This window comes from Orcinus orca, chromosome 15 (genome assembly GCF_937001465.1).
Source record: "Orcinus orca chromosome 15, mOrcOrc1.1, whole genome shotgun sequence".
NCBI classification, from domain to species: Eukaryota; Metazoa; Chordata; class Mammalia; order Artiodactyla; family Delphinidae; genus Orcinus; species Orcinus orca.
This window is the reverse complement of record NC_064573.1, coordinates 16,880,458-16,952,546: the sequence shown is the minus strand read 5'-3', so window position 1 is coordinate 16,952,546 and position 72,089 is coordinate 16,880,458. Positions and strand designations below refer to the sequence as shown.

Below are 72,089 nucleotides of genomic sequence, written 5' to 3'. Positions count from 1 at the left end.
AGGCTCAAATCTCTACCTAGTCTTCTGATTTATTCCAATACAACAAGATCTAAAATGCTACGAAATAAGTTGGGTATTATAATCCTATTTGACAAAAAGATACAAGCAAGGCATGAAGAGGTCATGTGGTTCAATGGCAGCACTTTGATTATAACCCAGGCATGCTAATGTCTAAGCCAGTCTTTCTATACCATCAAGCCAAAGTGCTATAACTTGACTTCATTTATCTGACTGAAAAAATAAATGTAAACTTGCCCCCAAATAGGTATATCTTGGTGTAGCAAATATCCTAGAAGGCCAAATCTGAAACCTATTTCAATGATTTCTTCTTGTATTGTTTTAGTCCTTCCCCTTTATTTGAGCTTAATTTCCTGTCATTTTTGTACTATCTTGAGATGGATATTTATTTTTTTAATTAAAGTATAGTTGATTTAAAATATTATATTAGTTTCAGGCGTACAACATAGTATTCGATATTTTTATAGATTATACTCCATTTAAAGTTATTATCAAATATTGGCCATATTCATTATGCTGTACAATATATACTTGTAGCTTATTTATTTTATATATAATGGTTTGTACCTCTGAATCCTCTACCCCTGTCTTGCCCCTTCCTCATCCCTCTTCCCACTGGTAACCACTAGTTTGTTCTCTATATCTGTGCGTCTGTTTCTGTTTTTGCAATATTCACTGGTTGTATTTTTTAGATTCCACATATAAGTGATAACATACACTATTTGTCTTTCTCTGACTTATTTCACTAAACATAATACCCTGCAGGTCCATCCATGTTGTTGCAAATGGCAAAATGCATTCTTTTTTATAGCTGAGTAATATTTCAGTATATATATATATATATAATTTCTTCTTTATCCATTCATCTTCTGATGGATACTTAGTTTGCTTCCATACCTTGGCTATTTTACATAATGCTGCTATGAAGGTAAGAGTGCATATATCTTTTTGAATTAGTGTTTTTCTTCATATATATATATATATATATATATATATATAGGAGTGGAATTGCTGGATCATATGGTAGTTCTATTTTTAGTTTTTTGAGGAACCTCCATACTACTTTTCATAATGGCTGCATCAATTTACATTCCCACCAGCAGTGTACTAGGGTTCCCTTTTCTCCACATCCTCACCAACATTTGTTATTTGTAGACTATCTGATGATAGTCATTCTGACAGGTGTGAGGTGATATCTCATTGTAGCCATTGTGATTCTGATTTCCTTGGTGATCAGCAACAATGTTGAGCATCTTTTCATGTGCCTATTGGCCATTTGTATGTCTTCTTTGGAAAAAATGTCTATTCAGGTCTTCTGTCCACTTTTTAATCAGGTTGCTTGGGGGTTTTTTTGATATTGAGTGTATGAGCTGTTTATATATTGATAGTTTGGATATTAACCCCTTATTGGTCATATCATTTGCAAATATTTCCTCCCACTCAGTAGGTTGTCTTTTTGTTTTGTCAATGGTTTCTTTGCTATGCAAAGCTTTAAGTTTAATTAGGTCCCATTTGTTTACTTTTGCTTTTGTTTCTTTTGCCTGAGGGGACTGATCCAAAAAACTATTGCTAAACTATGTCAAAGAACATTCTGCCTATGTTTTCTCCTAGGAGTTTTATGGTTTCTGGACTTACATTTAGGTCTTTAATCCATTTGGAGTTTATTTTTGTATGTGTTATGAGAAAATGTTCTAATTTCATTCTCTCATATCTAGCTGTCCAGTTTTCCCAGCACCACTTATTGAATAGGCTTGCCTTTTCCCCACTGTATATTTTTGCCTCTTTTGTCATATATTAATTGAACATAGGTGCCTGGGTTCATTTCTGGTCTCTCTATTCTGTTCCATTGATCTATGTGTCTGTTTTTGTACCAGTACCATACTGTTTTGATGACTATAGCTCTGTAGTATACTCTGAAGTCAGAAAGCGTGGTACCTCCAAACTTTGTCCTTTTTCCTCAAGATTGCTTTTGCTATTCAGGGTCATTTATGGTTCCATATAAATTTTAGGATTATTTGTTCTAGTTATTTGAAAAATATCATGGGTTATTTTGATAGGATTCTATTAAATCTGTAGATTGCTTTGGGAGATAGGAATTTTTTAACAATATTAATTCTTCCAATCCATGAACACAGGATATCTTTCCATTTCTTTGTATCATCTTCAATTTCCTTCATCAGTGTTTTATAGTTTTCAGAGTACAGGTCTTTCACCTCCTTTGTTTATTCTTAGTTGTTCCATTCTTTTTGATACAATTTTGAACAGGATCATTTTCTTGCTTTCTCTTTCTGATAGTTCATTATTAGTGTATAGGAAAGCAACAGATTTCTGTATATTAATCTTTTTTTTCTAAAACTTTACTGAATTCATTTATTACTTCTAATAGTTTTTTGGTGGAGACTTTAGGGTTTCCTATATATAGTATCATGTCATCTGAGAATAGTGATGGTTTTACTTCTTCCCTTCTAATCTAGATGCCTTTTATTTCTTTTTCCTGCCTGGTTGCTGTGGCTAGGACTCCCGATAACTGTGTTAAATAGAAGTGGCAAGACTGGGCATCCTTGTCTTGTTCCTGATTTTAGAGAAAAACTTTTCAGCTTCTCACCATTGAGTATGATGTTAGCTGCGGGTGTGTCATAAATGGCTTTTATTATGTTGAGCTATATTCCCTCTGTACCAACTTTGATAAGAGTTTTTATCATGAATGGATGGTGAATTTTGTCAAAAGCTTTTCCTGCATCTTTTGAGATGATCATGTGATTTTTATCCTTCATTTTGTTAATGTGGTTTTTCACATTGATTTATTTGCAGATACTGAACCATCTTTGCATTCTTAGAATAAACCCCACTTTATCATGGTGTATGATATACACCATATATGGTGTATATCATATATGGTTGAATTTCATTTGCTAGTATTTTGTTGATTATTTTTGCATCTATATTCATCAGAGATATTAGCCTGTAGTTTTGTTTTGTAGTGTCTTTGTCCAGTTTTGGCAACAGAGTAATGGTGGCCTCATAGAATGAATTTGGGAGGGCTCCCTCCTCTTCAAATTTTTGGAATAGCTTGAGAAGGACAGGTATTAGCTCTACTTTATATTTTTGGTAGAATTCCCTTGTGAAACCATCCAGTCCTGGACTTAGGTTTGCTGGGAATTTTTTGATTGCTGATTCAATTTAACTACTAGTGATCAGTCTATTCAGATTACCTATTTCTTCCTGATTCAGTCTTAGAAGATTGTATGTTTCTAGAAATTTATCCATTTCTTCTAAGTTGTCCAATTTGTTGGCATATAACTACTCACATAATTCTCTTATGATTTTTTGTATCTCTGTGATATTGGTTGTAGTTTCTCCTCTTTCATTTCTTATTTTGTATATTTAGGTCCTCCCTCTCTTTTTCTTAATGAACCTGGCTAAGGGCTTATCAATTTTGTTTGTCCTTTCAAAAAAACAGCTCTTCAGTTCACTGATATTTTCTTTTCTGTGGGGGGGGGGGCGATCGATTTTTTATTTCCTTTCTCTTTTTATATATATTTATTTATTTTGGGCTGTGTTGGGTCTTCATTGCTGAGCGCAGGCTTTCTCTAGTTGCAGTGAGCGGGGGCTACTCTTCATTGCATTGCATGGGCTTCTCATTGCAGTGGCTTCTCTTTGTTGCAGAGCACAGGCTCTAGGTGTGTGGACTTCAGTAGTTGTGGCATGTGGGCTCTAGAGCACAGGCTCAGTAGTTGTGGTGCACAGGCTTAGTTGCTCCGTGGCATGTGGGATCTTCCTGGACCAGGGATTGAACCCGTGTCCTCTGCATTGGCAGGCAGATTCTTAACCACTGCACCACCAGACAAGTCCCTATTTCCCTTCTGATCTTCATTATTTTCTTCCTTCTGCTGACTTTGGGCTTTGTTGTTCTTCTTTTTCTGGTTCCTTTGGATGGTATGTTATGTTGTTTGAGATTTTTCTTGTTTCTTGAAGTAGTCCTGTATCTCTATAAACTTCCTTCTTAGAACTGCTTTTGCTGCACTTTACAGATTTTGGAAGTTGTGTTTTTATGTTTAGTTGTCTAAAGGTGTTTTCTGATTTCTTCCTTGAACCACTAATTTTTTTTTTAGTAGCATATTATTTAGTCTCCATGTGTTTGGTTTTTATCCCCATTTTTCTTCCTGTAATTGATTTCTAGTTTCATACCATTGTGTTTGGAAAAAATGTTTCGTATAATTTCTATCCCCTTAAATTTGTTGAGACTTTTGTGGACTAGCATGTGACCTATCTTGGAGAATGTTCCATGTGCACTTGAAAAGAATGTGTATTCTGCTATTTGGGGATGGAATGTAGATATCTTTATTAAGTCTAACTGGTCTAATGTGTCATTTAAGGTCACTGTTTCCTTATTGATTTTCTGTCAGGATGATCTGTCCATTGACTTAAGTGGGGTATTAAAGTCCCCTACTATTACTGTATTGTTGTCAATTTCTCCCTTTATGTCTGTTAATATTTTCTTTTTTAAATTTATAAAAATGTTTTACAGTAGGTCCTTCTTAGTTATTTTATTTATTTATTTATTTATTTATTTATTTTTGGCTGCGTTGGGTCTGCATTGCTGCGCGTCAGCTTTCTCTAGTTGCGGCGAGTGAGGGCTACTCTTCATTGTGGTGTGTGGGCTTCTCATTGCATTGGTTTCTCTTGTTGTGGAGCATGGGCTTTAGGCACACGGGATTCAGTAGTTGTGGCATGCAGGCTCAGAAGTTGTGGTTCATGGGCTCTAGAGTGCAGGCTCAGTAGTTGTGGTGCACGGGCTTAGTTGCTTTGCAGCATGTGGGATCTTCCCAGACCAGAGCTCAAACCTGTGTCCCCTGCATTGGCAGGCAGATTCCCAACCACTGCGCCACCAGGGAAGTCCTGGTTATCTATTTTAAATATAGCAGTGTGTATATGTCAATCCCAAACTCCCAATCTATTTTCTTTATATACTTAGGTTCTCCCATATTAGGTGAATATGTGTTTATGTTATATCCTCTTGTATTGATCCCTTTATCACTGTAAAATGCCCTTCTTTGTCTTTTGTCACAGACTTGTTTTAAAGTCTACTTTGTCTGATGTGTTATTGCTACCCCAGCTTTCTTTTAATTTCCATTTGCATGAAATATCTTTTTTCCATCCCCTCATTTTCAGTCTGTGTCTTTTGCTCTGAAGTGGGTCTCTTGTAGGCAGCAAATAGATGGGTCTTTTAAAAATCCAATCCCTATGTCTTTGATTTGAACATTTAGTCCATTGACATTTTAAGTGATTATTGATAGGTATGTACTTATTCCCATTTTGTTATTTGTTTTCTGATTGCTTTTGTAGTTCTCTGTTCTTTTCTTCTTCATTTAGTTTCTTCCCTTGTGGTTTGATGATTTTCTTTAGTGGTATGCTTGTGTTCTTTTCTCTATAGTTTTTGTGTATATTGTAGGGTTTTGATTTGTGGTTACCATGGAGTTCACATATGTTGATCTACAACTACTCTACTTATTTTAAACTGATAGTCATTTAACAAACACACTCTAAAAGATCTACATTTTTTGCTCCCCTCCCCCACATTTTGTGCTTTTGATGTCATATTTTATATCTTCACATCTATCCCTTAACTATTTACTGTAATTATAGTTGATTTTACAATTTTTGTCTTTTAGTCTTTGTACTCACTTATGTAAGTGGTTGATCCACAGCTTTTATTACACATTTGCCTTTACTAGAGGAATTTTTCCTTTCCTATAGATTCTTACTTCTTATTGTTGCTTTTAATTCCACTTAGAGAAGACCCTTTAACAGTTCTTGTTGGGTCAGTTTAGTATTGATGAACTCTTAGTTTTTGTTTGTCTAAGAAGTTCTTTATCTCTCCTTCAATTCTGAATGATAATGCTGCTGAGTTGAATATCCTAGGTGTAGGTTTTTCCCTTTCAGAACTTTAAATATATCATGCCACTCCCTTCTGGCCTGCAAAGTCTGCTGAAAAATTAGCTGATAGCCTTATGGGGGTTCCATAATATGCGACACCTTTTTTCTTGCTGCCTTTAAAATTCTCTCTTTAAACTCTGGCCATTTTAATTATGATATGTCTTGGTGTGGACCTCTTGGGTTCATCTTGTCTGGGACTCTCTTTGATTCCTGTATCTAGAAGTCTGTTCCCTTCTTCAGCTTTGGGAAGTTTTCAGCCATAACTTCATCAAATTCATTTTCTACCCCCCTTTTCTCTCTCTCTTCTCCTTCTGGGACCCCTATAAGGCAAATGTTCATATGCTTGATGTTGTCCAAGAGGTCCCTTAAACAGTCCTCATTTTTTTAAATTTGTTTTTCTTTTTTCTGTTCTGATTGGGTGATTGCCATTATTCTACCTTGCAGAGTGCTTATACATTCTTCTGTATCACATAGTTCCTTCTAGTTCATTTTTCATTTCAGTTACTGTATTCTTCAGTGCTGATGGGTTCTTTTTATATTTTCTAGTTCCTTGTTAAATATATACCAACATAAACCATATCCTTAGCCATAAAGCAAACCTCAACGAATTTAAAATAATTGAAATTATAGAATGTGTTGTTTGTCCACAATGGAATCAAACTAGAAATCAATAACAGAATGGTAACCAAAAATCTCAAAAATCTTGGAAACTAAACAACATACTTAAAAATACTCCATCAGAAAGTCTCATAGGAAATTTTTAACACATAGAACCGAATGAAAATGAAAACCCAGCATATCAAAACATGTAGGATGCAGCTAAAGCAGTGTTGAAAGGGAAATTCATAGCATTAAATACATTAGAAAAGAGGAAAAGTTTCAAATCAATGATCTAAGCTCCTACCTCAAGAACCCAGAAAAAGATCAAAAATAAACTCAGAACAAGGAGAAGGAAGGAAATAAAGAGCAGTAATCAATGAAATTGAAAACAGAAATGCAACAGAGAAAATCACTGAAACAAAAGCTAGTTCTTCAACAACAGATCAATAGGGACTTCCCTGGTGGCACAGTGGTTAAGAATCTGCCTGCCAATGCAGGGGACATGAGTTCTATCCCTGGTCCTGGAAGATCCCACATGCCACAGAGCAACTAAGCCTGTGTGCCACGACTACTGAGCCTGCACTCTATAGTCCATGAGCCACAACTACTGAGCCTGTGCACCTAGAGCCCATGCTCCACAACAAGAGAAGCCACCACAATGAGAAGCCTGTGCACCACAATGAAGAGTAGCCCCTGCTCGCCGCAACTAGAGAAAGCCTGCACACAGCAACGAAGACCTGACGCAGTCAAAAATAAAATAAAATTAATTAATTAAAAAAAAAAGATCAGTAAAATTGACAAGTGCCTAACAGACTGAAGAGAGAGGGAGAGAGAGAGAAGACACAAATTACTGATATCATGAATAATATAAGGGACCCTGCAGATATCAAAAGGATAATAAGTGAATACTATGAAAAATTCTACATATATAAATTTGACAACCTAAATGAAATGTACCAATTCCCCAAAAAGCACAACCTAACACCCAACATGAAATAGAAAGAGCAGTGTTATAACTATTAAGGAGATTGAATTTGCAATTTAAAAACTCCCAAAAGAGAACTCCCCAGGTCCAGATGGATTAACTACAGAATTCTACCACAATTAACACAAGTCTACACAATCTCTTCCAGAATGAGGGAAAGCTTCCCAATTCATTTTATGAGGCAAGTATTATCCTGATACCAAAACCAGACAAAGACAATATGAAGAAAGAACTATGAACCAATACCCCTCATGAATATAGATGCAAAATTCCCTAGCAAAATATTAGTAAATAAAATTCAACAGTCTATGCAAAGAATTATACACATGACTGTACTAGTAAGAGTTCTCCAGAGTAAAAGAACCAATAAGATATATATATGGAGATGTTTTATAGGAACTGGCTCACATGGTTATGGTGGTTGAAATGTCCCACAATCTACTGTCTGTAAGCTGGAGAAACAGGAAAGCTGTAATTCAGTCTGAATTCAAAGGCCTGAGAATTACAATGGGGAGACTGATGGTGTAAGTCCCAATATGAGCATGAAAGCCCAAGAACCAGGAGCACCAACGTCTGAAAGCAGGAGAAGATGGATATCTCAGCTCAAACACAGAGAGACAGCACATTTGCTATTCCTCTGCTTTTTTGTTCTATATGGGCCCTCAGTGGATTGGATGATACCTACTGACATTGGGGAGAACTATCTACTTTATTCAGTTCATCAATTCAAATGCTAATATCTTCCAGAAACACTCTTACAGACACACCCAGAAATAGTGTTTTATCAGCTGTCTGGACATCCCTTAGCCCAGTCAAGTTGACACATACAACTAATCACCACAATGACTAAATGATGTTTATTCCAAGGACTCACAGTAAGTCCAGTATTAGAAAATCAATCAATATAACCCACCACATTAAAAAGAGAAGAAAAATTATATGATCATATATATCAATCAAAGCATAGAAATTATTTGACAAAATTCAATACCCATTCATGATAAAACTCATAAAATTAGGAAGATAGGAAACTTCCTCAACTTTATAAAGAGCATCTATGACTAACATTATACTAAATGGTGAAAGACTGAATGTGTCCCCCGTTAAGGTCAGGAACAGGGCAAGGATATCTACTCTCACCACTCTTATTTAACACAGTACTAGAAGTTTTCTAGGCAGTGCCATAAGGCAAGAAGAGAAATAAAATTTATACAGATAATAAAGGAAGACATAAAACTGTTCCTATTTGCAGATGACAATGAATGTCTACATAGAAGAATCCCAAGAAGCTCACCAAAAAAAAAAAAAACTAATAAGTGAGTTCAGCAAGGTTGCAAGTGGCAAGATAAACATAAAAATTAACTGTATTAAAAAAAAAATTAACTGTATTTCTATATATAGCAATGAACACATGGATACCAATATTTTTAATAAAATATCATTTAAAATCAAAATGAAACTCTTAGGGAAAGCATAACAAAATGTGTATAGGATTTGTATGCTGAAAACTACACATCAGGATAAAATAAATGAAAGAAGACATAAATGAATTGAGTGACATACCATGTTCATGGACTAGAAGACACAACATAGTAAAGATGTCAATTATTCCCAAATGTATATTCAAGTTTAACACAATTCTTATCAAAATCCAATCAAGATTTTTTGTAGATATAGATAAAATTATCCTAAAATGTATAAAGAACTAAAATATCTAAAATATTGTTTAAAAGAAAAATAAAGGAGAAGGAATTAGTCTGATTTCCAGACTTATTATATAGTTACAGTAACCAAGACTATGTGATATTAGTGGAAAGACAGACACACAACTCAATGGAATAGAATAGAGAACTCAGAAGTAGACCCACATGTTTATGCCCAACTGATTTTTGACAAAGGTACAAACATAATTCAATGGAGGAAAAATAGCATTTTCAATGAATGAAGCTGAAGTGACTGGATATACACAGGCAAATAAATAAATAAATAACTTTGTTCTAAACCTCACCCTTTTACAAAAATTAACACAAAATGGATCTTGGATTTAAATGTTAAATGTAAAACTATAAAACTTTAGAAAAAATAAGTATGTGAGACAATAGATCTAGGGCTAGGCAAAGCATTCTTAGCCTTGAAATCAAAAGCATGGTCCACAAAAAGAAAAATTTACAAATTGGACTTCACCAAAATTAATATTTGCTCTGTGAAAGGTCCTACTTAAGAGAGGGAAAAGGCAAGGTCCAGACTGGGAGAAACTATCTGCAAACTACCTATCTGACAAAGGACTACTATCTAGAATATAAAAAGAACTCTCAAAACTCAACAGTAAAAGACAAACAATCCAATTTAAAAATGGGCAAAACATATGAACAGACATTTCATTGAAGTGTATATACAGATGGCAAATGAGCACATGAAAAGATCTTCTACATCACTAGCCACTAAGGAAACACAAACTAAAACTGTAATGAAACATTACTACACAAATATTGACAATACTTAAGCTGGTGAAGATGTAAAGAAATTCAATCACTCACACATTGCTAGTGCGAAAGCAAAATGGTACAGACACTATGGGGAAAAGTTTGCAGTTTCTTAAAAAAAAAAAAGGAAACATGCAACTACCAGACAACCCAGCAACTGCACTGTTGGACATCTATTCCAGAAAAATGAAGACATATGTTCACACAAAACCTGTGCATTAATGTTCATGACAGTTTTATTCATAAAATAACCAAAAACTGGGAAAAAAAATCCTTCAACAGCTGCATAGTTAAATAAACTGTGGTACAACCATACGATGGAATACTATTCAGCAATAAAAAGGAGTAAATTATTAATATACACAACAACCTAGATGGATCTCCAGAGAATTAAGCTGAGTGAACAGCCAATTCTCAAAAGGTTGCCTACCATATGATTCCACTTACATAACATTCTTGAGATGACAAAATTAGAGAAATAGAGACTAGATTAGTGGTTTCCAGGGGTTAAGAAGGTGACTAGGACTTTTTTAAAATGGAGGGCAGCAAGATGGCAGAATAGAACACCTCCAGCCCTCATTCTCCCACAGAAACACATTGTCCAGAACAGATCACATGCTAGGTCACAAAACAAACCTTACAAATTCAAGAATACTGAGATAATTCTATGTATCTTTTCCAATCACAATGGAATGAAACTAGATATCAATAATTTAAAAATGGAAAAATTAACAAATACATGGAAATTAAACAACACACTCTAAAAAAAACTATTGGGTCTAAGAAGAAATCAAAAGAAAATTAGAAAATATCTCAAAGCAAATGAAAATAAAAATACAACAATACAATATAACAAAATTAATGAGATGCCAAAGAAAACAGTACAGAAAGGGAATTTTATAGCAATGAATACCTACATTGAAAAAAAAGAAAGATCTCAAATAAACGACCTAAATTTATACCCCAAGGAACTAGAAAAAGAGAAGAAACTAAGCCCAAAATTAGCAGAAAGAGGGAACTAATAAATATTAGAGCATAAATAAATGAAATGGAGAATAGAAAAACATTTTTTAAATTGATGAAACTAGAAGCTGGTTTTTGAAAAGTGAAACAAAATCAACAAACCCTTAGCTAGACAAGGGAAAAAAAGAGAGAAGACTCAATAAAAATCAGAAATGAAAGAGGAGACATTACAACTAATCTCACAGAAATAAAGAGGATCATAAGAGACTATTATAAACAAGCATATGTCAACAAATTGGACAAGGTAGAGGAATTTTTTAGACACACACAACCTACCAAGACTGAATCAAGAAGAAACAGAAACTCTGCACATACCAAATAAAAAGACTCAAGGGGTAATTTTAAAACTTCCAACATATAAAAGCCCAGGACCAGATGGCTTCATGTGTGGATTTTACCAAACATTTAAAAAGAATACCAATCCTTCTTAAACTCTTCTAAAAATTAGAAGAAGAAACACTTTCAAACTAATTCTATGAGGTCAGTCTGAAACCAAAGCAGACAAAGATACCACAAGAAAAAAACTACAGGTCAATATCCTGCTGAACATAGATGCAAAAATCCTAAAAAAAATACCAGCAAACCAAATACAACAGCATATTTTAAAAATCATACACCATGACTAAGTAGAATTTATCCCTGTGATACAAGGATGGTTCAACACATATAAATCAATTAACATGATACACCACATTAACAGGATGAAGGATTAAAATCACATGATCATCACAATGGATGCATAAAAAGCATTTCACAATATTCATATCTTTTCATGATTAAAAACTCTCAACAAATTAGGTATAGAAGGAATTTACTTCAATACAATAAAAGCCATTTATGAAAAGCCCACAGCAAACATTATGCTCAACAATGAAAAGCCAAAAGCTTTCCTTCTAGGATCCAGAACAAGGCAAGGATGCCCACCCTTACCTCTCCTGTTCAACATAGCACTGGAAGTCCTAGCCAGAAAAATTAGGCAAGAAAAAGAAATAAAAGCCATTCAAATCAGAAAGGAAGAAGTAGAATTACCTCTATTTGAAGATGACATGATCTTCATATGTAGAAAACTCTAAAGGCTCTACAAAAACTGTGGAACTAACAACCAAATTCAGTAAAGCCACAAGATGCAAAATCAACATACAAAAGTCAATTGTGTTTCTAAACACTAACAACAACCTACCTGAAAAGCAAATTAAAATAATTCCACTTACAGTAGCATCAAAAATAAGAAGAAACTTAGGAATAAGCTTAACAAAAGAAGTGAAAGACTTGTAGGCTGAAAACTACAAAACAATGACAAAAGAAAATTTAAAGGACACAAACAAATGGAAGGACATCTCAGGTTCATGCACTGGAAGAATTAACATTGTCAAAATGTCCACATTTTCCAAAGTGATCTGAGGATTCAGCACAGTTTCTATCAAAATCTCAATGGCATTTTTTACCAAAATAGAAAAAACAATCCTAAAGTTTATTTAGAACCACAAAAGACCCCAAATGTCCAAAGCAATTTTGAGCAAGAATGACAAAGCTGGAGGTATCACACTCCCTGACTTCAAAACATATTATAAGGCTACATCTCTAGCTGATCTATCTCAACCAGTCCCATGGCTTTACACACCAGGTACACACATACAACTCTTAAATTTATATCTTTAGGGACTTCCCTGGCGGTCCAGTGGTTAAGACTCCATGCTTCCACTGCAGAAGGCATAGGTTCGATCCCTGGTCAGGGAACTAAGATCCCACATGCCACACGGTGTGTCCAATAAAATAAATAAACAAAACTATAGAAAAAATACAAGAATATTTTTTTAAATTTATATCTTTAGCCTCAACTTCTCACCTGAACACCTGACTCATAACCCAATTGCCTACTCACTATCTCTTCTTGATTGCCTAAGAGACATCTACACTTAACAAGTGCAAACACATGATATCCCCCCTCAACTTTTTCCTCTCCCAGTCTTCCCCACCTTTCTTAGAGTTCCCTAATAAATGTTTCAAAACATGGGTCCACATTCTTTGTTGTTCCAGAGTCCCCTCGTCTTTGAATCTGGATGAGCCTGTGAATAATTCTAGCCATAGAATACGGGGGGAAGTGACACAATGTGAGTTCTGAGACTAGGTCTCTTGGAATGTCCAGGTTCTCTTGGAATGTCCATCCTCAGGGACAGCTCCCTCTCAAAACTCAGCCATTATGCTGTGAGAGGCCCAAGTCAACGGAGAGATAATAAAAATGGTTGCTGTTTTAGTCCACTATTTGGGGGGCGATTTGCAGTAATAGAGAACTGGAACTGATGGTAGCTTTATTCTTTCATTATTCAGAACAAAAATTTTGAAGGCATCCTTGACTTCTTTCTCTCACATTCCATATCCAATGCCTCAACACATGCTGTCAGGTCTCTCTTCAAAATATGTCCACAATCTGACCAATTCTCACTACCTAGTCTATAAAATGGTTCTCTGAAGTTCCTGCTTGAAAACAACAGAAACTGACTCAGGCTGACTTTTGCAACAAATTTAGTGAAAGGAAATCAGATGGCTCACAGAATAGCCCAAAAGGGATGAGAACCAAGTCCAGCAAATGGTCTGAAATCAATGAAGTTTAGGCATAAGGAATCACAGCCAAAGAACCAGCTGACATTGCTGGACGCAGAGTACACCAGCTTCACCAGCATGAATTCTAGGCTGTTCCCACTCCTTTGTTCTTTGCTGTTCGACCTTGAGGGAGGCATATCTTATTGACTGAGCTTGGTTGATGTTCCTGAGTCCCAACTGCCAGGGGATGGAAAAGGGAGAGTTTGGGCATTTGGGCTTTCATAGTAAGAAGTTGGAAGCCAACCTCCCGTAAAAACTCATTTCACAATGCCTTCTCCAAACATAAAAAGTGGCTACAAATTCTGAGCAGCCAAGTAAAAGTAAAGTTGATGATAAATTTTGGGTGAGGAGAAGATACAATTTGTATCGTGAACAACAGGTCCTTAATATATGTTAATACGATGGAAAAATAAGTAGATTCTGAACTAAAGCCTTGGATTCCAGTCCTGTTCTACCACTTACTGGATGTGTGACCCTAAGAAAGTCACTTAATTTCCCTGAGACTCCATTTTTTCATCTTTAATGGGAACAATAATGTCTGCCTTGCTTACCTTACAGGTTGTTCTGAGGATCAAATTAGTATGTGGGCATATTAAGGATACTATTTTCATCTCATTCATCTTGTCTGTTGCCTAGTTGAGGGCCAGCCTGGAGTAGGTGTTCCATAAATGTCTACAGAATGAGTAATAGTTACAGAAATGATTGGTAAAATAAAAGCCATTAATTAAGTGATCCTACTAAATCCTCCACCTAGGCCAGAAAAGTGTGATATTGTCACCCAGAGCCAGCCTTAAGGAATATCAGATATGCTTGGGAGAAGACCTTTGACATTGATCATTTTTGCCACTAACCTCTTCATAAAATAAATATGGAAACAGCAGAGCAACTTATCGTTTCATTATCTAGTATAAATTTGGCTTATAAAGCAAATTCCTTCTGTGACAAGGTTTAGGGACTCAGTAATAGTTCTTGAGAATCATTCTAGCACAGGTTCGTAATGTAGCTTATCATCTAGATTTCTGGCCAATGGATTCAAGTTACTCTGAAAAAACAAGAACTATCTAATTATAAGGTAAGTATGGATAATAATAACAATCCTTTAACCAAATCCTCTGGAGATAGATGGTTTAGAATTGAGAATTTTTCAGATATTTGAAACGTGTTAGCAGCAAAAAATCACATACTACATAGCCCCAACAGGGTCTGGGAAAGCACCTTGTAATTAAACACAATAATATTTCTGCAGAGGTATGTACAAATGTTCATTCTAAGTGGGATAAAGACTGAAATAGTCTCACATCAGTTCAGTTAAGGCTATTTCAACATGAGATTAGAAAAACTTTTGATTTTCGGAGCTTTTTTTGGATCTTAAAAATGCAGACAAGAAATAATGAAGTTGTGTTTTTCATAAATAAGGGATTGGTTTTACAGCACTTTGAGACAGAAAATGCTCTACCATGTACATTTAAAGTTCCTACAAGCGTATTAACATTAATTTATCTCTTAAAATCATCTATATAAAATCACTTGCACAATATTTTTAAATAATTAATTCAGAAAATTCTGGAATTCAACCAGAAAGATCACTTATTTCAACCTGCTGCCTAATTCAGCTGATCCCTATTAATAGCATCCTAGCCAGATGTTCACTCAGCCTGTGCAGAATACTCCTGTGGATGAAGAATGCACTTTTCATGTGGTAACTTGCTGTACTCTTGGACAACCTTAATTATTAGAATCAAAGTCAACTCCCCTGTCACTTTTACCCTTTGGTCCTAACTCTGCCCCGAGGATCAGGAAAAAATACTCTACCCCCTCTGCCACATGACAGCTAGGCAAATATTTGAAGTGGCAATCATGTACCACACCATTTGCCTCTTCCCCAGCTTAAACATGTGCTCTAACTCTTCCACATAAAGCATGGTTTCCTCTTCCCTCACACCCTGAGAGCCCACGGTAATCTTTAGCTTATCAATAGCTATATTAAAATGAGGTAGCTAGAGCTAGATAAGCTTCCAGCCCAGAGTACAGGGAACCTGTTACCTTCTTTGTAAGCTATATGCCACATTTCTAGTAGTTTAGCCTAAAATTACATTAGCTTTTTATGCAACATAATACTTTTGTATCATTTTGCATTTAGAGTACACTAATACCTCCATTTTTGCACATGCATTGTGACAATCCAGGAACCTCCTTTGGTTTATATTTTCAGCCTCAATAAAGGGCTCTCATACTGGTCTTTGTTCGATTAAATCATGTTGGTTTTCTTTCCAACATTCATGTTTCATTTTGAATCTTGATTTTCTCTTTCAATATATTAGCTATGACTGCTAGCTCTGTGACACCTAAAAATTTGATGAGTAGACCTTCTAACCTTCAGTAAAGACTTCAAAAAAAATATTGAGCAAGATAGGGTCAAGGGCCCTGTAGCATACCACTAGAGACTTACCTCCAGGAAGGCATCCTCAAGTGCTCACTATCTAAAACAGCCAATGAACTTCATACACAAGTAACAATACCAAGCTTTAGATGATATGTACTGAATGAGCAGCAAGAAAAACACATGGTATACAGAGAAGAAAATGACACCTCTCAGAACAATCAGACAAGGTTCTAAAATTTAGTAATTAATTTCAAATACAAGTTTGGCTACAAAAGGGCACTTTAAAAGATGTCTCTGCTTCCTGAAATGTGCATATATATGTACTAGGGTTGCAATGTAAAATCCATTTCCTACTGTGGATATCACCCAGAAAGTTTACAAACACAGTATTAAAGGTTGGTAGGATTTGAAGTGTCATAAAGGGGAGAATAAACCATGGGGATAAATTTTACCCCGTTATGGATAAACTCCTATAGATGTAACTTCTTCCACTGCCTGCTTCACCCCACCCACCCCACCCTAACTACTCACTACTGTAAGCAACCCCAACTTACAGAAATCTATATTTTAAGCATATATATGTATATATAATTATAAATAATTGGTTTCCAAGGGATTATTCACTTTTAAAATGGGTACATCCAGAAGGTTCATTTACAAGGTAAGTGACCTTATATGTTCATTTGATTGACACCCAATTTTTTTTCAGAATATCAAGAATACAAAATATCCAGGGTTGCTACTGTTTGCTTATATTGTGTAACAAACCTGATGTTAAACATGACCCTTGAAACTTCCCACATCTCTCCAGCCAGGACACTTTGATGATATAGTAAATATTGCTATGGTTCCCCTTTGAAAAAACAGGACTTAAACAAGCAATTTTTCCACATAAAACTTAAAATTCCCTTCAGAAGAAATCCCTTAATCAAAAATTTGTAACACTTTCCAAAAAATGACATAACTCTGAAGCAATTCTGGTCTCATGAATCACTTTAAATCATGACAGTTTCTGTTCTCTCATTCTGTTTTCCGTTCCTTATGTCTTTCTTGGTCTGTAAATTAGTTACAGATAGGAACCAAAAAACCCAGAACCCACTCACTGAATTACGTCACTTGGAATTAGAACTAAAAGAAAATTCATTTTTGAAAAGGAGAAGCCTTAAAGCTTTTGGAATATGAAGCTAATCATTACAAAGTTATCCCCATTTATGTCCCAATATCTAAATTACAATATTTGACAAAGGCAAGTTCTTCTTGATGAAAGAGTCAAGTAAAAAAAAAAAATTTAACTAAACTAGGGTTAGTCATCATTCCCCCAAGTATCTCATAGCATTAGTTACCACTATGAGTGGTATCACTTAAGTAATGAGTAATTTAATTAAGTAATAACTCTAAAAAGAGAAGTTTAGAATAACAGGGAGAAAAACTAAAGTATGAGAAAAAAAGAAAGTAAAAAAAATTCCAAAGAAAATCAGATATGCAAATAGCTTCAAAAAAGAAGTATAAAAATGGCAACTGAAGCTTCAGATATGAGCTGATATTAGCCAAGTTCACTGGGGATGAACATAGTTCGTCACTGGGAACAGCAAAGGCAAAAATTGCAGAGGCAAAAGGCAAAAACTCTGTCCTCCCAAAACACAAAATCCTTGCCTTAATCATATGAATCTAGGTAACCTTAGTTGGTTTGTGAATTCCTAAAAATATTTCCACTCACCCCACCTCTATTTTACTGGAGGTTGAAATTCACCCTAATTCACTCCCTCCCCGACAAAGTCTCCTACTTAAAAAAAAAAAAAAGTGGGAAGGGAGAGACCTACTAAAAACTGCAACCAGATCAAACATCATAGTTTTGTAGCAGATATATATAGAATATTATTGAAAGGATTTCCAGAACTTTCACCAAGCCCAGGATCAACTTAATGGAAAATTTTAAGGATTTTCCACATTTAAAATTACAAAGCATGTTTGAAACCTGGTGTTTCAAAACATGATATTTCAAAATTATCCCAGAAAATTCCATTATCTTGTCACCGATTTATATTGATAAGGTAAAGAATTTGACAAATGCACTGCATTTGGTTGATGTGAAAACAATGCCCACAAACCAGGTTTCCCCAGTCTGATAGTTGGAAAACCATTACAAAATCCATTAAACCATCTCAGTAAGCAAGAGAGGAAAGGCCATTTTGTGTTCAGTGACCTATACTCAGCCCATGGATTATGAAGCAGGCAATGCAGTGAGAGGGCCCTTTTTGACTCTATATCTGATCTCCAGGGAGCCAGTGCTCAACTCTTTCCAGGAGAAAGTCTGAAGCACACATTCCTCCAACAAAGGAAGACAGTAAAATATTTAAGGGCCGTTTTAGAAGGAAATAGAAAAGTGAGACATCGGGAATGAGGAGTTTTACACCTGTAATACTTTTGCTCTACATAGCCTACATATTTCTTGTATAATTTGATTCTTATAAAATGTCGTATAAGAAAATAATTTCAAATTGTAATGGAAAACCACAAGGTTTTAAGACGCCCAACGAAGCGGACATAAAATGTATACGTCAAAGGACTACTCTCTGGCTGCCAGTGCTTTTCTGATATAGATACAAGGGCGAGGCGGGGAGAGGGGGTGATTCTCATACGCTATGTATATACACCAGATCTTTCTACCTTTTTGAGTCAGTTAGAACCAGAACGGCTTCTTTAGCATGTATTCTCCACACGGTTGTGTCAACTCCTGGTTCTGAGGGCACACAGACACTCCTCCTCAGGACACACATCTCTCGCTCAGTTTGGTACAAAGGAGAGGGAAATGGCATCCACTGCCTGCCCTCGGGGTGCCGCCGCCTCGAGCCCGCCTGGACTTGTTGCTCTGGCGGCGGCGGCGCGAAGTCTCCACTATCCGCCGAACGTGGCCCGCCCTGCCCACGAGGAGGGCGGCCTCTGCGGGGAGCTGGTGTTCCGGGGCATCCTGGAGCCGGGCGGCGGCGGCTGCCGCACGAGGCCCCCCAGCCGGGCGTGCGGGGACCGGAAGCGCCGCCGCTGCGCCCTTCCGCCTGCAGGACGCGGGGCCGGCCCGGGAGCCGCGCCGAGCCTGAAACCCGCGCCGAGTCTGAGACCCGCGCCGAGCCTGAGGCCCCCGCCGCCCCCAAGGCCGTCCCCCGCGAACCCTGAGGGAGCGTCCCTCCCCTGGTCCTGCCCTTTGTCTTCAGTTCTCCTCCGCAGGAGGCCAGCGCAGGCCTGAGGGGGGTGGACCAGGCCTGTCGGCCCCGCGCACACACAGGCGGGCCCCGGCGGGCTTCGCGCGAGGAGAGGAGCCCGAGGCTTGGAGGCCCTACGAAGCCGCGTGCTCGGCGGGGGGCCGGGGGGCCCGGCGAGGACCCCGGTCGAGGGCACTCGAGGGCCGGAGCCGACTCCCCGCCCTCCCTCTGCGCCCCGCGGCCTCCCCACCCCCTACTCGTTCCGGGAATCAATAGTGGCCGCTGATTTTTCACAATTGCAGCTGTCTAATTCACCAGTGAATAATTAAATCAGAAGTAGCCAGGCCGGCCTGAGCAGGGCCGGGTTTGGTGTCGGAGACTAGGGGTCTCCCCTTCCGGATCCCGTCAAATTGGGGGGTCCAGTTGGGATATAGAAGGGCGGTCGGGGGCAGTCCTCGCCACGTGCCACCGCTGGGAGAGCGGCCCGAGCCGGGGCGCCATTCAGGGTGGGCGAAGGAAGCAGGAGCTCGGGTGTAGGAAACAATGCGGGAGGGGGCAGCAGCCTGAGGAAAAAAGGAGGATGAGGAGGGACGAGCGGCTCCCAGGCCCGCAGTTTCCCTCCATGTGGGTGCTTATTGCTAGATCCCCCCCACCTCTCAGGGACCTCGCGTGGCGCTGAGGTTTCAGTTAAGTGCGGACGCTCTCCTCTCCCCGACTTCGCGAGGGGAGAAGAAATCCACCCTCGGGAGGCGATCTGCCTTTGAGAAAGACGAAGAGAAGTAGAGAGAAGCGCCTAGAAACGGCATTGATTTAGACATCAATCCTGGCCGGCTCCCTCCGCCTCCTGAGCCGCGGGGCCGCGCAGCCCCTCCCGGAGAAGCGGCTCGGCGCGGGCCCCGGGGCCTCCGAGCTCCGCGGGGCCGGGAGGGCAGGACCCGGGCAGCTGGAGGGCACGGTGCGACAGGGGAGCCGCTCGCAGCCTCCCGCGCCCGCGGCCTCGACGCCGGTCTCCGCGCCGAGCCGGCCGGTCGGTGCAAACACCGCTTCCTCGAGGCCAACAGGTCTCCCCGGAGTCAGGAGCGCCGCGGGCATCGCTCTCCCAACCCCGGCGGCAGGACGCCCTCGGAGCCCGGCATCTTTAGAAGCAGCCAAACCACCTGTGCCCGGCCAGGCCCGGCGCGGCGCTGGATGAATTGGCCCGCGGGGACCGTGGCCCGCTCCTCGAACGACCACGGCCGCCCCTGAACCCTACGGTTGGCCAGAGTTGCCTTTTCTTTACACATTTGGAAGCGAAACAATTCAGAATTTCTCAAAAGTGGCATCGAAGCGATTTTCCAAAGATTAAATGCTCCTAAAATAATCCGAGTGTGTTTTCTGTTATACTTTTGATTGTATCACCTTGAAAAATCAGCTCGGACTCCTTGGTTATTTAATATCCTTGGAAGCTGATATCCCAGGAATCTAAAATATATATATATCATGCGATTTTTTAAAAAAAAGAAATGGTCTGATTCGCATAAATATTTTATACCCCTGGGTTGGGTTTTAGTTTTCCAACAGAAATATTATCTTTGAAATCGGAAATAATATTTTCAAGTTTAAAATCTGATCAACTCTTTTTTTTAATACTCTGTACTTTAAAGAAAAAAATCAACTGTAGCTAGACGATTGAAATTATACGAAAAAAATTTTAAACCCCCCATTTTCATAGAGAGGGGAAGTGCTAGGTATCTGTATTAATGTCTAAACAATATTGAATCCTCAATCAAAAATTGTTATGTCCAGAGCAAATAAATGATCGTTTTAAGAAGGTAATAAATAAAAGCAACGCCCGTGCTTAGCGTCTCAGAGCAACTTGAAAACAGCTCCACTTTCAGAGAGTTAAATTCGTCCTTTTTAAAATCAACTGCAACTTTTGCCTTCCTTTGAAAGGACAACAAAAAGATTTCACGCACAAGTTGACCTGAACAAAAGGACCTCAAGCCAGTTATTCTTTTGTGGGGTGACAACTGGAGGAGAGGAAAACTTTTAAGTATACTTGGATGGTACTTTTGGAAACCCACTGTAAAAAGAAAATGCGACCGCAGCTCCACACGGTTTAAAACCAAGACTTCGGGGCTGTGGGGGGAGAGAAATCATGGGACAGGAACTGAAGGCCTGTGAGGAGAAAATTCGTCGTGGTTTTCAGATTAACAAGTTGCTTTCTTAAAGCTCAAGGTTCTTTCAGGGGGAAAAAAAAGCCTACGTAGTTGTGAGAGTCAGGCTTCCGGCTCCCCGCGCCCACCCTCCTCCCACTAAATAAATAAATAAATCAGCCTTCTGATCTTCGGAGCTTTGAATCCTCAAATTCCCCTTCACTTTTTAAATTTCCTCCAAGAGTCAAATTATTTCTCCCACCAGCTTCCCGAGTGGTAGCAGCCTCTAAAACAGAACCGGAAGGGGGGCCCCCAGAGGAGAGTCTGTCGTGAGCACCGAATTCGAAGGAAATCCCCTGGCAGGGACTGCAGTGCCGCCACCCAGCCCTGGCGACAGTCATCTCGGGTCCAGTTCAGAGGCCCGGGCACACAGCCCGGGCAAACTCCTCCTGAGAGGGGGCCGGGGAACCCAGAGAGGGCAGGGAGGAAGGAGGACAGAAACGTGTGTGTGTGTGTGTGTGTGTGTGTGTGTGTGTGTGTGTGTCCTTGAGGACACAAAACTCCAGCAGTCCCCTCTCTGAGGGAGTGGAGGGAGGCGATCAAGGTCGGCCGACCTAGTCCCAAGCCTTCTTTAAAACTAGGCAGGCGGACGCGCTAGAAGCTTTGCTCTGCGGAGGTCTGGATTCGGGCTGCCGCTGCCTGTCCAGACCCGCTGCCCCAGAGCAGGTGCCAAAGCTTCTTGGGGTGGGGTCTCCTCCGCCCCTCCCCTCCCCCAAGCTCGCCCACTCCCCGCGCCTGGACTACTGAGGCTGGGTGGGTTAAGCCCAGGCTCCGACACCCCGCTGGGTTCGCCCCGCGACCCTACTCCCCACCTTCGAATCCAGGCACCAGGGCTTAGGGCTCCGAGAGAACGCTCCCCCGGCAGGGAGGGCTCCGGGAGCTTCGTATTTCTTTTCCTAAGAGGCTAGCTGAGGGTGGGAAGAACACTAACAAACGCCAACTCTCCCCCGACCCTGGCGCAAAATGTCTGTCTGTCCACCCAAAAGTTCAGGGCAGTCCCCCGCCAGCTCTTCTAACTTGGCCTTTTCGATATTAACAACATCCACGCAGAGCCAGAAGCAGACGAAAAAGGACCGGTTCGGCCTCAACACCTAGAAAACTTTGTTTCAGACTTTCCTAGATTCACCTGGAAACTCAGAAGTATCAGTGAATTTCTGAGCTCAGAGGCCAAAGGGAGTTAGTGGGGCTAGGCATCGGTTTTGGTTTTCTCCTCCCTATGCTCAACCAGCCCGAGCTTTCAGGCAGAAGAAAACTGCAGCTAATGGAGATATCAAACAGAGCCACAATTCCGAAGACGCCTTTTCCGCCACTAGCACCCACCGTCCATCTGCAAGTGTAATCACAGACTTGCGGCATCTTCATCACCAGGGGCTGCGAGAAAAGGGGAGAAAATCCTCTGTCATTAAAAGGAACCCTCTATTATCACTATTATTGTTTGTGTATAGCAACATAAGAATGTCCCCCTCCTCTTAAAATTCCCCCACAATATTAAAACAGTATTTGTCGTCAGATTCCTACAAACGCTTGAGGCCTTTCTGGAAAACCATTACCATTCAATGGCTAGAAAATTGCTCTCCTTCCATTAAAAAAAAAAAAAAAAGGCACAGCAGCAGATACAACAGACAACAAAAACTTTCTCCTGCATAATCCCTGCTCATGGAATGACAAAGAAATGACATTGACTTACCCCTGAACGGATGATGTGTTTGATAAGTGGGGGACTTTTTCGAAGATTTCTGTTCAGGAGCTGCACAGACAGCTGCAATTCATGGGCGACGCTGATTGCCAGAAACGCTATGGATTGGCATGGGGTCTGCAGCTCACAGATCCTGATCAATACCCCTACACTCACACGCCAGATGGTTTGGGGAAGGACAAAAATAAAATAGTCCAAGTCAGCCCACCATTATGTTTCTTTGTATTGCTCTGATAAACCTAGTTGTAGCGCAAATCCGTTCTGCCCAACACAAAACCTTCTTCAGGATTTTGAACATTTGGGTGGAAATAAGCAGCCCCCGTTCTACCCAGGGTTTGGGCTGTGGTTACAGTTGTTTAGTAAAAACAGAGCTGTTGGACCCCTTATCCAGATTGGGTTTACTTGTGGTGTGTTTATTTTTTTCGTGAATAATTTATAGGGTCTCTGTTTTAATTGAATGTTCATGTCTCTCTCCCTCTCAGACCCTTAAAATTTTTTTAATGTGAAAAAACATACGAAAAGTCCAGTAAAATTTTCCAGTCTTTTTCTGCACTTGCTCAACTTCAATTTTTTTTCTTTTACAGTACAATAGCTTATATTTGTTGTCAAAGCTGCATTTTATTTACAGGCTTCTTTTGAATCATTTAAGTGTTTGGTCTTGAAGAAAATCGGCCCTGCAAATGGGGTATTCTAAGTAATGGATATCCTGCTCCTGATATAATGGCTGGTGCAACTGTTTGTCCAGATTCTAACAGTCGTGAAGTAGCACTTCTGCTGCCACATTTCTATACGGTCAGGGGGAACAGGAGTGTAACTTCAAATTAAAAGAAAAAAATTTGAGTCGTAGAACTTCCGAAGGTTAGAGCATGTGTGCTTAACAAGGGGTGGTTAGAAAGCAACTCTTCCTTTTTATTTTCTCGAAGAACTATATAGAAAAAAATCAAAGATATTTCAAAACATATTTGAAAATTGTATTAGTACTGATATTCTTAAAATTATCTTCAAGTAGATACTATTTTTCCGGTTTAAAAAGAAAGGGAGAAAACATGCAAACTTAATTCAGTAAAAATTAGGATGCTGAGTAAACAAGCACATTAATTTTTTCTTTTCAATGGGTTTTGGGTTGAAATATAAAACCTCAAACCGCTATCAGAAAAACAATGTGAAAAGTCTGCTTTAATCTAGCCCAATGAAATTATACACAAAGAAGCCAATGCGATTTCATGATTTCCCTGAGATCGCCAATATTGATCGAGGGAAGGGGAGGGGAGGAGGGAGGGAGGAAGGAGCGAGGCAGCGAGAATATGCAACTCACCTTTCAACTCCCCAGCACGTGACTGCTCCCAGGCACACCGAGGTGGAATACCCAGGAGCAGATTTATCCTGGTAGCCTGGGAAATGAGTTTATAATTTTGAAATTTTATTTAAATGGCAATTTATATGCCTAGGTTTCTGAACGGAGGCAGTGCCTACCAGATGTCCCAGCCTGGGGTCACTGGCCACTGCTTGAGCCTGAAGCCAGGGCAGAGGAGGCTGCCTTCGGCACTGGGGCACATCAAACAGATTTTTCCCCTGTCTTGCTCCTCTCCTGCCTTATTTCAGTGTCTGAGCACTCCTGGACCAACAGGACTGCACTCTTGTGAACTTTTGTTCAACTCGGTGTGTATTTCAAACATTAACTTTCAAATTATCCCAAATGTCCAGCTGCCATATACAAGGTGGGGAGGGTGAAGAGAGATGGTAGGAGAGGTGAGGAAGAGACGAAAGTCAGAGAAACAGAAAACTGAGTGATTTTACCTGTCTAGTACTGTGACATTAAAAGATGTGAGCATCTAGAAAAGTATGTCTAGCAAAGCAGGGGATCATCCACTTTCTTACTCAGGCTTTGATATCACAAGAAGAGGCTATTTGAAAGAATAATTGGCAAGGTATTGGCCAGAATTCAATAAAGTCGATCTAGAAATAGTGTCACTGTACGTTCATGTGACAGCATGATGTGGGAGGGGGTGGATTTTTTTGCTCTGTAGCTAGAAGAGAGAGGAGGGCAGCCGTAAAAGGTCACCAAGACTAAGAACTGTTTTCCAAATGAATAAAACCTTTCTCTAGCGCCAGAGAGGCACATACAGTATTCCAGACTGTGTCCTTGTTTTCTTATCAAGTTTTCTCTAACAGCTGGAAGTTGTTGGAGGGGGCTGTCTTAAGGAGACCCCCTGCTCTTCTTTTGACAGCTGATCAAAAGAAAATAGGTCACGCTTCTCCAACTTACGTCCACCCTGTCCTTAATTACTGTCTCTTTAAACAAAGGCAACATCTGCGCAACCTCAGCTAGCTTGAATCTTCACAGGCAAACAGAACGCAACCTGCTTCGGAAGAATCTGTTTCTTGTAAGGTTTTCAATGCCGAGTGGCTCTCTGCCTTCAACTACCCCCTCCACCCCAACCCGGGCCGCAGAAATCTCCACCTTCTCTCTACAACCCCGCTCCACTCCCAGTCGCCGACCAGGGGTTACTAAACAACGGCAATCCTGGGTAGATGAAGGTACACTTTTCAAAGCTGCGGCTTGCGAGCGTTCTAGAACTCACCAGGGCTCTGGTCTTTTCAGAAACAAGGTTTGAATATACAGATATGGGCTCCATGTCATCTATCCACAGCCGTAACCCAGGGCGTTCCTCTCCCGGGATTCGAGAGACGTGTGTGTGTGTGTGTGTGTGTGTGTGTGTGTGTGTGTGTGTGTGTGTGTGTTAGGGGGAAGATCCGCGAGTAACGTCCCGGACGTTTACATACTCCCTACCCCCAGGAGAAGTTTGCTAACTAAGGCATCGGCAACAACCCTGCTGTACACTACCCCCCTCCAGCCCCCGCCCCCTCCCACAACTCCTTTCCAACTCGCTCGCGCAGCAAGCATTTGGTCACCTTGAAACCGTAGCTCCTGGTGTTCTAGTTTTGTTTTGCAATCTAGCAGGGGCCCTTCTGAAGGCTCATAACTGAGAGATTTATGGGCTCGCCGGGTAATTAAATGATGCTATTGTGTTAACTTTGCAGGCATTACTGCGGCCCGCGCCGCGGGTGGGCTTGCGTCCGCCGGCCGCAGCTAGCAGGCGGCGAGGGCGCTTGAGTTCCTTCGCCCCGTAGATTCCGCACTCCCCAGTCTCGGGAATTTACCCTACATTAGAATACATTAGCGCCCGCATTTTTAAAGGCTAAACTACTGGCTCCCAGCTAGGGACGCTTGGGAAGTGGCTTGTTAGGAGACGTGGGATTGTTTTTACATCAGCACGTAGCAGGAGTTTTCCCTCCTGGCTTGCCTCGATAAAAGCTTTGGGGTGAAGCAAGGGGAACTGAAGCAAAGCCCTTTAGCCCAGGTCGCAGCAGCTCCGGAGAGAAACAGAGCGGCATCTTTAACGTAATTTCTCTCCCTCACTCGCTCTCTCGCCTCTCTCGCCACTACCCTCTCTTCCCCTCCCTCTCTTCCTCTCCTTGACGTTTGATTCCAGTGGCAAAGGAGGAAAAAAAAAAAAAAAAAGCACAGAGCCGTCAGCCAAACGTGAAACGCGCGGCCCCGCCCGCTCCTCAGCCATTGGCAGCTGTGCGCAGGAGGCCCGCCTCCCGGGGCAGTCGCGGCCACGCAGTGGCTGCTCGCGGCGCCCATCGGGCACTGCCCCGCCCCGGGTCCGGGAAGGTAGGTTGGCTGCCCCGGCGAGCGGCAGAGCCCTTCTGGACAGCTCCCGCTCACCCAAACAGAAGACGTCGGCACCGGAGCGGGCTCGGACATGGCTAGGCAGCGCGCCGCCCCGAGCGGCGGGACTCGGTGATCCCTCCCTCCTTCCCCGCCCCCTCCCGTCTCCCGCACACACGCCCCGTCCGCCCCCACCCCACCCCCACCCCGGGCGCGCCCGCCCGCCCGCAGCCCGGGGCGCACACCCGCACGCACGCTCCCCTCCACACGCTCACGCACTCCTGCGCCCTCCCTTGCTCCCGCGGCAGAGCTCCGCCACGCGCGCCTTGCCAGCCCGCCGGCCACCCCCGCCGCCCCCGCCGCCCCCGGGCCCCGATGGACTGAATGAAGGCTGCCTACACCGCCTATCGATGCCTCACCAAAGACCTAGAAGGCTGCGCCATGAACCCGGAGCTGACAATGGAAAGTCTGGGCACTTTGCACGGGCCGGCCGGCGGCGGCAGCGGTGGGGGCGGCGGCGGGGGCGGCGGGGGCGGCGGCGGGGGCCCGGGCCATGAGCAGGAGCTGCTGGCCAGCACCAGCCCTCACCACGCGGGCCGCGGCGCCGCTGGCTCGCTGCGGGGCCCGCCGCCGCCGCCGCCGCCGCCGCCGCCGCCAACGGCGCACCAGGAGCTGGGCACGGCGGCAGCGGCGGCAGCAGCGGCGTCGCGCTCGGCCATGGTCACTAGCATGGCCTCGATCCTGGACGGCGGCGACTACCGGCCCGAGCTCTCCATCCCGCTCCATCATGCCATGAGCATGTCCTGCGACTCGTCCCCGCCCGGCATGGGCATGAGCAACACCTACACCACGCTGACGCCTCTCCAGCCGCTGCCGCCCATCTCCACCGTGTCGGACAAGTTCCACCACCCGCACCCTCACCACCACCACCACCACCACCACCACCACCAGCGCCTGTCGGGCAACGTCAGCGGCAGCTTCACCCTCATGCGCGACGAGCGAGGGCTCCCGACCATGAACAACCTCTACAGCCCCTACAAGGAGATGCCCGGCATGAGCCAGAGCCTGTCCCCGCTGGCCGCCACGCCGCTGGGCAACGGGCTGGGCGGCCTCCACAACGCGCAGCAGAACCTGCCCAGCTACGGGCCCCCGGGCCACGACAAAATGCTCAGCCCCAACTTCGACGCGCACCACACTGCCATGCTGACCCGCGGTGAGCAACACCTGTCCCGCGGTCTGGGCACCCCGCCCGCGGCCATGATGTCTCACCTCAACGGCCTACACCACCCGGGCCACGCTCAGTCCCATGGGCCGGTGCTGGCGCCTAGCCGTGAGAGGCCACCCTCGTCCTCTTCGGGATCGCAGGTGGCCACATCAGGCCAGCTGGAGGAGATCAACACCAAAGAGGTGGCCCAGCGCATCACCGCCGAGCTGAAGCGCTACAGCATCCCACAGGCGATCTTCGCGCAGAGGGTGTTGTGCCGGTCTCAGGGGACTCTCTCCGACCTGCTCCGGAACCCCAAACCGTGGAGTAAACTCAAATCTGGCAGGGAGACCTTCCGCAGGATGTGGAAGTGGCTGCAGGAGCCCGAGTTCCAGCGCATGTCTGCCTTACGCCTGGCAGGTAAGCCCAGAGGGTCTCCTGGAGCCAGGGTGCTGGGAGAGGGCTCCGGGGTGCCTGTGGCCCCGGGTGAGGGCGCTTAGCCACATCTCTGGTTCTCGCCTCCTCTCCACACTTCCTATTTCTTCTCTACTTTATTTCTTCTTCTGTTTCCTCTTTCTCCTCTCTTCTTTCTGTTCTCCCTTTCTCTTCTCTTCCTTCCTCCCTCCTTGTCTCCTGGGCTTCCTGACCGACCCCCACCCGCATTTTATTCGCGCTTTGGTCAACGTGCCAACTCTGCCCTCTCCTTCCGACCTTACCCAGTTGTGGGAGTCGCGATGGGGGTGCACCGTGTCCACTAGGAGCCCTCTCTTTCCAGGACTCACAGGAAAGGGGGATTGCCTTTATTGGAAACCCTGTGCACTTGAACTCTTGCTTAGACAATACATTTCCAAGCTTGCTTAGGCAATACGTTTCAGTTTTCCAAGCTGCCTGGTCTCCCTGTATGGAGGCAGTTGGTGGGCTGGGGTGGGGGAGCGGGAGGCAAACTTGTTTGGTCACTGACAAGAGTCACAGCCTTGCCCACGCGGAGAACGGGTGACCAGGGTACAACAGCGCTTCCCGAGCCCGTTTCCAGCCTTGACATTGTCACGGGGACTTTATGATCGAAAGAGCAGGCTGGGGCCAGGTCCCTTGTCACTGCCCACAGTGAGGGGAGGGTACAAGGACGAAGGTTGGGACTGCCACATCCACCTCTCTGGGAGGACGGGAGAGGAGCAACTAAGAGTAGAGAGCGTCCTGCCTCACTCGCCGGCCGCCCTTGCCCGGCTCCCAGCGTCTGCCAGGATTTGCCGAGGTTTGGGGCCTCCGGGAGAGACTGGGAGCTCGCGGGAAGAGGTGCAGAAAAAATTAAGATGCAGGTTAGTTAACGCATCTTGGCCGCGGGCTACAGGCTCCGCCTTTGCATTAAGCGGACGCTGATTGTGCGCGTAGCTCGGCGACGGGGAGGGCTTGCGGCCGGCTGGAGAGGACGGGTCGACGCATTGGTTACATTGTTCTGTAGCCGGCTTGGCTCTTTGTGCCTCCTCTAGCGGCAGAGCCGCGAGGTACAGCCCTCTATTGTTCTAGGAGCGCAGAAACCTCCTGCGTGGGCGGCGGGAACCAGAGAGAAAGGCGCAGCCGTGGCTGCGACTGGCACACAGTTGCGCGCTTTAGTGCGCACAGACCCAGCGCGGTGCGCGTGGCAATTGCGCTGCCCCCAGGACCCTGCCACGGGCCAAGAGGGGCAAAGTGTCCAGGCGCCCCACTGGGGAGGGCGCACGGTACCCGGACGCAGGCCGAGATGGGCAGCGTCTTTTGGATTGAGGCTGTCTCTCCCGATCGTCGGATTATCTGGCGGACAATTCGTGGTGGCAGTGATTTACATAGGTACGGGTAGTGGGTAGCGCGCGGTTCCGAGCCGCACACAACGCGCTTCCGGAGCTGTGAGCTCAGGCTTCCTCTCCGGCTCCCCGGGGCTATCCTCGCACCGCTGAGTCTGGCTTGTACGGTGCACTCTACTTACGCCGGACAGGGCTGGGGGGTGTGACAGGCAACGTGTTCGCCCAGGCTTGGGGAGGGGGCGTTTCCACTCTGACAGCCTCCGCCTTTGCCCGCTGTTGGAGGATTCGGATCTCCCGTCAGTAATCTCCCAGCAGTGTTGATCTGAAAAGGTAAAGAAACTAGACCCGCCGCCAAGGGCTTCCCCACATCGGTGGACTCCAAATAGTTCTGCATGGATTTAGAAACCTACTTTATCTTTCTCCTCATTTAGCTTTTTACTCTTCATCCTCTCCTACAATTTTCTCTGATTGCTCTTGGTTCCTCTCAAAGATTAAGCAGTGAATAGAGATTATCCGTGAAAAACTGGAAGCTTACTGACAATTCCAAACAGTGTGGTACCCCTTTATCTTAGGCCCCTGAAAAGGCCTCTAGTCCCTCACGGGTGAGCTTCAGCAAGGGCTGGCTTCTTGGGCACAGGCAGCCGGAAGAAACTTGGCAGCCGGTCTTGGGGAGGGGGGACCAGGGTAAGGTAAAGGCAGGATGACAGCTATTCTAGTCAGGCTGATCTCAGAGCGCTGCCGCCCCCTCACGCCTGTCCCGAAAAAGACAGAGATTTTTAAAACACGTGCCCTCTGCCAATGTATGTCTGAAAGTGATTTGGAAAGTAATGCTTTCCTGGCTAGCCGGTCTCAAGCATTTTTGCAACAGCATTGCTGGGATGGGGGAGAGTGTGGCATCCCTGGGGGACCCCAGTCCCACCACCCACCACGGGAGAGTCCCGGGGCCACTCCTCAGGGGCTGGCCTCAGGCAGCATCGGGGATTTTCAGAGCAGGAGCAAGAAAGCCCCCTCAGTGGGAGTCTGAAAGCCTCCTTCAGCGACTGGGAATTTCCTGCGAGGGACCCCGCTTTGCTCAGGCATTCAAATATGTGTCTGTTTTATTACCCAGAGTTGAAAAGGGACAAAAGCTTTAGCCTTTTTATCTGGCCATTCGATCAGCAACTACAAGTGTGTTGAGTGGTTATTATTACATAGGAAGCTTTTCAGTTTGGGGTCAGTAGATCAGTCTCTTCAGACACTGATGCAGAAGCTGGGACTGGTATTATGTACTTGGGGCGCTAGGGGACAGGAGCAAATGGAGAAGAAAAGCTGAGCCCTTCTCCTCCAGGAGTATGGATCGGAATCTCGCCAGGACGCTGCCGAGGGCCCACACCGTTGAGCTCTGGGGGTTAAACAATCCCAGTGATTGTACAGGGTGGCTCTGCCTGACTCCCAGGCCCGAACCTCGCCGAGACCGACCAGCCCCCCATCTCATCGAGACCAGCTCTTTCTCTCTCTCTCTCTCTTTTAATTTCGCTTTCTCTTTCTCATTTTGGGTCTTGCCAGAGGTAAGCAGATAGGGGTTTGAGGATCCGCAGAGTTAAGATGCCTGATTTGGGCCAGTGTCGGCAACCGCACCCTTAGGTGAAGTACACCCTCATCACAACAGAAGCGCCGACCGCCTCGGTGTATCCACAGCCCGGGATAGCATTGCAAAAGGGAAGGGAGAAGATGGGGGAGCTCAGATTGCCTCAACAGTAGATTTCAGAGAAATGGGCTCCAAGTGCACGACTTCGTTCATAAAAGGTGGCGAGGGCCGAAACTGTTTGCAACCATGCGGGCTTCGGTCTCTTCCGTGGTCCCCGGATATGGCTCCGGCAGAGCAGTTTTTATTAACCCGGCAAGAGGCGGCGAGGACAAACTCCAGCGTGTTCAAGCACAAATCCTCAAGAGGCCTCTGAACTAAGCACACACGAACCAGGAGGGACCGAGAGAACCCAGGCAAGAAAGTGGATGGGCGCCTCGCGGAGGACGACCGAGGCCCCGGTGGCGGGAGTGGTTTCCTCCAACAACTGGAAGACAGAGCAGAGACCCTCCGACGACACACCCTGCCCAGGTTTCCGCCTTCTGTGAGCCGGGCTCCCGGGGCGGCCCGCCCCGAGCCTGCCTCGCGTCCCCGCGGCGAACAGACGCCCGGCCCTCCCCAGGCAGCAGCTCCCAGCGACCAGTCCGGAGCCACCTCTTGTTGAGGCAGCGGAGGGCCCTTAACCAACCCAACGGGATGTCGCCTGGGCCACCTGACGCCCGCGGCAGCGGAGCGTGGCCAGGGCACAACGCTGCGGCGCCTGCCAGGGGCACCACGTGCGTGCGCGGCTCCTTTTGGCGCCAGGGGACGTCCTCAGGCCACCCTAAACCTAGGGACGGGGGCGGGGACCTCATCCGCAGAGACCCGCACCCCGACTCCCACCCCTCCCTCTGGTCAGCCTCTCGGCCGGGCTCAGCCGGTCTCTCCCGAAGGTTTAGTTCGGGATCCGAGCCGGAGAGGCCGGATGTACCACGTCGGTACGGAACACAAGATGTTTTCTCCTGCTGGCTGGTCGGATTAATAATTGAAAAGCTCACTACCATCCTTGCTTGGTCAAGTCCCCGGTGCCTCGAGAACACCTTCCCAACTCACATTAGGGTGGGCGGGAGCTGGGCCGAGCCGGCGGGACGCGAGGGAGGTTAGTGAACGCGCGGGCGAGAAGTAGCCTGAGTCCACGGGCGCCCTCGATGCGAGAGGCTGCGCATTTATTTTTATTCCAGGCTTTCCACCATGTGGTTATGTCACTTTCTCAAACAAATGTGTATATGGAGGGAGATCGATGCTGATAATGTTTAGAAGATTAAAAGAGCATTAATGCTGGCAACAATAATGTTAACGTGTAGACCCAGATTTCATTGATCTGGAACTTGATCCGGCGCGTTTCCAGTAAGCCCGACGGCGCCCTCTTCCCAGCAGAGCGCTCGCCAGCGGCCTGGCTCCCCGGCGCTCCCGCCGCGCTGCTTCCGCAGCTGCAGGCGGGTTCTCGGGTCTGGCCGCTGCTTCACCCCGCGCGGCTCCAGCCCGCCGCTTCCTACTCGAGGTTTCCTGCTGTCGCCAGGCTGCCTGCCCTCTCCCCCGGTCCCCGCGCGCGCAACGCCGCTTTCTGCGCTCGCTGCCGCGGGCTCTGCGGGTGGTTCGGCGCCCGAGTCCTCTCGTGCTTAGCGTGCCTTCGCCTCTGCCCCGCGCGGCCCGCATCTGGTCCAGCAGGGCCGGGAGCAACTTCTTTCCTCCACGGAAACCATCCGGGAAATTTGGTCTCCTCTCCATATGCGGGAACGTCCAAGCCGAACTTTAGAAACGACGTCTCTAAAGAGAAAAACAAATATCAAATATTAACGCATATATGTGGGAACCTAGAAAAAATGGTACAGATGAACTTCCTTGCAAAGCAGAGCTAGAGACACAGACGTATAGAAACGACGTCTTTAAAGCTGCCTGCTAACCTCGCAGCTTCCTGTTCCGCGGATCCGCTCCATCCTTGTTTTCGTTAAGAAAGAACATTCTCATTAAATGTTCCCATTCGCAGACTTTCTACGCTGGTGCATTAGTTGGACAGTTAAACGAGGCCCCAGTGACAATGGCCTGGGCTTCACCCCTCAGAATGGTCTGCTCTGGGCTAATTGGGTCACAACCAGAGAAGAATCTTGTTACTTGCCCCGGCTGGTAAGAAACACCAGCCTGGGGAACTGCCCCGCCCCAGCTCCCCTTCCCAGCAGCTGGAGAGATCTTCCCCTCTGAGACGCGGGACTCAGACCTGGCCCTAGTAGAGAGGTTTTCTCTGAGACACCTGCCTTGACGGGAAAAGAAAGAACTTCAGAGCTGTCCCTTCCCTCCGGCAGGAAGACCTCCACATCCTGCCAATGGCTCCTTTCGCCAAATGGCTTATTCTTCCAGAAGGAACACTAAGGTGGATGAAGGAAAGAAAGAGCTGGGACGGTAGTGGGGGTGAGATAAGAACTAAATTGTTCGGGTTTTTTGAAATTATAAATTCTCCAGTTTTAGAAATACTAAGCTTTTCCTTCAAGAGAAGGTTTCAACCTGGACGAAAAGGAGTGTTTTCTTTCCTTCTCCAACAACGAAATGAGAAAAAGGAGGAAGGAAAGGAGAGAGAAAACCCCCCAAATCTTGCGTTATTCTGCTTTGCCATGTGGCAAAGGGGAAGCAGTCATTTCTTTCTGTCCTCCCCAGAGATAGGGGTCGTCTTCCTTCCAGTGGGTTTCCTTAGAGAAGGGAGCTTTGATACAGCTCCTTGATTCCTAGTCAGAATGAGCCCTACCCCTCTTCTGAAAACCTACATTGAACTAGGTCCAGTGATCAGATACAGAAACCAAAAAGGGTGGCGAGGTTTCCTTTTGGTGAGGAGGACAGCGGGCCCCTCCCCTCCAGCTCCCGGTGAAGGGCTCTTAGGTTCTGGGAGGGGCAAGTGGGCTTTTGGAGGGTGGAATCTTAGAGTCTCCTCCAACCCCATCTTAGAATCCTAAAACAGGGCTGGATTCCTGGTGAATGGTGAGGGTGGGGCAGAGGGGAAACTGAGCCGCCCAGATTCTCTGTGTCTCTGAGAGCGGCCCCACTTCTCTCCAGAGACACGTGTCTGCCCAGAGGTAACAGGGGACCCTGGGCAGGGTTTACCTTCCAGAGCTCCAGGCCTGAACCCTGAGGGGGAAAGAGGCTGCCTCTCCAGCTTTCTTCAATCCAAAATTTCACTTCAGAGTCGCCTCTTGGTTTTCTGGGCTCTAGAACCTGTTTCTAAAGGAAGATCAGACGAAGGGGTTGAAGCGTTCTCAGGAAGAAGGTACTGGACGCCACCACACTATTGCTGGTGGCTGGTGTCGGTAGAAACTGTCTTGAGGGAAAGTGGTATCCTGTCGGGGGTATCCCTGGAGGAATGAAAACCTCAGAGGAGAAGCAGAGGGATTTAGTTTCTGGGCTCTTGCCAAAGGAAGGAAAATGAGGAGGGAATAAATAGAAATAATTGTCTGGATAAAGGGCCCTGGGGAAAAGGGTGAATACTGAGGAACCCTGGGCCTTAAACTTCATCTACAGATTCTGGATTATCCTTGTCCCCAACCCTCTCAGAGATCCTTGTTTTTCCTGACCTGCGGACAATTGCTTCCTCTGAGGGGATACTTTTCATGGTGGGGAGAGACCACTATGCGGGAACCCAACAGGGACATTTATACTGTCAGGTACAGAGCCTGTTCAAGGTGGGCTGGGGGCCCATCAGCACCCCCTTTCATCACCCAGTCTGTCCCCCAATGCACTTCAGTGCCTTTGGGAAAAGCTTGACTTTTGATTTCCAAGTCTCGCTCCAGGTGAAGACCCTGAGAAGTGTACACAGGTTTTTGCAGGGGCAGGGAGGTAGCCTGGGTAGCTCAGCCCGTCTGAGGCATGGCAAGGCATGGAAGCAGGCTGCGGGCTGTGCACACAGAGCTAGTCTCACTGGGGGAGAAGTGGACATTGTGGACATGGTTGTGAAAAACTGTCCAACACAAATTGTCCCGGAGGGAAGGGAGGCTCTGCGTTCCACCTTGGCGCCTCTCTCGCCATTTGAAGATCCATTACTCTTCTGTAGAAAGCAGACTTTGTTTGGGTTGGAAGCACACCTCCAATGTAATTTAATCAGCATTGGACTTTGGCTCATGTAATCAAATATACATATACTTTCTCCTGCAGGAAGAAAAATAATTTCTCTGTAACTGGTATTGACTTGAAGTCATGTAATCTCTGGAAAGCATCACGTTTTTAAAGGGAAAGGTAAAATTAAGGGGGAAAGAACCCACGGTTTCAGTGGTTTGCCTTGTAATAGCTAAGAGAGCCAGTTACCACCTAAGGAAGGACAGAAGGAGAATTCTAGAGCTGAAATGCATGGGCCGCTCCAACTGTAGGTATCCCACTCCAGCTTCCTCTGTGTAGTCAACCTCCCAGATCTGTACTGGTAGGAAACAAGGTTGACTGGCTCACCAGATGCTAGGAATTTGGGCTTTATGTTTATGTTGGGTTGAGGCATCTTTGGAAGAGTCTGGAGCTCCATTGCTCCATTTTTTTCTGTCCTCTTTGGAGAGACCACAGGCGGCAGCAGCAGGATCCCAGTGGGCAGGAAGCCCACTCTACCCCCAGGGCCTTGAGCCTTAAGCTCTGCCCTAGAGCATCCCCCTAGAGCAAGCTTGGACTCCCCACCCGCAGGGCGAGGCTCTGGGCTTTACCCAGGTTGGGTCTGTTAGGGAATCTGTTGTAAACACAGATCCATTGATTTGCATTTGTCAGAGAGTAAAGTTAAACCAGTGAAAAGAGAAGCCCTTACCCTTTTATGCAGGGCCAGGGAAACCTTTCCTATTGATCCTATTGATCCAACCTTTCCCTTTAAGGAAACCACATAGTTAAAGACCCTCATTCAATAGATTTACCCTTTGCGCTTGCGATATTCCTTTAAGTGTTCTCATCTAGGATAGCTGGGCATTAAGCCCACACTCCAAACCAAACAAAAATGAAAAGGGGGAAGGAGGGGAGGAGTCAAGAGGCAGAATTGTGGGAAGTGAAACTGAATCAGACTGAAATGTGTAATGACTTGGTTGGGGAATGTTTTTCTCATTCTTCTAAGATGACATGCAGGGATAAGGACAAAATAGATGCATTTAGCGATCTCCTCTTTCTCTTCTCTCCTCTTCTCTCTCTTTCCCTCCCCCCAAAACAAAATCTGTTTAGATGCTAGAGTAACAACATCACAGGAACATCAGCTGCTGTAAAATTATTTCAATCAAGCCACTAGCTTGGTTCATTTACAGTGGTTCACTTAAAGGCAGTGATACTGCCACAAAAATTATTTTGGTTCATTTGTAGCAAATTGGGAATAAAATTGTCCCCAGAAATGCAATATTTTGGACTCTGTATATGAGCATGAACACTGAAGTCACTTTCAAAGAGAAGGGCTTGGAGTTGTGTGTCCTGATGGAAGTAGGTAGAAACCAGACCAGGAGTTAGGTACAACTTTTTCTTATTGAGCAGTGTAGATGGAACAGGAATTGCTAAATATTGCTCAGTACCCTTTGTGTTTGCAGAAATGAAAATGAAAGTCGCCTTTGTTTCCAGAACTGTTGGCATGATCCGTTTTATTTCTTCCTTGACCCTTTTTGTTCTGTAAATAACATCCATTTGTGATTTTTTTTTTCAACATGTTCCATGTGCTATTCCTAATTGGCTATCTCTTGGGTTGTGTTCAGACATTCATGTTTGTTTTATGTGATTGAAAAATATTAATGATTCCTTAGGTGAGCTAATGTATTTATCTGCAGAGTGAGTTCAAAGGGTAGAGTTCAGCTATGGTTCAGGTTAATTGAACAGGAAGCAGTGAGCTTTCCAGTCTGTGTTGAACAAGGGACCAGTTCCTTAAAATATCACACTCAGCAAACACACAATTTCAGTGTCTTCATCCTGGAGTCTGATGTAAGAGGCTCAGATCAACCTGGATTGCTTGTTTAAAAACCCAAAGCCAAGCACAGCAACTGCAACAAAGCCTCCGAGTCCCCCTCAGGGAAGAAGAGTTTTCTCATTGGCTAATTGCTTTATTGGTAGCACTGACCTGCAGAGCAGCTGCAGGGGCCTGGATGAAGGCTTAGGCCTCAGAATAATGTGCTCCATTAGAACAGGGCAAGGCATTTTTTGTTTACTCAATTGGAGCTCCCTGCAAAGTGCCATTAACGCCGGCCCAACCGCATGTGTGTTGCAAAAGGCAAAGGTCACGCCAGTCAGGCTGTAGGCACAGCCAGCTCTGCCCTGGTGGGAGGGAGGGCATCCTGTTGGCACTGCCCTCTTCAAGCTTGGCCCAGCCCCATGGGCCCCTCCAGGGCTTTGACCAAAGCAAGCACTTGCACAACTTGTTTGCATTTCCCAATTGCTGAATCATGTTATTGATGATTACACAGTTTTGATCGGAGCACCGTCAATCACACATGAGAAAAAAATCCTCCCACTGACCCTCTCTTTCTTATTTATGTTCCCTTCATCATTGTGTATTACAGTAAATAGAATTGTGCGAACGGTGCTTTTTAGCAGAGTGCTTGAATCAAGAGGAAGACAGACCTCCAAACCTGGCTAGGGGGTTGTTTAGCAGAAAGGAAGTTTGAGGTGGAACCAGGAGCACAGTCAAGGCTTCTACCCAAAGCACCTTGAGCTAGAGTGCCACCTGCCAGGAGTCTTCTAACTGCAACAAGCCTTGCACCTTGAAGGCCCAGACTCTTTTCTTCACTTTTTTCCTAGTGTCTGTGTCTCCATTCCCCACCCTACTGACAACTACCCGTATTTTCCTAGAAATTTCTTAGGGGACTTTCTCCTGGTCCTTTGGAACTCTAACCTCTGCCTCTCCGAATTCGTTGCCAAGGAGAAATCAGCGGTTTTGCTGTGATGGGTAAAGGTGTTTCGCCCACCCTGCACAGAGGTAATAGTCTCCTGCTTGAGAGATGAGGGGCAGAGAAGGCAAAAAATATCTGTGGGAGAGAAGAGGAATGGTTATGTATGTAAGAGAAACGGCTCAGTTGGTGGTGCCAGTGAGGGTGGTACCAACTGTAAGGTGCTCTGCAAAGGCAAAGTATTGTACGAAGGAGAGGGGGTGAGAGAATTACTATGGGCAGGGAGGACATCAGGAAAGAGATATGCCAGATCGGTGAGCCAGAGGTGGGCTCTGTGAAACCCCCTGGGAAGAGAAAAGGTGAACCAGCCATTTTGCAGTTCCAAAGAAGTAAACCAATGAGCTACACCTGGAGCCAAACTGTGGCGCTGGCTGTAGCTCTGTGGGCGGCAGCTGTTTCCAGACTTGCCTCACGTGGATCTGGGTCCGGAGCCCCTGACAGCTGGTCGCCTGTGCGTGGGTTGCTGCCTCCACGCCTCGATGCAGGCTTCAGCACCACGAACAGCACCACGAACAGCGCCACGGAGGGCCCTGGCAGCCAGAGCGCCCAGTCCGGGTTCTGAGCAAGTTGGCATCTCACCCCAGAGAAGGGAGGTGGGTCCTCTACCGGGTTAAATCCGGGCAGGACCCCGATCAGTAGCTCCAGCTCTCTAGATCTCGGAGCCCCAGACAGAACAGGGCCTCAGATTTTCCTCCCTCGGCTCGTGGCTTCGTTTCTCTGTGGGAGGTCAGCGATAATAAAGGGAGAGGAGGCGATGGCGGTGAGAGGACAAAAGATGCTAAAGGACCCTTTCCTTTCCAAGAGGAAGAACATTACCTCTGTCGGGGGCGGAGGAATTGAAATGTTTTTCTCCATGTTCCTGGCTTCTGCAGGCGCTGACTGCTACTCTCAGCACGGTATTTCAGATTGAGGGTTTCCTTTCAAGGTTTACGGTCTGGCTGCCCTACACACAAATATACAAAAACGGATTTCCCCTCCCCCCCCACCCCTGCCTCCACGTGAGTTTTGCAAACATGGTTTTCATTAGGTGAAGCAAGATTCTCGCATTATATAAGCAGTAATGTTGCCAGGCTACCTCCAATAAATCTAGAAAGTGGGTTTGATTTCTTTAGAGTTTTCCTTGATGGGGCTGTCTTTAAGAGGAACCTCTCCACCGCTTCTGTGGGCCAAGGGTTGTGTCACTTCCACGAGGCCACACAACGGAGTCACATGGCCCTGGCCACGGTGAGAGCTGACATTAGGCACTGACCCCTGACTCTGGCTGTTTTCATTCAGTAGCTCTGCTTTATTTGTGTTTTTATTACAGAGAAAGGAGGCAGGTGGGTCCTTTGGTCTGTGATTAAGCACAACTCGCATCTCTTTAGGTTTCTAGTAAAATGGCCCTTGACTTCCCAAAGCTAATTAAAATGTAAACCTTTTGCTTTATATCAAGAAACTTTCGTTCAAGCCTAATTTATTGTTAAAGTGGTTCTCGGGGAGGTGGAGCATAGGAACAGACAAGTGTATCCCCTTTAAACAGAAAGTCAAGGGCATGATAGATGAGATTTTCTTCCCTGTGACAATTCATCTTTAAATTCCAAGTGGCTCTTGGATGAAAGGAAGAAAATCCAGCCCCAAACAAAACAAATCTGGTAGAGCATTCACTCTCAATGTTGAAAAAAATCATCTTCTGTGTCTAAATACCTAGACTCTTGCTCTATAAATGAGCAGGAACATATTTGAATTAGATCTAAGAACTGGTTTTTGTTTTTTTTTAAGAACTGGTTTTAAATCTATTTGATAAACTCTGATTAAAGCAGTCTCTTCAAGTCCTATGATCTTTGAATTTGCAGGCGTGCATTTCCTAGTAGTTGTTGGGTTACACTATCAAAACCTTTTCCGGTAAAACATGGATTTGACAGTAAGCAAAGCCTTTTTTTTCAAGTCTATTTTATATGCATCACTGCATCTTATTAAAATAAGGCTGTGTACTCTGCAAGACCTTATACTAAATGCATTTCCTTTCTAGTGAACTCAATGTGGTTTTTAAAAGATATTTTGAGAAGACTGCAGTGTAAACAGTACCTCCCCAATAGTCTTCTTTGACTCCAAATACTAAAAAACAAAAAAAAAGTGTGGATTCAAAGAACTTTTTGTGTTTCTGAAACAGAGTGACAGATTTCCAAATCTAAAGGTTTTTTTTGTTTTTAAGTCTTGGATTCAGATGCCTCCTAACGTATACCAGAGTTTATATCAGTTCATGTTCAAGGCATGAGGGTGAATTCCTTAGTCACTCTTGATGGTTAACGCCTCTCATCCTTTTTTTTTTATTATTGTTCTGAAAAGGAAGAGACACTCTTCCTGTTGAAAACCAATTCTTTGACCTCATTGTGGGCCCCTGCCTCTCCTACCTTCTCAGAACCCAATCCCTTCCTGTGTTTATAACCTCTTCTTAGCATTTTCCCATCTGAATTTTTGTGCTCCAGACTCCTATATTTTTTTAATGCTCCCCCAACACCTGTTCCAACTTTAGCTCTTCCCTCCCTTCACTTCTAGAAAGAGTTGCTGTAACTCAGTCTCCGTTTTTCACCTCCCCTTTCAGTCCCAGGCCTTTGCTGTCTCATTCTGGCCACTCCTGTTTGCTAAATCTGCTCTTACCAATGTCACTGTTGAGGTCTTTGTAACTAAATCCAATGGATGCTTCTCAGTTCTCACCTTAACTTGGCCCCTCCATGACGTGTGACACACTCCTGAGCACACTTTCTGAAATACCATACTCTCTAATTTTCCTTTTTGGAATCCTGGCTATTGCCTCTCGGTCTCCTTTCTGGACTCCCTCCATTTAGCTCAGCGTTCAGGCCTAGGCTATTCTATTTATTCATTCATCATACTCACCCTGGAAGATTGCATCTGTTTGCTTGTCATCCTGCTACGCTGAGGACTTCCAGGTCTCTCTCCAGCTCTGATATCTCTCCTGAGTTCCAGGTCCCTGTTTCCTTCTGCATCTGGACATCTTTGCCTGGGTGTCCTCAAACTCAGTCCATCTCAAAGTGAACTCATTCTTCTTAACCCCCAGCCCCCATCACCACCACCACCAAATATGAGTCTCTTCTTTTATTCTCTCTCTCTCTCAGTAATAGCATCTTGTACACAGAATCTCAAGCCAAAAACCAGGAAGTCAACTCAAACGCTTTCCTTTCCCCCCAGGTCAGCCATACTAGCCATGTGGACTATACCTCCTAAACATCTGTCTCCATCCCCTCCACTGCTGCCCTCGTTGGAGGCATCGCCAATTTCAACAGCCTCCTGACTGGTCTCCCTATCTCCAGTCTTGCCTTGTCCCATCCATTTTCCAGCCTTAAGCCACAGTGATTTTTCTGGAACCCAAATCTGACCACAGTACACTGTTGTTTAAAACTCTTTGTTAGCTCCCTTTGACCATTGGTGAAGGTACAGATCCCTGAGCAGGATAGACTAACCCCTGCTCACCTCCCGCCTCATCTCCCGTCACTCCACCCATTTACTCTGCGCGCAAGACATGCTGTACTCCTAGCTCCTCAAACACACCAGGCCATTCCTTTAGCCTAGAACACTTTTCCCCTCACTCAGCTAACCTCACCTCAAAATTGTGGCTTAAAGTTCCTTGTCTTTAAGAGAAATCTTGGCTTAAAGGTCTAGGAAGTTTTCTCTGGTCTCCTAAATTGGGGTCTCCCTGGACTACTTCTCCCATTTCACATAGAACACAGATAGGTATCACCTGCTTACTTGTCAGTGTCCTTCCCCCGCCCCAGATTGTAGGTTCTGTGAGACCAAAGATTGGATAGAGCATGTGATAGGCAGCCAGTAAATATCCATGAATAAATTAATGAATACCTTTACATGACATTGTTTCTGCCCATTTTACTCCCCCAAGTTAGTGGATGGCATTCGAAAAAGAATCATCAGTGTTGGCGCATCATTTGGAGATAGTATTTCATATTTCATGATACCGAGTTCTCACTGATGTCATTTGCCTCCTAAGCTAAGATACTACATGTATGTATGAGTTTTAAAGGGAATCTTGAAGTGGGGTTAAATCTCCCATCCAAAGTTTCAGACTAGTAACTCCAGTGAGGTGCGGGATGTGAAACGATCACTAAACACTAGACTAGGTTGTTACCAGTTGACTCTAGTCTGCCAAGGTAACCTGCTCGAACAGGTAGTTCTTGCTGTCCTGCTCATACATTGCCCTCTTCGCCACATCGATGTCCCTGCATGCTCTCTTCCTGCTGCCCGAAATGCCTTATCTCATCTGTCCCTCTCCAGATCGTCCCCGGCCACCACCTTAGGTCCTCCATCTCTGAACATTCCCAGCAAACTCTAGCCCATTCTTTTTTCTCCCTTTGCTCAACTCTGGTTGCAGTCATCTGTTCCAAACTGCATAGCAGCTTCTTAGCTGGGGTCTTACACCCCTCTCTAATCTCTCCTGTATCCCTTCCCTGTGGCTCTGGAGGGGAGATGCCATATCCTTGTGCCTCCCACAGCTGCTGGTCCATGGCTGAGCACAGAATAGGCATTTTTTTTCAACTGAGTCATTTGATGCATTCCTGCCATTTTTATGGACTCCCCTAATTTCAGTCACTGGGTTGGGGAGGTGTGGGTGTTAGGGTTTTTTTGTTTTGTTTTGTTTTGCGGTACACGGGCCCCTCACTGCTGTGGCCTCTCCCGCCGCGGAGCACAGGCTCCGGACGCGCAGGCCCAGCGGCCATGGCTCACAGGCACAGCCGCTCTGCGGCATGCGGGATCCTCCCGGACCGGGGCACGAACCCGCGTCCCCTGCATCGGCAGGCAGACTCTCAACCACTGCGCCACCAGGGAAGCCCGGGAGTTAGGTTTTGTATGTCTACTTATAGCTGGCATTCTTTTCTAGACTCTACTCTTTTTCTTTTGTTTTGTTTTGGTTTTTTTTTACATTTTTTAGCCTCTACTCTTCAAATGGGAGTATTCTTTTTTGTAAATATTTTGATCGTTGACAGAAATACTTGCTTACACAGTCAAAAATAGATTCCTGAGTTAACCTGAAATGACACCTAAGCTTAATATGGGGAAAACAGTGCTCATGATGGCTTGGTAAATAACAAAGGTGGTTCTGCTTCCACACACAGCTGAAAATGTTACCATTTTAGAATATTTGAGGCTGCAAACACATCAGCAAATCAGAGGGAATATTTTCCTCTTTTAAGTCATTTTAATTATCAGTAAACCAAATTTGTATTTAAATGGCAGTAACTTGATACGGTACAAATTCCTAGATTTTTATTGACTTAAATTTACCTGTAAAGAAAAAAGCCAGAGGACAACATTTTTGTAAGTTTACCCTTTTTCTTTCTCATTTCCTTTTATTTTGGCAAATGAGTACGTAAAGTTATTTGAGGTCTTTGAAACCCAGTAGTTCAAAGGTTTTCAGGGATATACACAGTTCTGCCTACATAGTACTGATCTAAGTAATTACACATGGACAAAAATTAACTAGCGTTTTTCACCTTTGATTTTATTGGAATTTTAAGATTTGAGTGAATAAATCTCACTTATCTTCATAATATCCATACACGATTGAGTGAAAAGAGGTTTTACCATTATCTCAACTTTAGTGAGAAACTGAAACTAAGATAATTTGCTGTACCTCTTAGGTGGAAATTATATGTTGCCTGGAGATTTTTTTTTTACAGTTACATTTTGACATTCATATTACATGAGTAACAAACTATGAAGACCAGGCATATATGAACAGAATGTTTAAATTAAGACATTCCAGACCTTTTTTTAAAAATGCCTTTAACTGAGTGCTTTGCTGTGCTGCATGATAATTAGGTATGCTTGGTAAGCAGTTGGCTTCAGTGACTGTCATCTGTGCGCCTTGTGTAGCCAAAACAAGTTTCCACTGACACAGAGGCAGAGACAGGCAGGGGTGGGCAGAGCAAGAGGCAGCTCTGAGGCCTCTCTGAAGAGCCTTGAGCCCTTATTCAGAGGCCGCCCTCTTCTCTGGCTAGGGTACCATGGCCTGGACATGCCATGTCCAGAAAGACCACACACTCCTGTTTTCCCTTCTTCCCGGTGCCTCATCTTCCATCCTCTGCCATCCTCCAAAGGAATTAGGTGGGACCTGGAGGAGAACTGCTGAGTTCACCCTCCCTGACCACTTCTCCACCTAGAGCCTCGGACTTGGGCTTCCCTAGACAGATTCTGGAAAGTCAGTTAAAAGGGCAGAGTTGGGGGTAGGTAAGGATTGGATTGGAGGGGAGAGGGAGGAAAATCTACAGTAGAGATAGGTGGGCTTTTCTACTGGAAGCCACACCAACTCAGGAGCCCAAGTATTCTGCCTCCTTAGAGCGCCAGAAGTCCCTAGGGTATGAGCATCCCTATCTGAGATGGGGAAGGAGCCCCAAGCTAAGAAGAGAGGGAGTGTATGACAGGTCCTGGGAATAGTGTCTGTGGGACCCAGATCCTTCTATCCTAGGCTGTTGGGAAGGGATTGGAGGCACCAAGCATTCCTTTCTCCCTGCCTCTTTCAGAGCTGATCTTATAGAAGTAGCAGCAGAGTAGCACAGCAGAACAAACGATCTTTGGCTTTGGAGTCAGACAGGCTTGGATATTAATTATAACTCTTCCATTTACTAGCTCTGATTTAACCTCTCAGGGTCTCAGTTTCCTCCTTTATAAAATAGGAATAGTATGTCCATCTCGGAGAACGATGTAAGTATGAGAGATGATCTGTGTAAGATCATTGTTAGGTAACGGGCTGATCAGCTGTCATCAGGACTTTTCCACAGAATTCCTTGCCTAGAGTGATGATCTGAGGGATAAGACAGCCTTGGATGTTGGGGAGGAGGAGAGAAAGGATATAAGATACAGATTTTATTGAACATGTATTATGTGCTATGTATCAGTTACCTATTGCCATAATAATACTAAGTAGCAAACCACCCCAAAACTCATGGTGTTTAACAATAAGCATTTTCCCTACCCGCCTTCCCCCTTGGTAACCATAAGTTTGTTTTCCACATCTGTGACTCTGTTTTGTAAATAAGTTCATTTGTACCATTTTTTAAGATTTCTTATATAAGCGATATCATGTGATATTTGGGGAGGAAGAATAAATTGGGACATTGGGATTGACATATACACACCACTATATATAAAATAACTAACAAAAACCTACTGTATAGCACAGGGAACTCTACTCAATATTGTGTAATGACCTGTATGGGAAAAGAATCTAAAAAAGAGTGGCTATTTGTATATGTATAACTGATTCACTTTGCTATACAGCAGAAACTACCACAACATTGTAAATCAACTATACTCCAATAAAAATTAATATACAAAAACAATAAACATTTTTTTCTCCGATATCTGCAGGATTCAGCTGATCTAGGCTGATCCCAGCTGGGTTTCCCTTTGTGGTTTGGCTGGCTTGATCATGCGTCTGTGGGTGGCTTTGTTCCATGTTTCCTATCCTGGGACCACTGGAGTAGCCTGGGTATGTCCTCACGACAATGACAAAGGGGAAAGCACAAGCAATAACATTCCATTGGTGAAAGCAAGTCACATGGCTGAGCCTAGAGACAGAGTAGGGGGGCACTACCAGATTCCATGGCAAGGAGCCTCGTACAGGAAAGGGTGAATTGGAGTTTGAGGGGTTTGGTATTTTTTGCCATCTACCTCTTACCACATATTTTAGCTCACTTCCATTCTTGCAGGAAGTCATTCCTATGGTTGGGATAGGATAAGGACAGCAGATTTGGCAACAAATAGGAAATAAGTGTGGAAGTATTTCAAAACCCTTTATTACTTTATACTTTATACAAGTAACAAACTATGCCCAGCTTGTTAGAAGCCATGTTTCTTCGTACTAGGCTGATCTGTGGCCATGCCTGACCTTCCCCCTAGATGGTAGCAGGCAGGGAGCCCGGCTTTGCTCTCCTTCATCTTCCCTCTAGTGCTGGCCATAGTTGGCACTCAGTAAGTGCAGGTGATCCCCAGGGTCACACAGCTCTGGTGTCCTAACAGGAGGTCCCTTCTAGCCCCACCAGATGCCACCATACCTCTACATGTATTTTAAAATAAGACTTCATTTTAAACTTTTTTGTTTTTTTTTTTTCACTGAAATAACCACCAACCATCTGAGGAACAAAAGTCTAAATCTGGGCTTCCCTGGTGGCGCAGTGGTTGAGAGTCTGCCTGCCGACACAGGGGACGCGGGTTCGTGCCCTGGTCCGGGAAGATCCCACATGTCGCGGAGCGGCCGGGCCCGTGAGCCATGGCCGCTGAGCCTGCGCGTCCGGAGCCTGTGCTCCGCAACGCGAGAGGCCACAACAGTGAGAGGCCCGCGTACCGCAAAAAAAAAAAAAAAGTCCAAATCTGTTGCCTATAGAAGTTAAGCCATCCAATGCAGATCTCCATTATTCTGTGCAGACAACATCCAAAAGATGCCAGCACTTTATTCATTTTACCAGTGAATACAGAAGCAATTTGGAGGTGATATCAAAAAGATCAAGCGATTTACTCATTTGTGACTCTAACAATGTCTAAGGTTTGTTGAGGGTTGTTTTGGGTTTTTTGTTTTTTTAACCTTAGGTTCTATTTCTGGCATGCCTTTTATTTTTTTAAATCATAAACAGTGTTAAAAATACTGGACGGGTTTTGTCTTGATTCTTAATGTGGGTGTTAAGAGATGCCTTCCATTAGTGAGTATGCCTCAGATAATGTGTTTATTTGCATCTTCCTTCCTCTCTGCCTGTCCTCTAATGGTCTGGTACACAGAGGGCTACTTGAGCTGATTTACGTGGACCTCAGTTGCTCTCATTTGCGCATACTTAATTCAGAGAGGTGATCATATTGATTTCCCAAGCCCACTTTTCAAGACACTGTACTAACATAGATATCTTAGCAGCTCTAACTACATTGTCTGAAAAGGAAAACATTTTAAACCTTTGGAAGCAATTTTGATGGACATTTCATTGTGTTCTATATTACTTACCTAATTAAATTTCCTTCACATCGAGGTCTGTTTAAAATTCAATTGAGAAATATTTTCGAGTTCCATTGGGCAGATAACTTGGTTTAGCTGGATTTGTTCTGCATGCATATGAAATGGCATCCTGTGAATCAATGCCCAGTGCTTATACTTCCCATGGATGTGAAGAAATGACACCCTTGTAGGCAAGTGTAGTCTCCTGTTATTCATAACAAGCTGTCCCTGGTTACTGAACTTGTTCACCCTGTAATTCCAAAACGTCCTTGTGTTTTTGTGCCTGTGGTTTGGCAGGCTGATTTATTCGAATGCTGAGCATTGTGAACGAAACCTGTAACTTCTTTCATGGATTAGCTGGAGTCCCGGAATTCCTGTTTGCAAGTTCAGAGTCCAGCTCAAGGCCACTTGCCCCCTTTAGGGCATACAAAAGTCTTATTTGCATAGCGGAGGTGGGTAGAATTCCAGATTGAGTTTGAAAGCAGATAAGGTTATCGGTCTGAGGAATCATCCCCAGTGGAAGAGGTGTGATTCCTGATGTTTTGTATCTTTGGAAGCAAAACCCAGGAGAAAGGCCTTATCTCTCAGTTCCACCCACCTGCCACCGGAAGACAAGAAAAACAGACCCTGCTCATCTTTTATCCTGACTAGCCATCCCATTCAGTTCTGTGGCAAAGGACCCTGCGGTAACAGAGCTGTAATTGGAGAGTTGACATTCCATAAGCACTGCTTTAATACTAAAAAAAAAAAAAAAAAAGTTCCAAAGATGTACTTTTTGTTGCATTGTTAATTAGCCTTTAAACATTTCAGAATTGAGTAGAATCTTCAGAGTCTTCAAGGTTTATCTTGTTTATCTCTGTCTTAGTCTACTGTACCAAAATACCACAGACAACTTATTAACAACAGAAATTTATTGCTCATGGTCTGGAGGCTGGAAGAGCTAGATCAGGGTGCCAGCCTGGTTGGGTGAAGGCCCTCTTCAAGGCTGCAGACTTCTCATTGTATCTTCACATGGTGGAAGGGGTTAGGGAGCTCTTTGGAACCTCTTTTATAAGGGCACTAATCATATTCAGAAGGGTTTTCTACCCTCCTGACTTAAGCACCTCCCAAAGGCCCCACCTACTACTGTCATCATCTCTGGAAGTTAGAATTTCAACATATGAATTTGGGTGTGACAAATATTCAGTCTATAGCAATCTCTGTGCCTCAGATAATAGTGGGTATATCATAAGGTTATTGTGAGCCTTAAATAAACTAATGCATATAGATGCTCAGAACAACTGGTCAATTGTGAATACTTGCTAATTTAGTTGAATCATTATTATTACTATTAATTGATTAATATTACCTTTGTAATTTCTCTGTACATTAGCAGGAGACTTGGCCTGAGTCACCAACTCTTCCATAGTTTTTATATATCAAGAGTATTGCTTGGGACTTCCTTGGTGGTGCAGTGGTTAAGACTCCAAGCTCCCAACGCAGGGGGCCCGGGTTCAATCCCTGGTCGGGGAACTAGATCCCACATGCATGCCACAACTAAATTAACATGCTGCAACTAAGCAGCCCGCCTGCTGCAACTAAGACCCGGCACAACCAAATACATAAAATACTTTTTTTAAAAAAAAAGAGTATTGCTTGGCATTGTCATCAAGAGCGTGAGCTTCGGGGTTAGACAGATCCAGTTTAGGTCCCAGCTACACCACTTACTAGCTATGTGACCTCATGCAAGTCATTAACCTCAGAGAGCCTCAGTTGCTTCCTCTGTAGAATGGGGATAATGTTGGTGCTGACTAGATAGTTGGTGTGCGGGTTAAATGAGATACCATAGTGTTTAGCACTGCACCTGGCACTTTTACATCTTATTTCCTTCATACCCAGGATAATCCCCTATTTCACATGGACAGGTCTATCCTTCAGCATAATTTTTGTCACTTTCACCAGTGGCATTTGTGACGAGAGAGATTGCCAGACACAACATTGGTCTTTGGATGCTCTCCTTGCAAACTGGTCAAACATGCAGCAGTGTTATTCACTCCTGCCACCACTCCCTCTCCCCCCCACCCCCATGTCCTTTTAAGACTCTTAACAATTACAGGCATTTCGCTAAGCTGTGCTTAGAACACGGAAGTCTGCTGTGCTCACAGTAGGTTCTGACTGCATGCTTACTGACTTATGCTGGGGTAAGGTCCATTTGGAGAGTGTGGTATGTGTTGAGCACAAACTCTACATTGGCTAGAATTGTACAGTTGTACATAGAAAAATTACAGCTCCGCCAGCAAGGCTCAGCTTATCTTATATCTGCATCATGATCGCCGGTTTGGGAGTCATTTCAGAAAGCTGTTTTCTCCCACGTCCAGGTAGCGATGAGGCAAAAAGTGCTGAGGACTGTTCCCTCTTTTCTGGTTTCAGTATGGCTGGACCCTGCCTCTTTCTCCTGTTCCCCAGATCCACCACTCACTGTGCATTCATTTGGTTCTCATCTCACTCCCTGAAGCTTCCTGTTTTGGTTCATGCTATCATCTTTATTCCCAAAACCAGGAGGCTTAATATGCAAAGGAAGGAAGGAAAGAAGGGAGGAAGGAAAGAAGGGAGGGAGGAAAGAAAACCCACAGACACCTCGCTGTTGCTTTTCCTGAAGTAGCAACTTACCTGCTAATAGAAGATTTTGAAGCCGTGGGCTTCCTCTGAATTCTCAACACACGATTGTTGAGACTATTTAAACAGTCTCTAGAATCCTTTTCTGACCCCAAATTACTCCGAAGCGTTAATTGTCTTAGTGGTTTCATGGCCACATTATTTCATATTCATTAGTGTTTTCATGAAAAATGATAAAACTAATTAGAGCGGCTAGCGGTTAATTCACTTGGTGATTCGTTACTCTTTCCCCTCTTGGTGTTCTGCATGTGGTCATCTTGGAGAAGGCGTCCAAGGAGTAATTGCAGCTCTATTCCCTGAGTGATCGCCTAATGCCATTAGCTCTGATCCACAGGCATATCTTCAGCGGCTCTGACGGGGTCTGGTTACAGCTGCACCCTCGCCCCTGCCCTTTGGATGCAGGGAGAGAGGGGAGCCTGCACTCAGGACTGGTCCTCTGGAGGGGGTCCAGGGCAGCAGAGGGGGCCGAGTTCCCGGTGGGAGGTGAGCATCGCTTTAGCCTCTTCTGGACCGTGAGGTAAGGACAGGACAGTGCTCAGAGAAATCTGCCCTGAGAACTTGTACTTGGGAAGGAATAGGGAAAACAAATTTTCTTCGGTTTTAGCAGATGTGTGGCTAGGCACGGGCTAGACTCTGGAAGTCTGGTTCTCTCTCAGACCTCTGCCGGCCAGTTCTCTTCTTAAAATGTTTATTTGTCCTCACATCCATTGGGATGGCAGCTATCAAAAGGCCCAGGGAGTGTGCCAGCCTATGGTAGCATCTGCAGCGAGGCAGTCTATCTAGGAGCAGAATTTCTGGGTCATAGCGCATGCATATATTCAACTATATCAGATACTGCCAAACCATCTTCTAACCTGTTAGGCGAATTTACACTCCCACTGGCAGCCTGGGAGAGTTCCCATATCTTTGCCAGCAGTTGGTATTGAGAGATTTTTACATTTAAGCCATGTAGGTGGATGTATAATGTTGTTGTTTTAAGTTTATAATTCCTGGATTACTAGTAACTTTGAGGGTCTTTTTATATAATTGTTGGAAATTTGGATTTCTTCTCCTGTAAAGTGCCTGTTCAAGTCTTTGCCTGTTTTCCTATTGGGATGTCTTGACTTCTTGTTGATTTCCAAAAGATTTTATATATTCTGAGTTCAGGCCCTTTATCAAACATATGTGTGCTGCAGATATCCATGGCTGTCCTCTCTCTCTCTCTCCCTCTCTCCACTCTCTTATTTGTGTCCTTTGATATACAGAAATTCTTAATTGTAATGTGCTCTAATATTTCAGTCTTTTTCCTTTGAGTTAGTTTTTTTCTTTTTTTTTTTTTTTTTTGTGGTATGCGGGCCTGTCACTGCTGTGGCCTCTCCCATTGCGGAGCACAGGCTCCGGACGCGCAGGCTCAGCGGTCATGGCTCACGGGCCCAGCCGCTCCGTGGCACGTGGGATCCTCCCGGACCGGGACACGAACCCGCGTCCCCTGCATCGGCAGGCGGACTCTCAACCACTGCGCCACCAGGGAAGCCCCTGAGTTAGTACTTTTTTTAGTCTTGTTTAAAAAACCTTTTTTGAGATTATGAAGATATTACCGTATATTATTTTCTAAAAGCTTTTGTTTTGCCATTTACACTAAGGTCTGTTATCCATACAGAACTTATTTTTTATGTATGACATGAAGTAGGGGGCCAAGAATTAAGCCCTGCCCCAATGTCTATCTAATTCCCCTAGCTCCGTTATTAGAAAGAATACCTTTCCTCGTGTTCTGACGTGCGAATCTTCTCATTAAATCCCATATCCATAGGTGTGTGGATCTGTTTGTAGGCTTTCTCTTCTGTTACACTGGTCTACTTGTATGTATATCCTTGTCCCAATACTACACAATTAGAGTCTGATTAGAGGTCTTGATAGTTAAGACAGCAAGTCCTTCCATCTGCTCTTCTTCATCAAGAATAGCTTGACTAGGGCTTCCCTGGTGGCACAGTGGTTGAGAGTCCGCCTGCCGATGCAGGGGATGCGGGTTTGTGCTCCGATCCGGGAAGATCCCACATGCTGCGGAGCGGCTGGGCCCGTGAGCCATGGCCGCTGAGCCTGTGCGTCCGGAGCCTGTGCTCCACGACGGGAGAGGCCACAGCAGTGAGAGGCCCACGTACCGCAAAAAAAAAAAAAAAAAAAATAGCTTGACTAGGGAATTCCCTGGCGGTCCAGGGGTCAGGACTCTGCACTTCCACTGCAGGAAACCCAGGTTCCATCCCTGGTTGGGGAACTAGGATCCCACAAGCCATGCGGTGTGGCCAAAACAAACAAACAAAACCCCAAAAAGAAGAGCTTGAACGTTCTTTGATTTTTCGCATCCTCACATTGATTGTATTTTTTTTTTTAATTTACTTTTGGCTGCTTTGGGTCTCTGTTGCTGTGCGAGGGCTTTCTCTAGTTGTGGCGAGCGGGGGCTACTCTTCATTGCGGTGCGTGGGCTTCTCACTGCGGTGGCTTCTCTTGTTGTGGAGCACGGGCTCTTAACCCACAGGCTTCAGTAGTTGTGGCACATGGGCTCAGTAGTTGTGGCTTGCAGGCTCTAGAGCACAGGCTCAGTAGTTGTGGCGCACGGGCTTAGTTGCTCTGTGGCATGTGGAGTCTTCCCGGACCAGGGCTCGAACCTGTGTCCTCTGCATTGGCAGGCAGATTCTTAACCACTGTGCCACCAGGGAAGTCCTCACATAGATTTTAGAATCAGCTTGTCAAATCCCAAAAACTGAAAGGAAAGAACGAAGAAAGAAAGGGAAGGAGAGAAATCTGCTGAGATTTTTATTAAAGATTTGGTTGGATCTATAGATCAACATGGAGAGAATTAAACTTTTTACAATATTGAGTCTTCCAATCCATTTATTTAGTACTTTTTAATTTCTCTAACAAAGTTTATAGTTCTCTTTGTCAAAGTTTTACATACCTATTGTTAGATTTATTTCTATGTACTTGATATTTTAATCCTATTATAAATGGTATCGTCTTCGTTTTCTGTTTGTTGTGTTATATAGAAATACAGTTGATTTTTGTCTATGGATCTGGAGTCTAGGAACCTTGCTAAATTCTCATATTCATTCTAATAGTTTATCTGTGTATAATCTTGGATTTTCTGTGGATGTTAATCAATATTGATGTTCGTATGTTCATCTTAAAACTGACCACCTTATTGAGCTTTCTTATTAGTTCTAATAATTTGAGTTTGAAGCTTTTGGGTTTTCTAGGTTAAAAAATCATCTTAACTTATTTTTATGAGTGTTCTGTTTCTGCCTAGAGAGGCAAGATAGGGTAGCTGTTAGGTACAAGGAGTTTAGAATCTGACTACCTGAGTTTGAAACCCAACTCTGTTACTTTCTATGTAATCTTAAGTAATTTGCTTAATCCTCTGTGACTCAGGGTAATTAATTGTAAACCACCTCATAGGTTGATTTTAAAAATTGAATGAGTTAGTACAACTTCAAAAATGCCCATCAAATCATGAGCACTCAGTTTATGTCAAATTTTGTCATTTTATCAATTAGTTTCATTCCTTTTAAAATTCCCACTTCTTATTGTTTTTTCTTATTTTATTGCATTGGCTACTTTTACAGCATAATACTGAATGATACTGGTGCTTTCAGGCCTCACCTGAAACTTAACACATTGAAATGTTCCTTCTAGGTTTTTTTTTTTTAGTTGTTTTGTTTTTCATAATTTGACATATATTTAATCATCTTTAACTGCACTTATGAATCCGGTATTAGATTCTGCAAGGGGGAGATAATTTTACAGTAGAATTTCCTTTTTTCAAACTATGCTGTTTACATAATGATGAAAATCATTAATAATGGAATTATTTCTTTTTAAATACCATTGAAATCCTGTTGCAAAAGGAGGCACCAAACCTTCTGCCTTCCTGAAGATTCATTGGTGTAGCCTTTCCAAAAACGTGCTGATTGTTAATGTAATGATACCCCTTTGGATGTTTGGGATATGTTCAGGAGTATTCATAGCCACACAGAGCTGTTGGCCAGTCCTTTTTTAGGACAGTATCACATTCTTGAGCTTTTAATTTTGCTATGTTCCAAGGAAGCTGGAGTATGTCTTCAGTTTTCTTTTCATAAAGAGTACACCGATATACTTTTTGAGTCATTATATAACTAAGAGTGCTTCCCTGCAGGAAAGACCACCTGAACTGCATAAATTCTAACATTACAACTATGGTATCAATTTTGCTCTTAATTTCCTCCAATGCTATGTATTTCTCATTTTCCTGCAAGAATTTTTTTTGTCTTTCCCATCTCTTATCTTGTGTTTTCTTTATTACCTACTATTATTTATAGAGTTCTCTCTTGTTTTCTTCTTAATCATTTTCTGTTCCTGTTTCATAGAAGCCATCTCTTTTTGCATTAGCTTGAGATACCAAATGACTCTCTAAAATGTTCTTTAAGTGTCTATAAGATATTTTCAGATGAATTTTCTCTGATTTCAGATGGTGGTCTGTTTTCCTGTTTTCCAGTATTTTCCACCTCTTTCCTTTTGTCCTATGTATTCATACTCAAATGAGAAAAACCCAGTCAGGCCTGATATAATTAATAGGAAGGGTGTGTGTTGTCCTCACAGCCTCCTTTCTGGATGTTGGTGCACTCACCCTTGTAGACCTACACTAAATTGTCAATTGATATACCTAACCCAGCTCCTACAGTCTAACCAGTTTTCTTGTAATTTGGCCCTGCTGGACTGACATGGATCTCCTGCGTCCATTCCTCAGCTGCTGACAAGCTGGTCAAATGGTGTATGTATGTGCATCAGTCCCCAAGATACCAAGTGCCAAATCTTCCTCTTGTCCTTACGCTCACCTGGAGCACTCTGTGGAAACTATACCTCCCAGGGTTCGATCTACCACTGGAGTCCCTCTTCTACCCACCCCACCGTCCATTTTTTTGCCCAATTGTTTATTGAGAGTTGCGGTTCTCAATTAGTAGGTAGAAGGGAGTGGACAGCACTCTGGCTATTTCAAAAGGCATCACCTATCAAGGTGAGTGATGGCTGCTTAATTTGAATTTCTGAACAGCTGGAGGACTCAGGTGTTATTTTTTCAATCCAATTCCATTGGCCTTGTGTTTAGGTGAGAATTCCTCAGAAATGCCCCCGTGCAGGTTGACGGCAGTCCTAGTGTTCAGTTTGGTGAGTTTTACCTTTTATTCCAGGTCTTCGAGATCATTTTAGTGGGAAGTTAGGAGAGGCTGTACTGGGTTCTCCTAACCACTTTTAGTGAGATGTTCTATCCAGAATTAAATATTTGTTTCAGCAACTCACAACCTCCTGGATAGCTTGCCGAGTAGAGATACGCAGCAGATCTAAAGGTCTGTCTTTGCCAGCCTTCTTCGTAGGCAGAATAGATGACCAGGAATCGTGATTTCAAAGGCTGAGTGCTCCCTAAAGATTTATTCTAATAGCCAAGGGGGAAATAAAAACACCACTGAACTAGTAATAAGGGAATCTGGGTCCTCAGGGCTCAGTCACTGACTCCCTGTGGTCAGCGTTGGGCAAATCATGACGCCCCTAAGAGCCCCAGACTCCTTATATCTAAACTAAAGGATAGGACCAAATGGTCTCTAACGTCCTGCCCTTCTAGGACTCGGTGGTTTTACCAGCTGTCCTGGAACATCTGCTGTTAGAAACCTGTTCCTTGGGGCTCCCCTTTTACTCCCAGAGTTTCTGCTGAAAGGGAAGCCGAGGAGGAGAATGCACATCCACGCTGGGTGAGCGAGCCCCAGCTACAGGCAGAGCCTGCTGTGAGGGACAGTAGGAGGAGTGGGCAAGTCGGGTGCAGAGGACTGGCGACCCTCTTCTGGAGATCCGCCCTCTGGGGCCACACTGGGCCTCTATATAAGCAAGTTTCAGGCATCAAAGGACCCCATTTGCTGAGTCCCCTTCAGTGACTTTGTAATGAAGGGAAAATAGGGATAGGAAATTAAACTTGTTTTCTTCAGAGGATGTCTTTGAGGCAAGGCAACTGCGAATGGTGACCGGATGGCTGCCTCTCATGCGACAATAAATAGACCTGGGAGGTGCTGGTTTGTCACAACCAACGTGTTTATAACCCAACCCAAGTGAAGTCATGGGCGGCAGGGTTTTGAGGGAGCGGAGAGAGTTAGCACTTACCACCCGTGATTTCCAAATGGGAGGAAGAGGACACCACAGGGATACCCAGATGGGCAGAGACGTGCCCCAGGTCAGAAGTGAAGCTTAAGGTGGGGCTCAAGCGTTCCGGGCAATGCCAGGCTTCCTGGGGTTCCTGACTTTTCTGCACTTTGGATGCGACCCCTTCCAGAGCCTTCAGAATGAGGGGTGTGTGCTCACGCATGCGTGGTCCCCTGCTCTCTTGTTTTTTCTCCCTCCTCTCTCCTCTTTCCCTCCTGCTCTGGCATCTCCCGCCCGTGATATTTGCTCTAATAGGCCGGGCAGCAGCTACCTCACTGGCACACGGGTTGTTCAGCCCGGATCCTGTTGCCTTGTCTGTCCAGGATAATTTGCTAAATGGTTTAGAGGTTTTTCTCGCCACGGAAGTCCAGTTAGAAGGGAGTGAAAGGAGGGCTAAAACCCCAGGGACCGGGAATGACTCCAAATCCATTTGCGCAGGCAACTTCCCTGTCTCTGCTCTTGGCCACCCAAATGGACGCTGGTCTGGATGTCACTGGCTCTGCTGCCTGAGTGGATGGGCATCTGGTCTGTGAGAAAAGCCAGCTCCAACCTGGAGACAAAGCCATTAAGTTTCCCGTTTGACTCAGGCCAGGGATGTTTGGAGAAACAAGAGGGAAGTTGGAGTTTAGCTCTCAGGGGCCAAGTTCACCCTACCAGCTCTGTGACCATCTGGACCAAGGTGGCGCTCAGTAATAAGGTCAGGAATCAAAGAGAAGCAGGGAAAACTGTAAAGCATCTAACTGCAAACTACCTATAGTTTCCAAGTTTTAAAGAGCACGAGATAATCAAATGATGATGAAAAGACCTTGTCCTTTGCAGCCCCTCCCCCTTCATCAAGCCCTCCCGCCTCCCCGGTGAGTGATTGGTGCGCCACCTTCTGGCCTTAGTGGCCATTGCTCAGAGCCTGAGCCCCAAGTCCTGTGTGTCACACCCCTCCTCTCCAGGTCCCTGTAGCAGTGTGCCAGCACCTCTCCCTTTGCTGGCCCGAGGAGCCTGCATTGATGGCATTGTTCAGCACTGATGGCTTCCTGAACATTAAATATGTACTATCAGAGTATGTAACTCTTCTATTCTTGCTTCCCTATTTGAATGCAAGGGATGCTGTTATTATTTTAAAAGCTCTTGAATATGCAAATTAGTTCCAGAGGAAGGGAGCCTTCCTGGACGCCATCACTCCTTCCCATCCTGACAGTAACAAAGGGAAGTAAAAGGAGTTGATTTCCCTCTTCTTACCTCAAAACCCCACAGAATTCTCCGAACAAGGCTGGAGGTACAAATACGACCTTACTTTTGTAATTGATTTTTCCAGCATAACCCAGTTGGTTGCCTCAGTTGATCTTTCCAACCCGACTCCAGCCCCTGTGGGTGTGCCCTTGTTGCTGGAGGTCACTCTCCGCTCTGCACAGCCCTTGGAAGACGGCAGCTTCAGGCTTTCCAGCTGAAAGCTGGAAACGATTCTCCTTCGGCATCGTTTTCAAACCCAGATACTCGGAGGTTAAGTGACCACGCTGAAAAATGCACACCCCGATGACTTCCTTCCCCACCCCACCCGGTGCCCTGGCAAGATCACATTGAACAATTCAGGGAAAGTATTCACTGAATGCAAGGAGAGTAGAGCACGTCTGCATTATTTATTAGGGGCTAACAATACCCATCATATGTAGAATGTATTTGGACATAAATTAGTGATGTTAGGAAACACCAGGGGTCCAAAACCTATTAGGATCTCTGACACGTATGTGAAAACACATCACAGTCTTACCTTTTCTACGAGGCTGGGAATTGGCTCTGAGACTGCTTCACAAAGAAAACAAAAATCTTTAACCTTTTGTTTGCTATAAGCCCTCTGGACACTTCATCTACCGTTGAGTAAGTCTTGGCAAATCATTTCAGACTATGAATTCTTAACCTCACTTTCTCACCCCCCCTTCCTCTTTCTTCTTTCTCTATGATGGAAGGAAGGATATTTACATTTACTAAGCACCTACTGTGTACACCAACATGACAGCTAGCCCCTTGATGTCCAGAGGGGTTTGCAATTAGTATCCCCACTTTACAGATGAGGAAACTGAGGCTCAAGGTCATGCAGCTGATAAGTGGCCAACGTGGAATTTGAAACCAGGTCATGACTTCAAGCTGAGACTTCTTCCCCTACATGTGACTCCCTGCCTGGGCAGGAAGGCAACAGCTGTTCTTTGCTTCTTTGTCAGCTGTATATCACCACAGGAATGCCACATAACACAGAACCACAAAACCGGTGGCATAAAGCCATGAACGTTTATTTTTGCCCGGGAGTCTACGGGTCAGCTGGGCAGTTCTGCTGGTCCAGGCCACGCTTGAGGGGTCTCGGCTGGGCTCACTGCAGTCAGCTGCTGGGGCAGCTGGGGTGGGCTGACCCAGGCTGGCCTGGGCTTGTCATGCGGCGGCCAGAGCTCCAAGAGCGTGAACAAAGCCCTCGGCTTCTCGAGGCCTGGGCTGTTCCTTCTGCCACATTCAGTTGGCCAAAGCAAATCACCAGACCAGCCCAGATCCGGGAAAGACAGACGAACTCCATCCCGTGCTGGAGGGGAGCTGCAGAGTGACATTGCAGGAGATGGGGATGGTGGGACGAGAAGGATTGGGGCCAGTTTTGCAATTAGTCAGCCTCACTTCCCACTGTGGGGCTGCCTTGCTTCCTTAGGGGCACCTGCTTCCTGGAAGCCTCAGCTCCCCCGTCTCCAAGCCTGCGCTCAGAGCCGTGTCTCATTTGTACCGAGGACGTTGCACAGAATGACTGCGGAGGGGGATTTAAACGGCCCTCTTCCAAAGGGGAAGGGGTGCAGTCAGTCTGGCAGGGGCTAAGCCTTCCACTGACTGGATTAGGCTGAAGCAGGAGGCTTTCAGCATCAGCCAGCACAGGAGGGGAGCCTGGGGGCGGGGCAGCCAGCCTGGGGGCGGGGCAGCCAGCCTGGGGACAGAAACCACACTGAGAAAGATTCTTCTAGGCCTACACCTGAGACTTTGGCGCTTCTTCCAGGTACCTCTTGGAGGGTGGCTTTCCGTTGCCCATCCTCGAGCATCTCTGGACATGGTATCATGTTCGTGGAGCCAGAGTTCCCCTCCTCTGCGGGGGCTCGGCCCCTCACCTCCCCAGGGCCTCTGCAAGGACCTCTCTTCGGCCTGTGTGTTTGTGGTTTCCAGGGAGGAGGGTTGGAAGGAAAGGTCCATTTCCACAGGACACCAGGCCTAACTGGTCAACACGGGAGGTGATGCTGGGCTGTGAGGGAGGAGAAGCATGGAGCTGGGGGGCAGGAAGGGGAGCACGGGGGCAGAAGAGGGAAGGGCTGCTGGATTCCTGGAGGACTGGGACAGGCCAGAAAGCTCATGAGAAGGAGACAACCAGCGGAGAGCAAACAAATCGGCAAGATCAGAGATGAGAGGACAAGCCAAAGGGGGCCGACGGTTCCAGACCTCGACACCACATTGTACCACGACTGCCCCGCTGCTGACTCACGCTCGGCACCTACTCAGACCACCTTCACCAGCAGGTCATTCATGACCCCTGCGAGGCGGTCCTGGAGGTTAAAGACACAGAAGCTTCAAGTCCAGAAGGAAAGAAAAGCCCCGATTCCATTTCTCACTAAGGCAGGTGGGGCAAGTGTCCCCCAAAGAGGCCCCTGCCCAACATGGGACTTGAGAGGCAGAGTGGATTGTGTCTAACAGCTCGCAGATTAACAGCCAACGATGTCCTTCATTCTTCTGACCCCTCCAGGAGATGTCACTGACGAAGACAGCATTTGTACAGTACCAGGCAGAGGGAGAGGACCGTGGAGGGCAAATCCATCTGAAGGATGGAATGGACCCGTCCGTCATTTCTGGCCCAGTCACCCCAAGGGAGAGGGAGGCCCGGTGATCATACCAGGTCACACGGCTAGTGAATGGCTGAGCCGAATTTGAACTTAGGTTGGATGGAAACCGCCCTGCCCTCGTCCATTTTAGTCTTCTCCCCCCATCAGTTGCCTCAAGAAAAATAAAACTACAAAGGCTTTTGTTTCAAGTCTGTAATTCATTTCCATGAGACATTTTCCTTTCCTGTCAGCTTGTTGAAGGAGCCCGAGGGACCCTTCCGGTACTCCTAACTCTGTAGCAAATCATGAGATGGGGCCGGATTCTCCAAAAACAAATGGGAGCGTTTCAGCCCAATACAGCAGAAGTTGTTCAACAGGGACCTGAATTCTTGGGGCAAAATCCCAGTAGCGTGTGTAGTTTCAGCTCCAGAGCAGGGAGGACCGAGGATTCGGGCCGGTGTTGGGTGCCTCTTACTTCCCCGGCCCCTCAGGACTGAGGGGGGGCTGGGAAGGGGTTTCCAGGCCAACGTCTCAGCCCTGACGCTAGTTGTGTCACCCTAAACAAGTCACTGAACCTTCACCACGTGCAGAATGGGAATCCACACCTCTGCCCCACGTTCCCGTCAAAGAGCCTGTGGAAAGTTCTGGGACTTCCCCGGCGGTCCAGTGGTTAAGACGCGCCAATGCAGGGGGCATGGGTTCGATCCCTGGTCAGGGAACTAAGATCCCGCATGCCACGGGGTACGGCCAAAAATTTAAAAATAAAATAAAAATAAAGAGAGAAAGTGCTCATGGGGGTCCAGACCTTGCCTGCCTCTCAGGCTCACCTCGCTGACCTCTAGCTCCCCACGTGAAACCGACAGCCCCAGACCCGACAGGAGCGCCGACGTTCTGTGACTCAGGCATGAGGATGGAGTTATGGGCGGAGGGAGACGCGCAGGGGCCTTGAAGAGCTGAAGCCCCTGCGGCTGTGGGACCAGGCGTTAAAGCGAAGCGCGGTTCCGATGACCTGGATCTGCCTCGTAGATCCTGGATCTGCCTCGTAGAACTAGCTCCTTACCACCCCCCTTACCCTGCAGACACTTACAGCCGAGGTCGCTCCGCCCGCCCGCGTCTAGGCACGGGCCCTCCCAGAGGAGACCACGGCGAAAACCAGGCGGGCGGCGCAGAGGTGGCGGCCCTCCCCAGCTTTGCTTCTCCCTCTCAGCCTGCCTCCCTTCCCTCCCCGAGGCTCGGGCCCTAGCTTCCCACAGCTCTCCACCCCTAGCAGGCAAATACCAAAGACCTTTGTCCCAAGAAGGAAAATGAGGGGTGGGTGAAAATGAGGCTTTTCCATCAGAGAAACGACACAGTCACTGCCCTCTGGGGTCGGCGCCAGGGCCCTCCCCGGGGTGACGCACTGCTTTCCGTGGCCTCCTTAATATTATTTCTTGAGTCTCTGGTACCGCCCCTCACCCTGCCTCACCTGCCTGTGAGCCGCCTCCTGATGGGAATGACTTCTGGCTTTACAGCCTTGCCACGTGCCTGACGGGGCGCGCCTTCGTGCTGCCCCTGTGCGGGCACTGGACAGCGCTGTGGCCAGTTCCCCTGGGCTCCTGAGAATGCCCAGGAGCAGCCTGACCGTGTGCAGGGCAAAGAGAAAGGGCCAGTGGTAGAGAGAAGTTCTTCTTTCTCTCCTGGTTTAGGAAGATCAGCTCCAGGGAAGTGGCGCATGCTTGGAGATGCACTTTCGTCTCTGACCCTCTGAGGGTGGCCACCTGGGAAGAGGTGAATTGGCATCTCACGGTCTCGGGGAGGGCTTGTGCCTTGAACCAGGGCTTCCCTTCTTATTATTTCACCCTGGGAACCCAGTGGTTTGAAAAATTTGTCTACCCAGGACCCTACTTAGGCCGTAGCTGTCACCTCTGTTACTAATCACAGATACCTCTATCTGTATATACCTGCGAGTCCCAGGTCCTGGTCCACGGGGGACAGGCAGCCTTCCCCATCTGAGCTGACATCGTTCCTGCCCCCAAAAGGAGGGAAAAGGCACTGTAGCCCCAGTAGGTAGCCTCATTGTGGGCAAAAACAAATGATTTCTCCCTGTCTTTGAAATAGAAATGAGCCCTCAAACCTCCATGACCCACACAGGGACCACTTCCCCAGAAGAGGAAGGAAGATGGAGAATGAGGGATTTCTCTCTCTTCCCGTCAGGCAACACACACATCACCCCATGGTGCGCCCTCCCTGCTTCCTTCCTAGAAGAGGGAAGAGAAGCAGATCCCAGTGCCTGCGGGAGTCTGGGCTAACCTCTCAACCTCCTGGAGCAGAGTTTATCGTGAGTGGCAGGAACTCACTCCATCCACACCACTGATGAACACCGTCTGTTGGGTTTGTAACACACATTCCTGGGCCGTAGGGAGCTACTTGACATTTCCCTAGCTGTTTTGAAATGGGCATTTGTAGCGTGTAATGTTCTAACACCAAAACCATTTACACTCTGACTGTGCCTCTGGGCAAAGCTAGCTCCACACCTTGTCTTAGAAATTCTGAGGTTCCCACCTTCCTGCCAGCTTCCAGACATCATTCAATCTGTCTACTTTTTCTTAGACTTTCAAAGCAGGCGTGTGCCCTCTTGTTTGTATTTTCCTTCAGCTCCTGACCAACTGCTTTTGTAAGAATCGTGAGGTGGCAACTGTCAGCTGTGAGGACTTGGGGCAGGTTATGTACCTGCAGCCTCATTATTTTGGGCTTTTGGACTTGCCGTACGTTGGCAGACCACAGGCTGCAGCTTTGCGTTTGTTGGTGTAGAGTCTGTTGTCTTTGGAGAGCTGTTGGGAAGGCATACACAGGATCTGATGATCTGTTCTCTCTCTGCAGGTTGCTGAACGTTAAACTTTTAACATTTGTTTCTTAAATCATATGTAGATATATCTTCAAATATAACCTGACAGGCCAACATGGACCTGAATCAATACTGTCTAAACTCCCTATTAAAAGTGCAAATACACCACCACACCAGTCAGAAGGACCATCATTCAAAAGTCTACAAATAATAAATGCTGGAGAGGGTGTGGAGAAAAGGGAACCCTCTTACACTGTTGCCGGGAATGTAAATTGGTACAGCCACTGTGGAGAACAGTATGGAGGTTCCTGAGAAAACTAAAAATAGGACTTCCTGGCAGTCCAGTGGTTAAGACTCCACACTTCCAATTCCGGGGGTATGGGTTTGATCCCTGGTCGGGGACCTAGGATCCCCCATGCCAAAAACTTAAAAAAAAAAACTAAACTAAAAATAGAGCTACCATATGACCCTGAAACCCCACTCCTGGGCATATATCCAGAGAAAACTCTTACTTTGAAAAGATATATGCACCCCAATGTTCATAGCAGCACTATTTACCATAGCCAAGACGTGGAAGCAACATAAATATCCATTGACAGATTAATGGATAAAGATGTGGTACACACACACACACACACACACACACACACACACACACACACAATGGAATACTACTCAGCCATAAAAAGAATGAAATAATGCCATCTGCAGCAACATGGATGGACCTAGAGATTATTATATTAAGTGAAGTAAGTCAGACAGAGAAAGACAAATATATGATATCACTTGTATGTGGAATCTAAAAAGTGATACAGATAAACTTATTTACAAACAAAAAATGGACTCACAGACGTAGAAAACAAACTTATGGTTACCAAAGGGGATAGCAGGGGATGGGGAGGGAGAAAGAAATTAGGAGTTTGGGATTAACATATGCACACTACTGTATATAAAATAAAGAACAAGGACCTACTGTACAGCACAGGGAACTATATTCAATATCTCCCCAGATTCCAGAACGCTGCCCCTCCAGGTAAAATTCAGAATCTCGGGGGGGTAGAACCTCCGAGGCTGCCGTGCAGATAGAGTCCCTCTAAGGTGCCAATGGCGTGGGATGCCATTTCTATAGGAGAGAAAGATGGACAGACCCAAGGGCTGGATTCTTGCCCTGGGTCTGCAGCCAACTTGGAATGTGACCTCAGGTCAATCGCTTACACCCTCAGGTCTCCATTTATTTCATTTTAAAATGAGAATAATTCTGCTGTTTATCTTCCTCAGGATTACTGGGGTTATGCAGCCAGAGGGAAGGTGGGGAGGGAGCATTCACACACTTTGCCTCACGTAAGCCTCTACAGAGGTGAGCACCTTACTTCCATTATGCAGGTAAGGAAGACGGACACTGAAAGGTTAAGTCATTTACCGAGGTCCCAAGTCTTGTAGGTGAAGGAGCGCAGGTGAGAGAATCCAGGCATCTGGTTCCAGAACATTCCATTCCATCAGGGTGCTCCTCTGAGATTTTAGAAATCAGGTAAATGCTCGCTAGTCAAACCGAGGCATATGGGCTAGCAGCAGCAGCATGACCTGGGAGCTCGTTAGAAATGCAGGTTCTCGGGCCCCGCCTGGGTTGACTGCCTCAGAATCTGCATTTGAGCAAGCTTCCCAATGATCCCTGTGCACCTTGAACTTTAGAAGCACTGTTGTAGAGGATTGCACTAGAGAGAGGAAGTCTACAGATGAGGTTATGGTAACTATCCAAACATCCAACAGAAGTGTAAGATCCTCCCAGGGATAATCAAAGAAGAAATCATTACCGGGAAATTCCTGTGGGAGAAGGGTGACTGTAAGCCGTTTCAGCCCTTTCTCTCTGAGTTCCCATTTCGGGGGAAATGCCCCTTATCTGAAAACGTCCAAACCTCCCAAGAGAATGGGGTTTGGGATGGAAACATACTGTTTTTATAGGTGTGTATGTGTGTGTTGTGTTTAATTTACAAAGGTCATATGTTTACTTTTAGAAACGAGAGAAGGAAAAGTCAGGAAGAGAGGGTTCCGCAAAGCTGACGTAGCCCAACAGTGTTCCTTTTTGAGGGTTCTCCTGTTCCTGCCCTTTTTATCATGGCTCTTCACTTATTTCAGGAGTGATCCTTCATGGCGGATAGCATCCACCAGGGAGGATGGCCAGTTGGGTAGGGGGAAGTTCAGCTTCCAGAATATCTTTGCTATGAGTGTTGATCCTTAGGTTAAATCCGAAGACCCATCCGTTTGAAGGATGTTCCCCTGATACTCAAACTGCAGCCAGCGGCCCCACTATACCAAATGCTCCCAGCAGAATGCAAAGAGTAGAAAATGGCCTGACCCAAAAGCTCAGAAGCGAAACTCACAAATCGGGGCTTTGAGAAGTATGAAAAGGCTTCCAGACCGCACTCCAGACGACTGCTAGCCTTAGGGGAATGTCAGTTGAGTACAAAGAAATTCTCAACCTGGAGCCAGAATGTCCAGTAGGATTTGATCCAGGGAAGGATGCTCAAAGCCGGCCCTCTGCTCCCTCCTCGCCTTTCCTGGATTAGCTCTGTTGAGGCGGCACAAAACACCTGGATGAGCTGTGGTTTCTGTCCAGTGATTTTAACACATGTTCCCATGTTTAAATTTGTGATTTGTATGCACAATATTATTTAGCCCTTAAAAGTTACTTTTCTGGGCTTCCCTGGTGGCGCAGTGTTTGAGAGTCCGCCTGCCGATGCAAGAGACGTGGGGTCGTGCCCTGGCCCGGGAGGATCCCACATGCCGCAGAGCAGCTGGGCCCGTGAGCCATGGCCGCTGAGCCTGCGCGTCCGGAGCCTGTGCTCCGCAATGGGAGAGGCCACAACAGTGAGAGGCCCGCGTACCGCAAAAAAAAAAAAAAAAAAAAAAAAGTTACTTTTCTGAGACCCAATCTGTCTGTGAAGTGTGCAAATTCCTGAAAGAGTCAAGACACCACTTGTCATCAGCATCCCAAGCATTCATTTATGTCCGTGGCTCCAGAAAGAGCCAGTCGGAAATATCACACAGACCTGATCCCTGCCTTCTAGAAACTTGTAGGGTAAGGCAGAGGTAGTGACACATAAATTAATGTCCTGGCTGCACGTGGCACCCCAGATGTGGATGCCCATCTACTGAATCAGAGACTGCATCTACTAATTGACACATCTAGGGCCCTAAAATAATCCACTGTAAATTTGGGTTCTTTTGCCAACCTCAGCCCTGGTCTTCTTGTACTGGCTTTACTTCCAACCAGCCAAATTAAAACTGGTTAAACCAATTTTTTCACAGTCTTTCCCTCCCTGTTTGATTTTATTTGTTTTATTTTTCAAAAGTCTAGAAGAAGGGGATTTGGGGTCGGGATGATACCATCACTCTGTCACTTCTAATTTCATTCTGTTAACAATTCTTTGAGTCACGAGGGTGGAAGCTTTGATTCTGAGAAATTACGCACTTTTAAGTGTTGACTCCGGAAAGTCACTGTGGCTCATCTGTAAACAATTCCAGAGGGTGACCGTGAGAGAGGAACTTAGTAACCAGGCTTCCCCCTGGGGAAGTCACTGATCCCTTCAGAGCACCTGATTTCACAGGTAAAGAGTTTTAAGGGGGTGGCAGTGGTGGGTAGGGAGTGAAAGAGAAAGCATTTGGTTCAAAACCAGACTGTGTAAACAGCCCTGCTCTTTTCTCCTTTCTCCCTTCCCCCACTAACCGATGCTTTCCATCACCCATAGATGAACTGGGAAGGCTGGTTATTGACAGCTGGGCAATTTGCACAATAAAGTTTAACGGTTTACATCCCCTTTGACGTTCCATCCCCATTGACTTTGTCAATGTTCTCAATGGATCACGTTCTCACGCTCGCACTGACTCTCTCCTTCTTCTCTTCCCCTTCAAGCGTGCAAACGCAAAGAGCAAGAACCAAACAAAGACAGGAACAATTCCCAGAAGAAATCCCGCCTGGTGTTCACCGACCTCCAACGCCGAACGCTCTTCGCCATCTTCAAGGAGAACAAACGCCCATCCAAGGAGATGCAGATCACCATTTCCCAGCAGCTGGGCCTGGAGCTTACGACCGTCAGCAACTTCTTCATGAATGCCCGGCGCCGCAGCCTGGAGAAGTGGCAGGACGATCTGAGCACAGGGGGCCCCTCGTCCGCCTCCGGCACCTGTACCAAAGCATGATGGAAGGACTCTCAGTTGGGCACAAGTCACCTCCAAATGAGGACAAAAGATACCAGAAGAAAATGCAAAGGAAAAAGACGCTGGATTCTTAGCTGGGGCCCTTCACTGGTGATTTGAAAGCACAATTCTCTTGAAAAGAAAATTCTATTCTAGCTGTAATCATAGGCCAGGTGTTCTTTTTGTTCGTTGGTTTTTAGTGGCTATGGAGTCCAAGTGCAAGCTGAAAACTAATCTCTTTGAACCGGACATTGTCCTCTGAGCGAGTGTGCTGAGCACCTCAGAAACCCAAATGGGGCCTTTCTGCAGCAAGTCAGTTTCAGTGTGGTGTCAGTCAAGCTCAGGATTGCTTAGAATGTCAACGGTCCCACTCTGAGTCCTGTCAACCTCTTTCAGTCGAAGTTCCCATGAGTAATAGTGGGACTTTGGCCTGTGTAAGGACTCTGAGTTTGGGTTCCCAAGATGCTACAATAAGAGAAGAATCTAGCAACAAGAATGACCTCATTTGCTTTCCAAGTGCTTAGCCTCATCATACCATAGTTCACCAACGTTCACAGCCATAACATAAAAAAAAACATCAGAATGACAATTACTGAGCACAAGTTTTAAATATGGAAGTTAAAAAAAAGAATCCGAGGACCTGTTTTTCCAACTCAGGCATCTTTTTCATTGAATGGTTTAGAAAGCTTTAAGTTGATCCAGTTTACAATTTTCTTTTCCTTACCTCCTGGAAATCTCACGTGGTCTTGGATCCATCAAAAAAAAACCAGATCAGTTCACTTGAGCTCAAAGTATCAAGCACAACGAAGATAAACAGAGAAGTCAGGAAGGTTCTGGATTCACCACATCTCGATTTTCAAGACACCAGTTAGGAAGTCATGAGGGAATCATTGGGAATATGGCTTCAAGCACATTTTGCAGTTTGCTACAAATTCTGTTTGTACATAATGCAGACGCACACTCAGGAGGCCAATTTAACTGTTACAGTACACGGAGCAAATGCAGCATTTTAAAAGATCTAGATTTTTTTAGATCATAAATGTATCCTTCTTGGTTATCTGTCACCTGGTTCCTCCTATTGTGCATTATGACCACATGATACATTCTCGCTCCTTCAGATTTGGGTTGTTCCCTTGTCCATCCCATCGGTAGGGACGTTTTCAGTGTTTCATAGCAAGGAAAAAATAAATAATTCAAACCACCATACGTGTTACTCATAACCGTCATCTAGTCCTGAATCTCTTCCATTGTTGAATCATCTAGCAAAACAGCTGAATAAATCTGGAGAAAACACAGCACACCAAAGAAGCAGAATACTGCAAACCAAAGACATTTATTACTTGCCATTTTCTAGCCTGAAAAATACTGTGATTACTTCTTAGAAGTCAGAAAACCTCTGCAACTCCGAATGGCATTCAGCTCTTGCATTTGGTTCATCGTCGGGCTGAGTGGACCGGCTACACCAAGGATGTTAGCCAAGCCACCCAGCGAGTGGCTTTCTGGTTCCTGGCTGTCACCTTCCCATGGCAAATGGAAGAGCGCCCACAGAACCCTGGGAGATTGCAAAGGTCACCATGTGCATATTTACCAGTGAATGGCCCCAGGTGGGCACCAAGGGGGGTGTTCAAAGCAAGCCAAACACTGCAATGATTCTTTACAGACACTTGAGACTGACTTTTTTTATGAATTACTTAATCGAAACCAAAGAAACTTTTTCTGCACCTACTTCTGCAACAAACAAAACTGTCCCATTAAAATGAATAAATAAATAAAAACGTAAATCACCGAACATCACCACCAACGAGAAGGAAGCTCGACAGAAAAGAAAAAAAAAAAACAAAAACCAGAAACAGAAAAACAGCGAGACACACTGTGTTCAAACAGACCTCTTGGGACATTTTTTGGAAGCAGATTTTAAAGAAAGGGTTGAGACAGGAAGAGAAAGAAGGAAAAGCCTCCGTGGCTGCTGCTTCATTTGACAACTCATGCGGTAATCTAAAAGTTGAAGATTGTCTTTAATTTGTGCCTATGCAGTTTTTCAAAAGAACACGGAACAGAGCAACAGAAACCTCAACAGCTACAATACCAAAGATGAGGATTTCTCACACCTTTGTTTCAGTTCATTATCTCCTCTTGCCTGGCTTAAATACTAATAGCGCCATTGATCTGTGTAAAGGTAATCAATTTTGTTTCTGAGCCACGAAAGGAAAGGGTCATTTGTTTGATTTTATTGTTTCCCTATCATTTTGTTTTATGGCTTTTTCTACCCGACATGGAATCTCTCAAAGGGTTCCATGGAGTCCAAGTTTAAGATGTTGGGATACTGAACAGTTCTCCTCTCTGCTCGGCGGAGCGTGGGGAATAATATTGTCACTTGAATGTTACGCTTAATCCTTAGTCTTGGTTCCTTCTGTGTTCAGAGTCTCATCATCAGGGGAGGGAAGGGGAGTGAGGGTCAAGGGTAGGGGTCTCGGTGACACATCCTCTCCCAAGCCACAGAACCAAAGAATTTATAGAGGAATTGACAAGCCTCATCTTCACGTGATTGCTACATCCTAACAGGGCTTCATTGGGGGTGGGGGAAAGTGTGTAAAAATAATTGTCAGTTTCTACTTTTCTATTAGCTTTTTAAAAATCAGCTGTAAAGGTTGCATTTCTAAAGAAAGAGATATATATAATATATGAATACATATATAGATTCAACTTGACACTGGTGATAACCCAAAGTTATTGCTGTTCAAATTCACATCTTGTTTTTGTCAAGTGCTTCATTTCTTAAGTATTCAGTTCAGAACTTTGCTCATTTCTCATGCCATCCCAGAGTATATTTGCTGCTGTGGATGATTTAGAGTATTCAGATTTCCGTGAAAATTCCTGGGAAAGGTTGAAAGTCAAGTGTAAGCATTTCAACAGTTAACCTGTTGCTAAGTGGATCATGGGACGAATGAGTTTTGTTTGTATTTTGAGTCTTCTCTATTCTATGTCTCAACCATTATCAGGGTGGCGAGTGAGGTCCATCCACCAGTTCTGGGCCGTGGCCAGGGAGTGTTCATCTTCTCTAACTGCTGGGAAAGATCAGTGGTCCATTCCCACCAGTTACAGAGATGAGGCCAGCCCAGAGGTCTGTTCTCCAGGAACTGCCCTGTCCCATCAGGGTGTTCCAGATGCCCCTCAGTAAGTAAATCCACCAAAGGGACTTCTCACAGGGGAAGTCCAACTCCTGCTGCAATGGGTTGATCAGGTTTCCTCAGGGTGGTAATGACCAATTAGTTTAGACAAGCCTGTGTGCAGCCACGGCCGGCACTGGGGTGAGGCAGCGGTGTTGGGGGGTGCGGGTGTCTCAGTCCTAGAGAGAAAACACGAGGCAGGGTTTGGGGAGAACCCCAGAGTCCTGCCCTTGGGAACCCCATTGTCTATTATGCCACCTCCTTCCTCCCACTGTGTGGGTCTCCCTTTGCAGGGGCAGCAGCCATGTAGCCACTAAAGAAGGCGACTTTCCATGGCTTCTATAATTCATCCTACCTGGGGATGTTCCTTGACTTTGCCCTGTGTCACTTTGTCTCTTGCCCATTCTCCATGTCTCCTTTGTCAAATGACCAAGAAAAGAGCATATTTCAGCAGGGGAACTCTCCTATGGGTGGATCAAAATGAATTTCAACTTGGGTATCTCTAAATGACTCATGGCCAATGGAAATGCTTGTTCTTCTAGAGATTGGACTGAGGAACCGAGCCTGCTTGCTTTGGTTAGTGATCCTTCGGCATGCTAATGTCAGCATTTGGGTCTCTGGCATCCTATGAAGATGTCTAAACTGAAAAAGGCTGCCTTTGTGGCCTGAGATTTCAACCCTGGTCAAACCAGGTGTAGTCACATACACCCTCAGCGCTCCTGGTGACCAGAGGAAGATGTCATAATGTAAAAAAAGGCAAGAACTTCCCGCTAGGGACTTTTGATAAATGTCTCGTACCAGATAATGCCATACCAGAGAGAAGTGCTTGCTTCTAAAAAATTATTTACGTACATATATAAATACATGTGTGTATCTATATATCTGTGTATTGAAAAATTAAGCCCTACAGAATTTCAATTTGTTAAAAAGCTGAAAGAAAAAAAAAAACCCTGCAAACTGGAAGGTAATGGAATTTGACCCAGTAAGTTTCCTCAAACATTTTTAAACCTTATTTTAAGTCAATAATTTCAGAAAAAAATAACTCTTTGGACTTCACCGTTTAACCTGTTGGATTGAGGATCCATTTCCTCAATCCAAGAAAAATTCCAGGCACGCCTCAGCCACCAGCAATGAAAGGGGCAGTGTGAAGGGACAGTTCTGAACCAAAGTTCACATCCTCGAAGCAACAGAAATCCAAAGGCTATTGAGTGGAAAATTCTTTATTTCTTTAGGGAAATAGGCTTGCTTACTTTTGTTTTCAATGTGATTTTGGTCCTGGGGATATAATTCTTTCATTCCAAGAAATTTTTATTTAAAAAAAGAGCCAATATATTTCTTTTTAAAAAGAAAACAGCAACAACAATAAAAACTCGTCCACAATATTTAAAGGCTTTTCTAATACATAAAGTAGTGTGTAGGTTGTACCACTTAACAGTACAGGCGGGAATGAGGCATGAAGGTACCAACGTGACACTTTGAAGAAATCAAGGCATCACCTCTGCAGTGTCTCTTTTCCTGCAGGCTCTTGGCAATTATGGGCTTTGGAAATTCAAGCTAATTTTTATTACTAGCTAAAATAAAATCAAAATTAGGAATAAATCTGATACACATACATACATTTTTGTAAATCAAACAATGTATTTCAAAGCCAAATATAAGTACCTTTTATTTTTTATTTATTTTTTTACATCTTTATTGGAGTATAACTGCTTTACAGTGTTGTCATAAATACCTTTTAGATGATCACCCATTTTACTTTATCTGTGCTGGGTGCCCACCTAGTCATGCCAATAAATTAAAGTTGAACATACTTTTTTTAAATATCATTACTGGGTGCAGGGGGAACACTATCCCACTTCTAAAAATGCTGGTAGAATTATAGAAGCGTCTTTTTGATTACTGTTACCGAAATGTCATGACAGTATACCTTTGTGGTGAACTCTGTTTTTCAGGAGGTTGTATAGTAGGAATTTTTAAACATAGAAGAAGAACGAGCTGG

General features: G+C 45.1%; 1 protein-coding gene across 1 annotated transcript; it reads left to right on the top strand.

Moving 5' to 3' along the window:
* The first annotated feature begins 27,163 nt into the window (after positions 1-27,163).
* On the top strand, positions 27,164-70,790 carry ONECUT2 (one cut homeobox 2). Its single transcript, XM_049698597.1, has 2 exons — positions 27,164-28,418; positions 66,640-70,790. The coding sequence occupies exons 1-2, from the start codon at positions 27,179-27,181 to the stop codon at positions 66,924-66,926; spliced, it is 1,527 nt and encodes a 508-aa protein (XP_049554554.1). The 5' UTR covers positions 27,164-27,178; the 3' UTR covers positions 66,927-70,790.
* Positions 70,791-72,089: the final 1,299 nt, after the last annotated feature.

Excerpts from the sequence above, each read along its gene's own strand:
- ONECUT2 (XM_049698597.1), top strand. The coding sequence starts at position 27,179 with ATGAAGGCTGCCTACACCGCCTATCGATGCCTCACCAAAGACCTAGAA. Across the intron at positions 28,419-66,639 it reads GTCTGCCTTACGCCTGGCAG|CGTGCAAACGCAAAGAGCAA; the intron begins GTAAGCCCAGAG and ends TTCCCCTTCAAG.